Raw genomic sequence first — 60,948 nt, 5'->3', positions numbered from 1 at the left:
CTTGAATGCAACCAAGTCTGCAACCCCATGATAGATTGCCCCCGGGGGCTTGACTCAATTGAAAGACGGTCCACATAAGCTGTGTCTTTCATGTCATTGGCGACTTTTACAGTTCAGTTCACTATCTGACTTCTAATATTTACCTAGACTGTCTTGAAAAACGGAGGCCTAATACAGATTCAAGTTCAGTCAAAGATTCCCCTCACTTACCACACTCCCTTCACCCCAGAGAAGACATAAACCCAGCATTTGCTGAATCTAGTGGAAGGCCATCATTTCTTTGTGGGAGCTAAGGATTCAATTCCTATCTATTTCATACGAGAGTATTTGACCTTTATGGGTTTCCCTGTTGTTCACAGAAGATGAAGCTAGAGGAACTGTGATTCTAGGAGGGGCTTGCTCTTCTCTTACTGGCTTCATTGCAGCTCAGGTACTGATCCCTCTAAATGGATGCCTGAGTGGAGGGGAGGGAAGAGCAGGTGCTTAAGAGCTAGGCCCAAACCTGGGAAAAGGCTTACCTGGTCTTTGTGCACTTTGATCTTAATGGCTTGGAATTACCCCTTGGGTCGTGTGGATTATCTGACCTCTTTCAAGAACATGAGCGTTTTTATCATCTCTGCCATCTCTTCTTTTTAGACGTCAGGGATCTTGGACCCGTTCTTGGAGCAGAGAATTGAGGAACTTCCTCCAGTCCACGTTGGCCCTCCGTATGTTTCTGCTAGTATCAGCGAGGATCAATATGTCTCATGAATGCCTGCTATCCTCAACAGCTGTCTCCAGGCCAGTATTCTCTACTGTAGCAGAACATCCCTCATCAATGTGTTCGCATCTCTCCTCAATCCGTGCAGCCATATTTTCGGCCAGCTTCTCTTCGTGTCTCCCATAAAGTCGACTTCAACAGGACTGGGCAAGTCTGAAAGGACCTCGGAGCCTCTCCAGTAAGCTGAAGACTGGCAGATCTTCCACTGTCTGCCCTTTCAGATTCTGAAAAATGACCCGTGAGCTCAGGTCTTTGGGCAGCAGCAGTATCTCGAACTGACACAGCTTCCCGGACCAAAGAAATAAGCCAAGCTCCACAGAGGGTGGCGGCCCCTCCATCGCACTGATCCACCCACAGAACTCTGCCCAGTTACCTATGATCCACCAGCCACAACAAGCCTCGCGGTACACACCAACATTCCACCTGGAATCCAACGGCTAAGTGCCATCCCCAATGGCTGCTGCATCTTGTCAGTGTTGCGGGAGGGGCTGCATCCGACGAGAGGTTCCTAAGGTAAATGTGATTCTACCCACTAGCGTACCATGGGCCTTTGTTCTTCCCTCTTTCCTTTTGTTCAGATCTGTATGCACTGTAGCAACGGAGGCAAGTGTGTCCATTTTCAGTTGAATGTTTCACACGTCTTTAAACTTTCTAACAGTTCACGGTACACAGAGACACACTAAGGGAATCTATTGTTCCTGTAATTTGGGCACACCCGCAATACATAGCCGTCAGTTGATTTCTGCTGAAAAACCCGCATTCACGGGATATCTACCCATTTGTTTCAAGGGGGCTGAAATTCCTAGGAATGATACAATCCCCAATGTGCACTTTACTGCCTGTCTCTTTTGATCTTAGTACACTTTTGCGGAGCTACTTTTCCTTATTATAGGCTTGTGCCATTTCTTCTCGACGTAGTGTAGAATATGGCATTCATTCATCCTGTTGGAAGACTTGCAAGTCTATATCACGGACTAGGAATCCATTGGATTCCAAATCGGCATTTGGGTTAGGTCACGATATGCTCATATGAATCAATATTTACGAATATAAATGCACGCCTCTGATTTCCGAATACAGGTGTGCTGAGTACATTCAAGCCGCGATACTGGGTCGATGCGTACTGAATGATCCTTGACATCACCTTGAGTAATTTCTTTTGAATAGTCATGATCCCCTACCCTATTTTTGTTGTTTGTTTGTTTGATTCTTTCTTGGTCTGCTTCTCGTTTGTTTTGCAAACACGTCAGGCCATGCATCTCTCCGTTTGCTTCCAACAGAGAGTCATATAAGCTGAATCCCTTAAGATAGTGCTTCCATTCCCCTATGATTTCCTGCTTCCCTCTCCCTTCTTTAGGGTTTTGATGTCCTCCTTGCTTTCTTCTTGTTTCTTCTTTTCCACTCATGCTCTTCTTGCATTTCCAGTAAGGGTTTTCTTCTTTCCATTTCATCTTGCTGCTTATCCCTTCAGGGGAGAATTCTCAACCTTTCTTTTAGGATAATTTTCGAACTGATTAATTCTTTTAAGATTTGCAGGTCTGTGGCATTCTCTAGCTCTGCTGTTATTAGAAATGGTGGTCATGTGGCATAGGCTACCCTAGATGGCAGCATTTTGCCATTCAAGCTATGGTCTATGTCCTGGCACTCCTCCCTGTCCTGCAATATTACTGCTGAGATAGCAGCTGAAACCCCTCTGGAGGTTCTCTTGTGACTATGTTGCATTCCTCCAGGTGCATTTTAAATCACTGGGATGCTCATGAACTTTGTTGATTTGGATCATACAGCTGCTGCTAAGTCTATTGGTATTCCACCTCTTTTGGACGCTGTGTACTTCCTGAATTCGCCTAGATGATACTATCTTGGCTTTCAGCAAGTTTCAGTCTGATTTTTCTACACATAACTTTTCAAACATTGTTTGTTTCTTTATCTCTTGCTTTTCCATCTGGGACTCTTTCGAATTTTAGTCTTTCATGCCTTGTCTTCAACCAGGATTCAACAGCAATGTTTTCATTGGTTTGCACTTGCTTTCCTATGTGTGCTTCTGACCGAGGGATTTCTGTTCCCCTGTCTTCAAAGTCATTCACGCGTCCCTCTGCAATATCTAGTCTGCTTAGGACGGAATTTTAGCCCTGATATTTTCTCATCCACTGAGTTTTCTGATATTTTTTGGCTCGTCTTTAGGCTTTCTCTTCCCCTTTTCTGGTATTCTGCCTTTTGTGATTCTGAGACACTGTTGTTCTTCAGTGTTTCCTTCAACTCCATTTCAATACTTGCTCTGGAGAGCGTTTTGCAGTCTAGTTGTCTGAAAGCTTATCTTTAGGGCCTTCAATCTCTTTGGAACTGAAAATGGATCTTCCTTTTCCTTTTACTGTATTTCTTCATCTCTACTGGTCAGGTAATTTCAGGTATCTAATGTAGACTTCTAGGGCTTTGTTAAGTGAAAATTTTAGACTCTTGGCTCTACACAATTGCATGGGATTTCTTTGAGGAAAAATTTTCCTAGACTTTGATGCCATGTCCTGTTCCTGTGTGTGTTGACTGGTCTATCTCCAATTGCTGGTGTTGCCTTTGATGTGATGAACTCCCCATACTATTTCGATTAGGATAACCTCATTTTGATTACGCTTATCTCACAAATCTGTAAGAGCACAGGACACTTCCTCTGGTGGAAATGGAGCATCTAAAGGTTCTCAGCTCTGCATTCTACTCTATGTTATTTTGAAGTGTTTCCAGAAGGGCAGAGTGTGTGTGCGCTTGTGCTTTGTAGTGCCACGGGAATGTCCCACTGAAACCAGTACTTCCAAGAGCTTCTCTGTCGGCAGAAACACCAGTGGAAGCATATCTATGGATGTCACACATCAGGGCCTGCTGGAATGATCCCGCAGCCTGAACTTGGTGTCCTCGCTGCCGAACCGTGCCGGTGCCATCCAAAATGTAGCATTCGCTTTTGAGAGATAAACTGAAGGAAATCCTTCCTCTTCTCACGCTGTGGTCTTGGACCACACTTCCTTGTACTCTCATCCTTGTGGCACGGGTGCACGAATGCAACCACAGAGCTGTTGCACATCCTGTGCCTCAAACCAAACCATAATCTCAGCCCAGGTTATGAATGTAGCAGATCCTAAAGATTTTCATTCTGAATTCAAACCCAAGGCCCCCTGGATCCCTCAGACCCGATGCACAATATCTCTGATTCAGCCCCACACATGCTCTATTGGCAAAATGCCAAATTGGTCTCTGGTCCTGCAGATGCACTGGGTGTGGCCATGGGACATATCGATAATTTCAACTGCGCACGCCAGGGTGGTTGCTTGCTCATTGGGGTCCCAGGTCGGTTTGCTCTCTTGATATTACCCACCACATCCCACAACGCACTCCAGATCCCGGAGACTCAGCGTGTGCCATCATCCGTAGCCCTATCCCTCCCTGAACGCTGCCTCTGCTACCTCAAAATTGGCAGCTCGGATCTTGGTCTCAGAATCAACTGTGGGGATATTTTGCACTGGAATCTTTGAGTTCTGTCAGCTAAGCATCTGCTGTGCACTCTTTTAACACTCAGCGCATCACCTTCAATCCCAGGTCTCCTGTCCGCTTGAGAGTGTGCGTCCAAGTTAAAGAGAGTTTCACCTTTACTGCTCCATCAACAGGGCTCAAACCATGCACTGGTATCCATTCCCTGCTTTTCCTTCTCCTGCTTCCAGGTGTTCTGAGGCCTCATCCTGTCTTTGGAAGTAACAGACCTCTCTTCGGCAAGTGTCCTGTGCCAAGGGCTGGGTGATTGGATGTTTCCATTGCTGTGTTCATGGGAGCGAGTGAGCGCAGGTTGCACTGCTTCTCTGTCAACTGGGCATCGATGAATCAACACTTTCCAGATACATTTCACAGAAATGTGATTTTTTTTATCTCTTTGTTTCTATACAGCCGTGGTGGGAGGGATTGTCCGAAGACTCCAGTTTTGACATTGTGTTGATATCTCATTTGCAGTCTTTAAAAATTTAATAGAATTTATATAAATGTTTTGGGAGTTTTACGAAAATGAAGTTAGTTTCTGAAACATACTAAATCGACCTACAAGCCAGACTTGTCAATTTTGATAACATATTGTCAGCTCTAAGTAAAACATAGACAGATAGAATGCAAACTAGCAGTCCGAACTGTTAAAGGGGTCATGTCAACTCTTTACTGTTGAAGCCTCCGAAACCAACAGGAACCATGAAATAACTAATGGAAACATGAAATAATCCCCAAGCTTGGATTCACTTGTGCATGTGGTGCCCTTTACTCCCGATGACACCTACTGGTCAATGTTGGCATTTCAAGGTGTAACATCCCTCTCAAGGGAAATACAAGAGGAAACGAACTAAATATATAGATTAAGCTTTGAATCCAAAGAACCTAGAGGCATTATAGCTATGAGAACCCTGCTGCAGCTATGCTAGGCTACTGAGAACCAGGTGTTCTTCTATCATTTATGAGAACGCTTAATCATCCGATCATGTTGGGTAAAGCACTTGAATGCAACCAAGTCTACACCCCCATATTAGATTGCCCCCTGGGGCTTGACTCAATTGAAAGACGGTCCACATAAGCTGTGTCTTTCATGTCATTGGCGACTTTTACAGTTCAGTTCACTATCTGACTTCTAATATTTACCTATACTGTCTTGAAAAACGGAGGCCTAATACAGATTCAATTTCAGTCAAAGATTCCCCTCACTTACCACACTCCCTTCAACCCAGAGAAGACTTAAACCCAGCATTTGCTGAATCTAGCGGAAGGCCATCGTTTCTTTGTGGGAGCTAAGGATTCAATTCCTATCTAATTCATACGAGAGAATTTGACCTTTATGGGGTTCCCTGTTGTTCACAGAGGATGAAGCTAGAGGAACTCTGAATGTAGGAGGGGCTTGCTCTACTCTTACTGGCTTCATTGCAGCTCAGGTACTGATCCCTCAAAATGGATGCCTGAGTGGAGGGGAGGGAAGAGCAAGTGTTTGATAGCTAGGCCCAAACCTGGGAAAAGGCTTACCTGGGCTTGGTGCACTTTGATCTGAATGGCTTGGAATTGCCCCTTGGGTCGTGTGGATTATCTGACCTCTTTCAAGAACAGAGCGCTTTTATCATCTCTGCCATCTCTTCTCTTTAGACGTCAGGGATGTTGGACCCGTTCATGGAGCAGAGAATTGAGGAACTTCCTCCAGTCCACGGTGGCCCTCCGTATGTTTCTGCTAGTATCAGCGAGGTTCAATATGTATCATGAATGCCTTTCGAGCCTGCTATCCTCTACAGCTGTCTCCAGGCCAGTATTCTCTATTGTAGCAGAACATCTCTCATCAATGTGTTCGCATCTCTCCTCAATCCGTGCAGCCATATTTTCGGCCAGCTTCTCTTTGTGTCTCCCAGAAAGTCGAATTCAACAGGACTGGGCAAGTCTGAAAGGACCTCGGAGCCTCTCCAGTAAGCTGAAGACAGGCAGATCTTCCAGTGTCTGCCCTTTCAGTTTCTGGAAACTGACCCGTGAACTCAGGTCTTTGGGCAGCAGCAGTATCTCGAACTGACACAGCTTCCCGGAACAAAGACCTAAGCCAAGCTCCACAGAGGGCGGCAGCCCCTCCATCGCACTGATCCACCCACAGAACTCTGCCCGGTTACCTAGGATCCACCAGCCACAACAAGCCTCGCGGTACACACCAACATTCCACCTGGAATCCAACCGCTAACTGCCATCCCCAATGGCTGCTGCATCTTGTCAGTGTTGGGGGAGGGGCTGCATCCGACGAGAGGTTCCTAAGGTAAATGTGATTCTACCCACTAGCGTCCCATGGGCCTTTGTTCTTCCCTCTTTCCTTTTCTTCAGATCTCTATGCACTGTAGCAACGGAGGGAAGTGTGTCCATTTTCAGTTGAATGTTTCACACGTCTTTAAACTTTCTAACAGTTCACAGTACACAAAGACCCAACAAGGGAAACTATTGTTCCTGTAATATGGGCACACCCGCAATACATAGCCGTCGGTTGATTTCTGCTGAAACACCCGCATTCACGGGACATCTATCCATTTGTTTCAAAGGGGCTGAAATTCCTAGGAATGATACAATCCCCAATGTGCACTTTACTGCCTGTCTCTTTTGATCTTAGTACACTTTTGCGGAGCTACTTTTCCTTGTTATAGGCTTGTGCCATTTCTTCTCGACGTAGTGTAGAATATGGCATTCATTCATCCTGTTGGAAGACTTGCAAGTCTATATCACGGACTAGGAATCCATTGGATTCCAAATCGGCATTTGGGTTAGGTCACTATATGCTCACATGAATCAATATTTACGAATATAAATGCACGCCTCTTATTTCCGAATACAGGTGTGCTGTGTACATTCAAGCCGCGATACTGGGTCGATGCGTACTGAATGAGCCTTGACATCACCTTGAGTAATTTCTTTTGAATATTCATGTTACCATACCCCTTTTGTGTTGTTTGTTTGTTTGATTCTTTCTTGGTCTGCTTCTCGTTTGTTTTGCAAACACGTCATGCCATGCATCTCTCCGTTTGCTTCCAACAGAGAGTCATATAAGCTGACTCCCTTAAGATAGTGCTTTCAATCCCCTATGATTTCATGCTTCCCTCTCCCATCTTTAGGGTTTTGATGTCCTCCTTGCTTTCTTCTTGTTTCTTCTTTTCCACTCATGCTCTTCTTGAATTTCCAATAAGGGTTTTCTTCTTTCCATTTCATCTTGCTGCTTATCCCTTCAGGGGAGAATTCTCAACCTTTCTTTTAGGATAAGTTTCGAACTGCTGAATTCTTTTAAGATTTGCAGGTCTGTGGCATTCTCTAGCTCTGCTGTTATTAGAAATGGTGGTCATGTGGCATAGGCTACCCTTGATGGCAGCATTTTGCCATTCAAGCTATGGTCTATGTCCTGGCACTCCTCCCTGTCCTGCAATATTGCTGCTGAGATAGCAGCTGAAACCCCTCTGGTGGTTCTCTTTTGACTATGTGGCTTTCCTCCAGGCGCATTTTAAATCACTGGGATGCTCATGAACTTTGTTGATTTGGATCATACAGCTGCTGCTAAGTCTATTGGGATTCCACCTCTTTTGGACGCTGTGTACTTCCTGAATACGCCTAGATGATTCTATCTTGGCTTTCAGCAAGTTTCAGTCTGATTTTTCTACACATAACTTTTCAAACATTGTTTGATTCTTTATCTCTTGCTTTTCCATCTGGGACTCTTTCGAATTTTAGACTTTCATGCCTTGTCTTCAACCAGGATTCAATAGCAATGTTTTCATTGGTTTGCACTTGCTTTCCTATGTGTGCTTCTGACCGAGGGATTTGTGTTCCCCTTTCTTCAAAGTCATTCACGCGTCCCTCTGCAATATCTATTCTGCTTAGTACGGAACGTTAGCCCTGATATTTTCACATCCACTGAGTTTTCTGATATTTTTTGGCTCGTCTTTAGGCTTTCTCTTCCCCTTTTCTGGTATTCTGCCTTTTGTGATTCTGAGACACTGTTGTTCTTCAGTGTTTCCCTCACCTCCATTTTCAATACTTGATCTGGAGAGCGTTTTGCAGTCTAGTTGTCTGAAAGCTTATCTTTAGGGCCTTCAATCTCTTTGGAACTGAAAATGGTACTTCCTTTTCCTTTTACTGTATTTCTTCAACTCTCCTGGTCAGGTAATTTCAGGTATCTAATGTAGACTTCTAGGGCTTTGTTAAGTGAAAACTTTAGACTCTTGGCTCTACACAATTGCATGGGATTTCTGTGAGGACAAATTTTCCTAGACATTGATGCCATGTCCTGTTCCTGTGTGTGTTGTCTGGTCTATCTCCAATTACTGGTGTTGCCTTTGTTGTGATGAACACCCCATACTATTTCGATTAGGATAACCTCATTTTGATTACGCTTATCTCACAAATCTGAAAGAGCACAGGACTCTTCCTCTGGTGGAAATGGAGCTTCTAAAGCTTCTCAGCTCTGCATTCTACTCTATGTTATTTTGGAGTGTTTCCGGAAGTGCAGAGTGTGAGTACGCTTGTGCTTTGTAGTGCCACGGGAATGTCCCACTGAAACCAGTTCTTCCAAGTGCTTCTATGTCTGCAGGAACACCAGTGGAAGCATATCTATGGATGTCACACATCAGGGCCTGCTGGAATGATCCCGCAGCCCGAACTTGGTGTCCTCGCTGCCGAACCGTGCTGGTGCCATCCAAAATTTAGCATCCGCTTTGAGAGAGAAACTGAAGGAAATCCTTCCTCTTCTCACGCTGTGGTCTTGGACCACACTTCCTTGTCCTCTCATCCTTGTGGCACGGGTGCACGAAGGCAACCACAGAGCTGTTGCACATCCTGTGCCTCAAACCAAACCATAATCACAGCCCAGGTTATGAATGTAGCAGATCCTATGGCTTTTCATTCTGAATTCAAACCCAAGGCCCCCTGGACCCCTCAGACCCGATGCACAATATCTCTGATTCAGCCCCACACATGCTCTATTTGCAAAATGCCAAATTGGTCTCTGGTCCTGCAGATGCACTGGGTGTGGCCATGGGACATATCGATAATTTCAACTGCGCGCGCCAGGGTGGTTGCTTGCTCATTGGGGTCACAGGACGGTTTGCTCTCTTGATAGGACCCACCACATCCCACAACGCAATCCAGATCCCTAAGACTCAGCGTGTGCCATCATCCGTAGCCCTATCCCTCCCTGAACGCTGCCTCTGCTACCTCAAATTTGGCAGCTCGGATCTTGGTCTCAGAATCAACTGTGGGGATATTTTGCACTGGATTCTTTGAGTTCTGTCAGCCAAGCATCTGCTGTGCACTCTTCTAACACTCAGCGCATCACCTTCAATCCCATGACTCCCATCCGCTTGAGAGTGTGCGTCCAAGTTAAAGAGACTTTCACCTTTATTTCTCCATCAACAGGGCTCAGACCATGCACTGGTATCCATTCCCTGCTTTTCCTTCTCCTGCTTCCAGGTGTTCTGAGGCCTCATCCTGTCTTTGGAAGTAACAGACCTCTCTTCGGCAAGTGTCCTGTGCCAAGGGCTGGGTGAGTGGATGTTTCCATTGCTGTGTTCATTGGAGCGAGTGAGCGCAGGTTGCACTGCTTCTCTGTCAACTGGGCATCGATGAATCAACACTTTCCAGATACATTTCACAGAAATGTGATTTTTTTTATCTCTTTGTTTCTATACAGCCGTGGTGGGAGGGATTTTCCGAAGACCCCAGTTTTGACATTGTGTTGATATCTCATTGGCAGTCTTTAAATATTTAATAGAATTTATATAAATGTTTTGCGAGTTATACGAAAATGAAGTTAGTTTCTGAAACATACTAAATCGACCTAGAAGCCAGACTTGTCAATTTCGGTAACATTTTGTCAGCTCTAAGGAATACATAGACAGATAGAATGCAAACTAGCAGTCCGAACTCTTAAAGTGGTCATGTCAAATCTTTACTGTTGAAGCCTCCGAAACCAACAGGAACCATGAAATAACTAATGGAAACATGAAATAACCCCCAAGCTTGGATTCACTTGTGCATGTGGTGCCCTTTACTCCCGATGACACCTACTGGTCAATGTTGGCATTTCAAGGTGTAACATCCCTCTCAAGGAAAATACAAGAGGAAACGAACTAAATATATACATTTAGCTTTGAATCCAAAGAACCTAGAGGCATTATAGCTATGAGAACCCTGCTGCAGCTATGCTAGGCTACTGAGAACCAGGTGTTCTTCTATCAGTGATGAGAACGGTTAATCATCTGATCATGTTGGGTAAAGCACTTGAATGCAACCAAGTCTGCACCCCCGTGATAGATTGCCCCCGGGGGCTTGACTCAATTGAAAGACGGTCCACATAAGCTGTGTCTTTCATGTCATTGGCGACTTTTACCGTTCAGTTCACTATCTGACTTCTAATAATTACCTAGACTGTCTTGAAAGACGGAGGCCTAATACAGAATCAAGTTCAGTCAAAGATTCCCCTCACTTACCACACTCCCTTCACCCCAGAGAAGACATAAACCCAGCAATTGCTGAATCTGGCGGAAGGCCATCGCGTCTTTGTGGGAGGTAATATTCAATTCCTATCTATTTCATATGAGAGTATTTGACCTTTATGGGGTTCCCTGTTGTCCACAGAGGATGAAGTTAGAGGGACTCTGATTCTAGGAGGGGCTTGCTCTTCTCTTACTGGCTTCATTGCAGCTCAGGTACTGATCCCCCAAAATGGATGCCTGAGTGGAGGGGAGGGAAGAACAAGTGCTTGATAGCTAGGCCCATACCTGGGAAAAGGCTTACCTGGGCTTGGTGCACTTTGATCTGAATGGCTTGGAATTGCCCCTTGGGTCGTGTGGATTATCAGACCTCTTTCAAGAACATGAGCGTTTTTATCATCTCTGCCATCTCTTCTCTTTAGACGTCAGGGATATTGGACCCGTTCATGGAGCAGAGAATTGAGGAACTTCCTCCAGTCCACGGTGGCCCTCCGTATGTTTCTGCTAGTATCAGCGAGGTTCAATATGTCTCATGAATGCCTTTCGAGCCTGCTATCCTCTACAGCTGTCTCCAGGCCAGTATTCTCTATTGTAGCAAAACATCTCTCATCAATGTGTTCGCATCTCTCCTCAATCCGTGCAGCCATATTTTCGGCCAGCTTCTCTTCGTGTCTCCCAGTAAGTCGAATTCAACAGGACTGGGCAAGTCTGAAAGGACCTCGGTGCCTCTCCAGTAAGCTGAAGACAGGCAGATCTTCCACTGTCTGCCCTTTCAGTTTCTGGAAACTGACCCGTGAACTCAGGTCTTTGGGCAGCAGCAGTATCTCGAACTGACACAGCTTCCCGGACCAAAGAACTAAGCCAAGCTCCACAGAGGGCGGCAGCCCCTCCATCGCACTGATCCACCCACAGAACTCTGCCCGGTTACCTAGGATCCACCAGCCACAACAAGCCTCGCGGTACACACCAACATTCCACCTGGAATCCAACCGCTAACTGCCATCCACAATGGCTGCTGCATCTTGTCAGTCTTGGGGAAGGGGCTGCATCCGACGAGAGGTTCCTAAGGTAAATGTGATTCTACCCACTAGCGTCCCATGGGCCTTTGTTCTTCCCTCTTTCCTTTTGTTCAGATCTGTATGCACTGTAGCAACGGAGGGAAGTGTGTACATTTTCAGTTGAATGTTTCACACGTCTTTAAACTTTCAAACAATTCACAGTACACAGAGACCCACTAAGGGAAACTATTGTTCTTGTAATATGGGCACACCCGCAATACATAGCCGTCGGTTGATTTCTGCTGAAACACCCGCATTCACGGGACATCTATCCATTTGTTTCAAGGGGGCTGAAATTCCTAGGAATGATACAATCCCCAATGTGCACTTTACTGCCTGTCTCTTTTGATCTTAGTACACTTTTGCGGAGCTACTTTTCCTTGTTATAGGCTTGTGCCATTTCTTCTCGACGTAGTGTAGAATATGGCATTCATTCATCCTGTTGGAAGACTTGCAAGTCTATATCACGGACTAGGAATCCATTGGATTCCAAATCGGCATTTGGGTTAGGTCACGATATGCTCATATGAATCAATATTTACGAATATAAATGCACGCCTCTGATTTCCGAATACAGGTGTGCTGAGTACATTCAAGCCGCGATACTGGGTCGATGCGTACTGAATGATCCTTGACATCACCTTGAGTAATTTCTTTTGAATAGTCATGTTCCCCTACCCTTTTTGTGTTGTTTGTTTGTTTGATTCTTTCTTGGTCTGCTTCTCGTTTGTTTTGCAAACACGTCAGGCCATGCATCTCTCCGTTTGCTTCCAAAAGAGAGTCATATAAGCTGACTCCCTTAAGATAGTGCTTCCAATCCCCTATGATTTCCTGCTTCCCTCTCCCATCTTTAAGGTTTGGATGTCCTCCTTGCTTTCTTCTTGTTTCTTCTTTTCCACTCAAGCTCTTCTTGCATTTCCAATAAGGGTTTTCTTCTTTCCAGTTCATCTTGCTGCTTATCCCTTCAGGGGAGAATTCTCAACCTTTCTTTTAGGATAAGATTCGAACTGCTGAATTCTTTTAAGATTTGCAGGTCTGTGGCATTCTCTAGCTCTGCTGTTATTTTAAATGGTGGTCATGTGGCATAGGCTACCCTAGATGGCAGCATTTTGCCATTCAAGCTATGGCCTATGTCCTGGCACTCCTCCCTGTCCTGCAATAATGCTGCTGATATAGCAGCTGAAACCCCTCTGGAGGTTCTCTTGTGACTATGTTGCTTTCCTCCAGGCGCATTTTAAATCACTGGGATGCTCATGAACTTTGTTGATTTGGGTCATACAGCTGCTGCTAAGTCTATTGGGATTCCACCTCTTTTGGACGCTGTGTACTTCCTGAATTCGCTTAGATGATTCTATCTTGGCTTTCAGCAAGTTTCAGTCTGATTTTTCTACACATAACTTTTCAAACATTGTTTGTTTCTTTATCTCTTGCTTTTCCATCTGGGACTCTTTCGAATTTTAGTCTTTCATGCCTTTTCTTCAACCAGGATTCAACAGCAATGTTTTCATTGGTTTGCACTTGCTTTCCTATGTGTGCTTCTGACCGAGGGATTTCTGTTCCCCTGTCTTCAAAGTCATTCACGCGTCCCTCTGCAATATCTAGTCTGCTTAGGACGGAATGTTAGCCCTGATATTTTCTCATCCACTGAGTTTTCTGATATTTTTTGGCTCGTGTTTAGGCTTTCTCTTCCCCTTTTAGGGTATTCTGCCTTTTGTGATTCTGAGACACTGTTGTTCTTCAGTGTTTCCCTCGCCTCCAATTTCAATACTTGCTCTGGAGAGCGTTTTGCAGTCTAGTTGTCTGAAAGCTTATCTTTAGGGCCTTCAATCTCTTTGGAACTGAAAATGGTACTTCCTTTTCCTTTTACTGTATTGCTTCATCTCTCCTGGTCAGGTAATTTCAGGTATCTAATGTAGACTTCCAGGGCATTGTTAAGTGAAAAGTTTAGACTCTTGGCTCTACACAATTGCATGGGATTTCTGTGAGGACAAATTTTCCTAGACATTGATGCCATGTCCTGTTCCTGTGTGTGTTGTCTGGTCTATCTCCAATTGCTTGTGTTGCCTTTGTTGTGATGAACACCCCATACTATTTCGATTAGGATAACCTCATTTTGATTACGCTTAACTCACAAATCTGAAAGAGCACAGGACACTTCCTCTGGTGGAAATGGAGCTTCTAAATGTTCTCAGCTCTGCATTCTACTCTATGTTATTTTGGAGTGTTTCCAGAAGGGCAGAGTGTGAGTGGGCTTGTGCTTTGTAGTGCCACGGGAATGTCCCACTGAAACCAGTTCTTCCAAGAGCTTCTATGTCTACAGAAACACCAGTGGAAGCATATCAATGGATGTCACACATCAGGGCCTGCTGGAATGATCCCGCAGCCCGAACTTGGTGTCCTCGCTGCCGAACCATGCCGGTGCCATCCAAAATGTAGCAACCGCTTTTGAGAGATAAACTGAAGGAAATCCTTCCTCTTCTCGCGCTGTGGTCTTGGACAACACTTCCTTGTCCTCCCATCCTTGTGGCACGGGTGCACGAAGGCAACCACAGAGCTGTTGCACATCCTGTGCCTCAAACCAAACCATAATCACAGCCCAGGTTATGAATGTAGCAGATCCTAAGGCTTTTCATTCTGAATTCAAACCCAAGGCCCCCTGGATCCCTCAGACCCGATGCACAATATCTCTGATTCAGCCCCACACATGCTCTACTGGCAAAATGCCAAATTGGTCTCTGGTCCTGCAGATGCACTGTGTGTGTCCATGGGACATATCGATAATTTCAACTGCGCGTGCCAGGGTGGTTGCTTGCTCATTGGGGTCACAGGTCGGTTTGCTCTCTTGATAGGACCCACCACATCCCACAACGCACTCCAGATCCCTGAGACTCAGCGTGTGCCATCATCCGTAGCCTTATCCCTCCCTGAACGCTGCCTCTGCTACCTCAAATTTGGCAGCTCGGATCTTGGTCTCAGAATCAACTGTGGGGATAATTTGCACTGGATTCTTTGAGTTCTGTCAGTCAAGCATCTGCTGTGCACTCTTCTAACACTCAGCACATCACCTTCAATCCCAGGTCTCCTGTCCGCTTGAGAGTGTGCGTCCAAGTTAAAGAGAGTTTCACCTTTACTGCTCCATCAACAGGGCTCAGACCATGCACTGGTATCCATTCCCTGCTTTTCCTTCTCCTGCTTCCAGTTGTTCTGAGGCCTCATCCTGTCTTTGGAAGTAACAGACCTCTCTTCGGCATGTGTCCTGTACCAAGGGCTGGGTGAGTGGATGTTTCCATTGCTGTGTTCATGGGAGCGAGTGAGCGCAGGTTGCACTGCTTCTCTGTCAACTGGGCATCGATGAATCAACACTTTCCAGATACATTTCACAGAAATGTGATTTTTTTTTATCTCTTTGTTTCTATACAGCCGTGGTGGGAGGGATTGTCCGAAGACTCCAGTTTTGACATTGTGTTGATATCTCATTTGCAGTCTTTAAAAATTTAATAGAATTTATATAAATGTTTTGGGAGTTATACGAAAATGAAGTTAGATTCTGAAACATACTAAATCGACCTAGAAACCAGACTTGTCAATTTTGGTAACATTTTGTCAGCTCTAAGGAAAACATAGACAGATTGAATGAAAACTAGCAGTCCGAACTCTTAAAGGGGTCATGTCAACTCTTTACTGTTAAAACCTCTGAAACCACCAGGAACCATGAAATTACTAATGGAATCATGAAATAACCCCCAAGCTTGGATTCACTTGTGCATGTGTTGCCCTTTACTCCCGATGACTCCTAATGGTCAATGTTGGCATTTCAAGGTGTAACATCACTCTCAAGGAAAATACAAGAGGAAACGAACTAAATATATACAATTAGCTTTGAATCCAAAGAACCTAGAGGCATTATAGCTATGAGAAACCTGCTGCAGCTATGCTAGGCTACTGAGAACCAGGTGTTCTTCTATCAGTGATGAGAACGCTTAATCATCCGATCATGTTGGGTAAAGCACTTGAATGCAACCAAGTCTGCACCCCCATGATTGATTGCCCCCGGGGGCTTGACTCAATTGAAAGACGGTCCACATAAGCTGTGTCTTTCATGTCATTGGCGACTTTTACAGTTCAGTTCACTATCTGACTTCTAATATTTACCTATACTGTCTTGAAAAACGGAGGCCTAATACAGATTCAAGTTCAGTCAAAGATTCCCCTCACTTACCACACTCCCTTCACCCCAGAGAAGACATAAACCCAGCATTTGCTGAATCTAGCGGAAGGCCATCGTTTCTTTGTGGGAGCTAAGTATTCAATTCCTATCTATTTCATACGAGAGTATTTGACCTTTATGGGGTTCCCTGTTGTTCACAGAGGATGAAGCTAGAGGAACTCTGATTCTAGGAGGGGCTTGCTCTTCTCTTACTGGCTTCATTGCAGCTCAGGTACTGATCCCTCTAAATGGATGCCTGAGTAGAGGGGAGGGAAGAGCAATGATTGATAGCTAGGCCCATACCTGGGAAAAGGCTTACCTGGGCTTGGTGCACTTTGATCTGAATGGCTTGGAATTGCCCCTTGGGTCGTGTGGATTATCTGACCTCTTTCAAGAATATGAGCGTTTTTATCATCTCTGCCATCTCTTCTCTTTAGACGTCAGGGATCTTGGACCCGTTCTTGGAGCAGAGAATTGAGGAACTTCCTCCAGTCCACGGTGGCCCTCCGTATGTTTCTGCTAGTATCAGCGAGTTTCAATATGTCTCATGAATGACTTTCGAGTTTGCTATCCTCTACAGCTGTCTCCAGGCCAGTATTCTCTATTGTAGCAGAACATCTCTCATCAATGTGTTCGCATCTCTCCTCAATCCGTGCAGCCATATTTTCGACAAGCTTCTCTTCCTTTCTCCCATAAACTCGACTTCAACAGGACTGGGCAAGTGTGAAAGGACCTCGGAGCCTCTCCAGTAAGCTGAAGACAGGCAGATCTTCCACGGTCTGCCCTTTCAGGTTCTGGAAACTGACCCGTGAACTCAGGTCTTTGGGCAGCAGCAGTATCTCGAACTGACACAGCTTCCCGGAACAAAGACCTAAGCCAAGTTCCACAGAGGGCGGCAGCCCCTCCATCGCACTGATCCACTCACAGAACTCTGCCCGGTTAACTAGGATCCACCAGCCACAACAAGCCTCGCGGTACACAGCAACTTTCCACCTGGAATCCAACGGCTAATTGCCATCCCCAATGGCTGCTGCATCTTGTCAGCGTTTTGGGAGGGGCTGCATCCGACGAGATGTTCCTAAGGTAAAAGTGATTCTACCCACTAGTGTCCAATGGGCCTCTGTTCTTACCTCTTTCCTTTTGTTCAGATCTGTATGCACTGTAGCAACGGAGGGAAGTGTGTCCATTTTCAGTTGAATATTTCACACGTCTTTAAACTTTCTAACAGTTCACAGTATAGAGAGACCCACTAAGGGAAATTATTGTTCCTGTAATATGGGCACACCTGCAATACCTAGCCGTCGGATGATTTCTGCTGAAACACCCGCATTCACGGGACATCTATCCATTTGTTTCCAGAGGGCTGAAATTCCTAGTAATGATACAATCCCCAATGTGCACTTTACTGCCTGTCTCTTTTGACCTTAGTACACTTTTTTGGAGCTACTTTTCCTTGTTATAGGCTTGTGCCATTTCATCTCGTCGTAGTGTAGAATATGGCATTCATTCTTACTTTTGGAAGACATGGTAGTCTATATCACGGACTAGGAATCCATTGGATTCCAAATCGGCATTTGGGTTAGGTCACGATATGCTCATATGAATCAATATTTACGAATATAAATGCACGCCTCTGATTTCCGAATACAGGTGTGCTGTGTACATTCAAGCCGCGATACTGGGTCGATGCGTACTGAATGATCCTTGACATCACCTTGAGTAATTTCTTTTGAATATTCATGTTACCCTACCATTTTTGTGTTGTTTGTTTGTTTGATTCTTTCTTGGTCTGCTTCTCGTTTGTTTTGCAAACACGTCAGGCCATGCATCTCTCCGTTTGCTTCCAACAGAGAGTCATATAAGCGGATTCACTTAAGATAGTGCTTCCAATCACCTAGGACTTCCTGCTTCCCTCTCCCATCTTTAGGGTTTTTATGTCCTCCTTGCCTTCTTCTTGTTTCTTTTTGCCACTCATGCTCTTCTTGCATTTCCAATACTGGTTTTCTTCTTTCCATTTCATCTTGCTGCTTTTCTATTCAGGGGAGGATTCTCAACCTTTCTTTTAGGATAAGGTTCGAACTGCTGAATTCTTTTAAAGTTGGCCAGTCTGTGGAATTCTCTAGTTCTGCCGTTATTAGAAATGGCGGTCATGTGGCCTAGGCTACCCTAGATGGCAGCATTTTGCCATTCAAGCTATGGTCTATGTCCTGGCACTCCTCCCTGTCCTGCAATATTGCTGCTGAGATAGCAGCTGAAACCCCTCTGGAAGTTCTCTTGTGACTATGTTGATTTCCTCCAGGCGCATTTTAAATCACTGGGATGCTCATGAACTTTGTTGATTTGGATCATACAGCTGCTGCTAAGTCTATTGAGATTCCACCTCTTTTGGACGCTGTGTACTTCCTGAATTCGCCTAGATGATTCTATCTTGGCTTTCAGCAAGTTTCAGTCTGATATTTCTGCACATAACTTTTCAAACATTGTTTGTTTCTTTATCTCTTGCTTTTCCATCTGGGACTCTTTCGAATTTTAGTCTTTCATGCCTTGTCTTCAACCAGGATTCAACAGCAATGTTTTCATTGGTTTTCACTTGCTTTCCTATGTGTGCTTCTGACCGAGGGATTTTTGTTACCCTGTCTTCAAAGTCATTCACTCGTCCCTCTGCAATATCTAGTCTGCTTAGGAAGGAATGTTAGCCCTAATATTTTCTCATCCACTGAGTTTTCTGATATTTTTTGGCTCGTCTTTAGTCTTTCTCTTCCCCTTTTCTGGTATTCTGATTTTTGGGATTCTGAGACACTGTTGTTCTTCAGTGTTTCCCTCACCTCCATTTTCAATACTTGCTCTGGAGAGCGTTTTGCAGTCTAGTTGTCTGAAAGCTTATCTTTAGGGTCTCCAAACTCTTTGGAACTGAAAATGGTACTTCCGTTTCCTTTTACTGTATTTCTTCATCTCTTCTGGTCAGGTAATTTCAGGTAATTAATGTAGACTTCTAGGGCTATGTTAAGTGAAAATTTAGACTCTTGGCTCTACACAATTGCATGGGATTTCTGTGAGGACAAATTTTCCTAGACATTGATGCCATGTCCTGTTCCTGTGTGTGTTGTCTGGTCTATTTCCAATTGCTGTTGTTGCTTTTGTTGTGATGAACACCCCATACTATTTCGATTAGGATAACCTCAGTTTGATTACGCTTATCTCACAAATCTGAAAGAGCACAGGACACTTCCTCTGGTGGAAATGGAGCTTCTAAAACTTCTCAGCTATGCATTCTACTCTATGTTATTTTGGAGTGTTTCCAGAAGAGCAGAGTGTGAGTGCGCTTGTACTTTGTAGTGCCACGGGAATGTCCCAATGAAACCAGTTCTTCCAAGAGCTTCTCTGTCGGCAGAAACACCAGTGGAAGCATATCTATGGATGTCACACATCAGGGCCTGCTGGAATGATCGCGCAGACCGAAATTGATGTCCTCGCTTCCGAACCGTGCCGGTGCCATCCAAAATGTAGCATCCGTTTTTGAGAGATAAAGTGAAGGAGATCCTTCCTCTTCTCACGCTGTGGTCGTGGACCACACTTCCTTGTCCTCTCATCCTTGTGGCACGGGTCCACGAAGGCAACCACAGAGCTGTTGCATATCCTGTGCCTCAAACCAAACCATAATGACAGCCCAGGATATGTATGTAGCAGATCCTAAGGCTTTTCATTCTGAATTCAAACCCAAGGCCCCCTGGATCCCTCAGACCCGATGCACAATATCTCTGATTCAGCCCCACACATGCTCTATTGGCAAAATGCCTAATTGGTCTCTGGTCCTGCAGATGCACTGGGTGTGGCCATGGGACATATCGATAATTTCATCTGCGCGCGCCAGGGTGGTTGCTTGCTCATTGGGGTCACAGGACGGTTTGCTCTCTTGATAGGACCCACCACATCCCACAACGCAATCCAGATCCCTGAGACTCAGCGTGTGCCATCATCCGTAGCCCTATCCCTCCCTGAACGCTGCCTCTGCTACCTCAAATTTGGCAGCTCGGATCTTGGTCTCAGAATCAACTGTGGGGATATTTTGCACTGGATTCTTTGAGTTCTGTCAGCCAAGCTTCTACTGTGCACTCTTCTAACACTCAGCGCATCACCTTCAATCCCATGTCTCCTGTCCGCTTGAGAGTGTGCGTCCAAGTTAAAGAGAGTTTCACCTTTACTGCTCCATCAACAGGGCTCAGACCATGCACTGGTATCCATTCCCTGCTTTTCCTTCTCCTGCTTCCAGGTGTTCTGAGGCCTCATCCTGTCTTTGGTAGTAACAGACCTCTTTTCGGCAAGTGTCCTGTGCCAAGGGCTGGGTGAGTGGATGTTTCCATTGCTGTGTTCATGGGAGCGAGTGAGCGCAGGTTGCACTGCTTCTCTGTCAACTGGGCATCGATGAATCAACACTTTCCAGATACATTTCACAGAAATGTGATTTTTTTTATCTCTTTGTTTCTATAAAGCCGTGGTGTGAGGGATTGTCCGAAGGCTCCAGTTTTGACATTGTGTTGATATCTAATTTGCAGTCTTTAAAAATTTAATAGAATATATATAAATGTTTTGGGAGTTATACGAAAATGAAGTTAGTTTCTGAAACATACTAAATCGACCTAGAAGCCAGACTTGTCAATTTTTGTAGCATTTTGTCAGCTCTAAGGAAAACATAGACAGATAGAATGCAAACTAGCAGTCCGAACTGTTAAAGGGGTCATGTCAACTGTTTACTGTTGAAGCCTCCGAAACCAACAGGAAACATGAAATACCTATTGGAAACTTGAAATAAACCCCAACCTTGGATTCACTAGTGCATGTGGTGACCTTTACTCCCAAAGACAACTACTGTCCAGTGTTGGCATTTCAAGGGGTAACATCCTTCTCTAGAAAAATACAAGAGAAATCAAACCAAATAAATACATTTAGGTTTGAATCCAAAAGCACCTAGAGGCATTATAGCTCAGGGAACCCTGCTGCAGCTATGCTAGGCTATTGAGAACCAGGTGTTCTCCTATCAGTGATGAGAAACCTTAACCATCCGATCATGTTGGGTAAAGCAATTGAACGCAACCAAGTCTGCACCCCATGATATAGTCCCCCCGGGGGCTTGACTCAAGTGAAAGACTGTCCAAATAGCTGTGACTTTGATGTCATTGGCGACTTTTACATTTCAGTTCAATATCTGATTCTAATATTTACCTAGACTGTCTTGAAAAACGGAGGCCTAATTCATATTCAAGTTCAGTCAAAGATTCCCCTCACTTACCACACACCCTTCACCCCATAGAAGACATAATCCCAGCATTTGCAGGATCTAGTGGAAGGCCATCGTTTCTTTGTGGGGGATAATTATTCAATACCTATATATTTCAGTCGAGATTATTTGACCTTTAAAGAGATCACTGTTGTTCACAGAGTGTGAAGCTGGAGGAACTCTGGTTCTAGGAGGGGCTTGCCATTCTCGTACTGGCTTCATTGCAGCTCAGGTACTGATCCTTCAAATGGATGCCTGAGTAGAGGGGAGGGAAGAGCAAGTGCTTGATAGCTAAGCCCCAACCTAGGAAAAGGATTAACTGGGCTTGGTGCATTTTGGTCTGAAGGGCATGGAAATGCCCCTTGGGACGTGTGGATTCCCACGACCTCTTCCATGAACATAAGCGTTCTGATCATATCGGCCATCTCTTGTCTTTTAGACGTCAGGGATCTTGGAACCGTTCTTGGAGCAGAGAATCGAGGAACTTCCTCAAGTCCACGTTGGCACTCCGTAGGTTTCTGCCAGGATCAGCGAGGTTCAATATGTCTCATGAATGCCTTTCAAGCTTGGTATCCTCTACAGCTGTCTCCAGGCCAGTATTCTCCACTGTAGCACAACATCTATCATCAGTGTGTTCGCATCTCTCCTCAATCCATGCAGCCAGCTTTTTGGCCAGCTTCTCTTCGTGTCTCCCATAAAGTCGACTTCACCAGGACTGGGCAAGTCTGACAGTACCTCGGAGCCTCACCAGTAAGCTGATGACAGGCAGATCTTCCGCTGTCTACCCTTTAAGTTTCTGGAAATTGTCCCGTCGACTCAGGTCTTTGGGCAGCAGCAGTATCTCAAACTGACACATCTTCCCGGACCAAAGACATAAGCCAAGCTGCACAGAGGGAGGCAGCCCCTCCATCACACTGTTCCACCCACAGAACTCTGCCCGGTTACCTAGGATCCACCAGCCACAACAAGCCTCGCGGTACACACCAACATTCCACCTGGAATCCAACGGCTAACTGCCATCCACAATGGCTGCTGCATCTTGTCAGTGTTGGGGGAGGGGCTGCACCCGACGAGAGGTTCCTAAGGTAAATGTGATTCTACCCACTAGCGTCCCATGGGCCTTTGTCCTTACCTCTTCCCTTTTGTTCAGATCTCTATGCACAGTACCAAAGGAGGGAAGTGTGTCCATTTTCAGTTGATGCTTTCACACGTCTTTAAACTGTCTAACAGTTCACAGTACACAGAGACCCACTACAGGAAACTATTGTTCCTGTAACATCCGGACACCCGGAATACATATCCGTCGGTTGATTTCTGCTGAAAACCCCGCACTCTCAGGACATGGATCCATTGTTTTCATGGGGGCTGAAACTCCTAGAAATGAAACCAACCCCAATATGCTCTTTACAGTCTATCTCTTTTGCACTTAGTACACTTTTGTAGAGCCACTTGTCTTTGTGATAAGCTTATGCCAGTTCTTCTCGACGTAGGGTAGAATATGGCATTCATTCATCCTGTTGGAAGACTTGCAAGTCTATATCACGGACTAGGAATCCATTTGAATCCAAATCGGCATTTGGGTAGGTCACAATATGCTCTTATGAATCAATATTTACGAATATAAATGCACGCCTCTGATTTCCGAATACAAGTGTGCTGAGTACTTGCAAGCCGCGATACTGGGTCGATGCAGGCTGAATGATCATTGACATAACCTTGAGTATTTTCTTTCGAATAATCATTGTTCCCTTGGTATCTGTCAGCCAACCGTACCCTTTGGGTGCTTGTTTGTTGGTTTGATTCTTTGTTGGTCTGCTTCTCGTTTGTTTTGCAATCACGTCAGGCCATGCATCTCTTCGTTCACTTCCAACAGAGAGTCATATAAGCTGATTCACTTAAGATAGTGCTTCCAATCACCTAGGACTTCCTGCTTCCCTCTCCCATCTTTAGGGTTTTGATGTCCTCCTTGCCTTCTTCTTGTTTCTTTTTGCCACTCATGCTCTTCTTGCATTTCCAATACGGGTTTTCTTCTTTCCATTTCATCTTGCTGCTTTTCTATTCAGGGGAGGATTCTCAACCTTTCTTTTAGGATAAGGTTCGAACTGCTGAATTCTTTTAAGGTTGGCCGGTCTGTGGAATTCTCTAGCTCTGCCGTTATTAGAAATGGCGGTCATGTGGCCTAGGCTACCCTAGATGGCAGCATTTGGCCATTCAGGATGTGGTCTATGTCCTGGCACTCCTCCCTCTCCTGCAATATGGCTGCCGAGATATCAGGTGAAACCCCTCTGGAGGTTCTCTTGGGACTATGTTGTTTTCCTCCAGGCGCATTTTAAATCAGTGGGATGCTCATGAACTTTGTTGATTTGACTCCTTCAGCTGCTGGTAGGTCTATTGGGATTCCACCTCCTTTGGATGCTGTGTACTTCCTGAATTCGCATAGATGATTCTCTCTTGGCTTTCAGCAAGTTTCAGTCTGATTTTTCGACAGATCACTTTTCAGAAATTTTGTGTTTCTTTCTCTCTTGCTTTTCCATCTGGGACTCTTACGGATCCTAGTCTTTCATGCCTTGTCTTACCCCAGGATTCAACAGCAATGTGTTCATTGGTTTGCACTTGCTTTCCTATGTCTGTTTCTGACGAGGGATTTCTGTCCCCCTGTCTTCACAGTCATTCACGCGTCCCTCTGCATTATGTAGTCTGCTTAGGACTGAATTTTAGCCTTGATATTATCCCATCCATTGAGTTTTCTGATATTATTTGGCTCGTCTTTCGACTTTCTCTTCCCCTTTTCTGGTATTCTGCCTTTTGTGATTCTGAGACACTGTTGTTTTTCAGGGATTCCCTCACCTCCGTTTTCAATACTTGCTCTGGATAGAGTTTTGCAGTCTAGTTGTTTGAAAGCTTATCTTTGGGCCTTCAATCTCTTTGGAACTGAAAATGGAACTTCCTGCTTCTTTTACTATACTTCTTCATCTCCACTGGTCAGGTAATATCAGGTATCTAATGTAGACTTGTAGGTTTTTGTTAAGTGAAAATTTTAGACCCTTGGCTCTGCGCAATTCCATGGGATTCCTGTGAGGACAATTTCTCCTTGACATTGATGCCATGTCCTGTTCCTGTGTGTGTTGCCTGGTACCCCTCCAATTGCTGGTGTTGCCTTTGTTTTCATGAACACCCCATACTATTTCGATTAGCATAAACTCCTTTTGATTACGCTTATCTCACAATTCTGAAAGTGCACAGGACACTTCCTCTTGTGGAAATGAAGCTTCTAAAGTTCTCAGCACTGCATTCTGCTCTGTGTCATTTTGGAGTGTTTCCAAATCAGCCAACTGAGAGTGCGTTTGTGCTTTGTAGTGCCACGGGAATGTCCCAGTGAAACCAGTCCTTCCCAGATCTTCTCTGTCTACAGAAACACCAGTGGAAGCAGATCTATGGATGTCACACATCAGGGCCTGCTGGAAAGATCCCGCTGACCGACCTTGGTGTCCTCGTTGCCGTACCGTGCCGGTGCCATCAAAAATGTAGCATCGGCTTTTGTGAGATAATGCTGAAGGAAATGCTTCCACTTCTCACACTGTGGATTTGGACCTCTCTTTTTGTCCTCTCGTCCTTTTTGCACGGGTGCACGAAGGCAACCAGAGAGCTGTTGCGCACCCTCTGCCTCGAAATAAACCATTATCCTAGAGCAGGTTATGAATGTAGCAGATCCTAAGGCTTTTCATTCTGATTTCAAAGTGAAGGCCCCCTGGATCCCTCAGACCCGATGCATGATATCTATGATTCAGCCCCACACGTGCTCTATTGGCAAAATGCCCAATTGGTCCCTGGTCCTGCAGATTCACTGTGTGTAGCCATGGGACATATAGATAATCTCAACCGCGCACGCCAGTCTAGTTGCTTTCTCATTGGTGTCACTGGTGGGTTTGCTCTCTTGATAGACCCACCCCATCCCACAAACCACTCTAAATCCCTGAGAACCATCGTGTGTCGTCATCCGTAGCCCTATCCCTCACTGACCGCTGCCTCTGCTACCTCAAATTTGGCAGCTCGGATCTTGGTCTCAGAATCAAATGCGGGGATATTTTGCGCTGGTTTCTTTGACATCTGTCAGCCAAGCATCTGCTCTGCACTCTTCTAACACTCAGCACATCACATTCAATCCCAAGTCTCCTGTCCGCTTGAAATTGTGGGTCCAAGATAAACAGAGTTTCACCTTTGCTGCTCCATCACCAGGGATCAGACCCTGCACTTGCTTCCATTCCCTGCTTTGCCTTCTACAACTTCCAGTTGTTCTGTGGTCTCATCCTGTCTTTGGAAGTAACAGACCTCTCTTCGGCAAGTGTCCTGTGCCAAGGGCTGTGTGAGTGGATGTTTCCATTTCTGTGTACATGGGAACGAGTGAGCGCAGGTTGAACAGCTTCTCTGTCAACTGGGCATCGATGAATCAACACTTTCCAGATACAGTTCATAGAAATGTGTTTTGTTTTGTTCTTTGTTTCCATATAGCCGTTTTGGGAGGGATTGTCCGAAGACTCCAGTTTTGACATTGTGTTGACATCTCATTTGCAGGCTTTAACAAGTTTAATAGAATCGGTTTACATGTTTAGGGAGTTATACGAAAATGAAGTTAGCTTTTGAAACATACTTAAGCGACCTAGAAGCCAGACTTGTCAATTTTGGTAACATATTGTCAGCACTAAGGAAAACCTAGACAGATAGAATGCAAACTAGCGGTCCAAACTGTTAAAGGGGTCATGTCAACTCTTTTCTGTTGAAACCTCCGAAACCAACAGGAACCATGAAATACCTATTGGAAACTTGAAATAACCCCCAACCTTGGATTCACTAGTGCATGTGGTGCACTTTACTCCCAATGACACCTACTGGCCAGTGTTGGCATTTCAAGGGTAACATCCCTCTCTAGGAAAATAGAAGAGAATACAAACCAAATAAATACATTTAGGTTTGAATCCAAAAGCACCTAGAGGCATTATAGCTCAGGGAACCCTGCTGCAGCTATGCTAGGCTATTGAGAACCAGGTGTTCTCCTATCAGTGATGAGAAAACTTAATCATCCGATCATGTTGGGTAAAGCAATTGAACGCAACCAAGTCTGCACCCCATGATATAGTGCCCCCGGGGGCTTGACTCAAGTGAAAGACTGTCCACATAGCTGTGACTTTGATGTCATTGGCGACTTTTACAGTTCAGTTCACTATCTGATTCTAATATTTACCTAGACTGTCTTGAAAAACGGAGGCCTAATACATATTCAAGTTCAGTCAAAGATTCCCCTCACTTACCACACTCCCTTCACCCCAGAGAAGACATAAACCCAGCATTTGTGGAATCTAGTGGAAGGCCATCGTTTCTTTGTGGGAGGTAAGTATTCAATCCCTATATATTTCAGTCGAGACTATTTGACCTTTAAGGAGATCACTGTTGTTCACAGAGTGTGAAGCTGGAGGAATTCTGGTTCTAGGAGGGGCTTGCCATTCTCGTACTGGCTTCATTGCAGCTCAGGTACTGATCCTTCAAATGGATGCCTGAGTAGAGGGGAGGGAAGAGCAATTGCTTGATAGCTAAGCCCCAACCTGTGAAAAGGCTTACCTGGGCTTGGTGCATTTTGGTCTGAAGGGCTAGGAAATGCCCCTTGGGACGTGTAGATTCTCACGACCTCTTCCAAGAACATGAGCGATTTGATCATCTTGACCATCTCTTCTCTTTTAGACGTCAGGGATCTTGGACCCGTTCTTGGAGCAGAGAATCGAGGTAATTCCTCAAGTCCACGTTGGCACTCCGTAGGTTTCTGCCAGGATCAGCGAGGTTCAATATGTCTCATGAATGTCTTTCGAGCCTGGTATCCTCTACAGCTGTCTCCAGGCCAGTATTCTCCACTGTAGCACAACATCTCTCATCAGCGTGTTCGCATCTCTCCTCAATCCGTGCAGCCAGCTTTTCGGACAGCTTCTCTTCGTGTCTCCCATAAAGTCGACTTCACCAGGACTGGGCAAGTCTGACAGTACCTCGGAGCCTCACCAGTAAGCTGATGTCAGGCAGATATTCCACTGTCTGCCCTTTCAGGTTCTGGAAACTGACCCGTGAACTCAGGTCTTTGGGCAGCAGCAGTATCTCGAACTGACACAGCTTCCCGGACCAAAGACCTAAGCCAAGCTCCACAGAGGGCGGCAGACCCTCCATCACACTGATCCACCCACAGAACTCTGCCCGGTTACCTAGGATCCACCAGCCACAACAAGCCTCGCGGTACACACCAACATTCCACCTGGAATCCAACCGCTAACTGCCATCCCCAATGGCTGCTGCATCTTGTCAGTGTTGGGGGAGGGGCTGCACCTGACGAGAGGTTCTTAAGGTAAATGTGATTCTACCCACTAGCGTCCCATGGGCCTTTGTCCTTCCCTCTTGCCTTTTGTTCAGATCTCTATGCACAGTACCAACGGAGGGAAGTGTGTCCATTTTCAGTTGATGGTTTCACACGTCTTTAAACTGTCTAACAGTTCACAGTACACAGAGACCCACTACAGGAAACTATTGTTCCTGTAACATCCGGACACCCGGAATACATATCCCTCGGTTGATTTCTGCTGAAAACCCCGCACTCTCAGGACATGGATCCATTGGTTTCATGGGGGCTGAAATTCCTAGAAATGAAACCAACCCCAATGTGCACTTTACTGTCTGTCTCTTTTGCACTTAGTACACTTTTGCAGAGCCACTTGTCTTTGTGATAGGCTTATGCCAGTTCTTCTCGACGTAGGGTAGAATATGGCATTCATTCATCCTGTTGGAAGACTTGCAAGTCTATATCACGGACTAGGAATCCATTTGACTCCAAATCGGCATTTGGGTAGGTCACGATATGCTCTTATGAATCAATATTTACGAATATAAATGCACGCCTCTGATTTCCGAATACAAGTGTGCTGAGTACATGCAAGCCACGATACTGATTCGATGCGGGCTGAATGATCCTTGACATCACCTTGAGTATTTTCTTTCGAATAATCATGGTTCCCTTGGTGACTGTCAGCCAACCGTACCCTTTGGGTTCTTGTTTGTTAGTTTGATTCTTTGTTGGTCTGCTTCTCATTTGTTTTGCAATCACGTCAGGCCATGCTTCTCTCCATTCGCTTCCAACAGAGAGTCATATAAGCTGATTCACTTAAGATAGTGCTTCCATTCACCTAGGACTTCCTGCTTCCCTCTCCCATCTTTAGGGTTTTGATGTCCTCCTTGCCTTCTTCTTGTTTCTTTTTGCCAATCATGCTCTTCTTGCATTTCCAATACTGGTTTTCTTCTTTCCATTTCATCTTGCTGCTTTTCTATTCAGGGGAGGATTCTCAGCCTTTCTTTTAGGATAAGGTTCGAACTGCTGAATTCTTTTAAGGTTGGCCGGTCTGTGGAATTCTCTAGCTCTGCCGTTATTAGAAATGGCGGTCATGTGGCCTAGGCTACCCTAGATGGCAGCATTTGGCCATTCAGGATGTGGTCTATGTCCTGGCACTCCTCCCTCTCCTGCAATATGGCTGCCGAGATATCAGCTGAAACCCCTCTGGAGGTTCTCTTGGGACTATGTTGTTTTCCTCCAGGCGCATTTTAAATCACTGGGATGCTCATGAACTTTGTTGATTTGACTCCTTCAGCTGCTGGTAGGTCTATTGGGATTCCACCTCCTTTGGATGCTGTGTACTTCCTGAATTCGCATAGATGATTCTCTCTTGGCTTTCAGCAAGTTTCAGTCTGATTTTTCGACAGATCACTTTTCAGAAATTTTGTGTTTCTTTCTCTCTTGCTTTTCCATCTGGGACTCTTACGAATCCTAGTCTTTCATGCCTTGTCTTACCCCAGGATTCAACAGCAATGTGTTCATTGGTTTGCACTTGCTTTCCTATGTCTGTTTCTGACGAGGGATTTCTGTCCCCCTGTCTTCACAGTCATTCACGCGTCCCTCTGCATTATGTAGTCTGCTTAGGACTGAATTTTAGCCTTGATATTATCCCATCCATTGAGTTTTCTGATATTATTTGGCTCGTCTTTCGACTTTCTCTTCCCCTTTTCTGGTATTCTGCCTTTTGTGATTCTGAGACACTGTTGTTTTTCAGGGATTCCCTCACCTCCGTTTTCAATACTTGCTCTGGATAGAGTTTTGCAGTCTAGTTGTTTGAAAGCTTATCTTTTGGGCCTTCAATCTCTTTGGAACTGAAAATGGAACTTCCTGCTTCTTTTACTGTACTTCTTCATCTCCACTGGTCAGGTAATATCAGGTATCTAATGTAGACTTGTAGGATTTTGTTACGTGAAAACTTTAGACTCTTGGCTCTGCGCAATTCCATGGGATTCCTGTGAGGACAATTTCTCCTAGACATTGATGCCATGTCCTGTTCCTGTGTGTGTTGCCTGGTACCCCTCCAATTGCTGGTGTTGCCTTTGTTTTCATGAACACCCCATACTATTTCGATTAGCATAAACTCCTTTTGATTACGCTTATCTCACAATTCTGAAAGTGCACAGGACACTTCCTCTTGTGGAAATGAAGCTTCTAAAGTTCTCAGCACTGCATTCTGCTCTGTGTCATTTTGGAGTGTTTCCAAAACAGCCAACTGAGAGTGCGTTTGTGCTTTGTAGTGCCACGGGAATGTCCCAGTGAAACCAGTCCTTCCCAGAGCTTCTCTGTCTACAGAAACACCAGTGGAAGCAGATCTATGGATGTCACACATCAGGGCCTGCTGGAAAGATCCCGCAGACCGACCTTGGTGTCCTCGGTGCCGTACCGTGCCGGTGCCATCCAAAATGTAGCATCGGCTTTTGGGAGATAATGCTGAAGGAAATGCTTCCACTTCTCACGCTGTGGACTTGGACCTCTCTTTCTTGTCCTCTCGTCCTTGTGGCACGGGTGCACGAAGGCACCCAGAGAGCTGTTGCGCACCCTGTGCCTCGAATCAAACCATAATCCTAGAGCAGGTTATGAATGTAGCAGATCCTAAGGCTTTTCATTCTGATTTCAAAGTGAAGGCCCCCTGGATCCCTCAGACCCGATGCATGATATCTATGATTCAGCCCCACACGTGCTCTATTGGCAAAATGCCCAATTGGTCCCTGGTCCTGCAGATTCACTGTGTGTAGCCATGGGACATATAGATAATCTCAACCGCGCACGCCAGTGTAGTTGCTTTCTCATTGGTGTCACTGGTGGGTTTGCTCTCTTGATAGACCCACCCCATCCCACAAACCACTCTAAATCCCTGAGAACCATCGTGTGTCGTCATCCGTAGCCCTATCCCTCACTGACCGCTGCCTCTGCTACCTCAAACTTGGCAGCTCGGATCTTGGTCTCAGAATCAAATGTGGGGATATTTTGCGCTGGTTTCTTTGACATCTGTCAGCCAAGCATCTGCTCTGCACTCTTCTAACACTCAGCACATCACATTCAATCCCAAGTCTCCTGTCCGCTTGAAATTGTGGGTCCAAGATAAACAGAGTTTCACCTTTGCTGCTCCATCACCAGGGATCAGACCCTGCACTTGCTTCCATTCCCTGCTTTGCCTTCTACAACTTCCAGTTGATCTGTGGTCTCATCCTGTCTTTGGAAGTAACAGACCTCTCTTCGGCAAGTGTCCTGTGCCAAGGGCTGTGTGAGTGGATGTTTCCATTTCTGTGTACATGGGAACGAGTGAGCGCAGGTTGAACAGCTTCTCTGTCAACTGGGCATCGATGAATCAACACTTTCCAGATACAGTTCATAGAAATGTGTTTTGTTTTGTTCTTTGTTTCCATATAGTCGTTTTGGGAGGGATTGTCCGAAGACTCCAGTTTTGACATTGTGTTGACATCTCATTTGCAGGCTTTAACAAGTTTAATAGAATCGGTTTACATGTTTAGGGAGTTATACGAAAATGAAGTTAGCTTTTGAAACATACTAAATCGACCTAGAAGCCAGACTTGTCAATTTTGGTAACATTTTGTCAGCACTAAGGAAAACCTAGACAGATACAATGCAAACTAGCGGTCCAAACTGTTAAAGGGGTCATGTCAACTCTTTTCTGTTGAAGCCTCCGAAACCAACAGGAACCATGAAATACCTATTGGAAACTTGAAATAACCCCCAACCTTGGATTCACTAGTGCATGTGGTGACCTTTACTCCCAATGACACCTACTGGCCAGTGTTGGCATTTCAAGGGTAACATCCCTCTCTAGGAAAATAGAAGAGAATACAAACCAAATAAATACATTTAGGTTTGAATCCAAAAGCACCTAGAGGCATTATAGCTCAGGGAACCCTGCTGCAGCTATGCTAGGCTATTGAGAACCAGGTGTTCTCCTATCAGTGATGAGAAAACTTAATCATCCGATCATGTTGGGTAAAGCAATTGAACGCAACCAAGTCTGCACCCCATGATATAGTGCCCCCGGGGGCTTGACTCAAGTGAAAGACTGTCCACATAGCTGTGACTTTGATGTCATTGGCGACTTTTACAGTTCAGTTCACTATCTGATTCTAATATTTACCTAGACTGTCTTGAAAAACGGAGGCCTAATACATATTCAAGTTCAGTCAAAGATTCCCCTCACTTACCACACTCCCTTCACCCCAGAGAAGACATAAACCCAGCATTTGCGGAATCTAGTGGAAGGCCATCGTTTCTTTGTGGGAGGTAAGTATTCAATCCCTATATATTTCAGTCGAGACTATTTGACCTTTAAGGAGATCACTGTTGTTCACAGAGTGTGAAGCTGGAGGAACTCTGGTTCTAGGAGGGGCTTGCCATTCTCGTACTGGCTTCATTGCAGCTCAGGTACTGATCCTTCAAATGGATGCCTGAGTAGAGGGGAGGGAAGAGCAAGTGCTTGATAGCTAAGCCCCAACCTGGGAAAAGGCTTACCTGGGCTTGGTGCATTTTGGTCTGAAGGGCTTGGAAATGCCCCTTGGGACGTGTGGATTCTCACGTCCCCTTCCAAGAACATGAGCGATTTGATCATCTCGACCATCTCTTCTCTTTTAGACGTCAGGGATCTTGGACCCGTTCTTGGAGCAGAGAATCGAGGAACTTCCTCAAGTCCACGTTGGCATTCCGTAGGTTTCTGCCAGGATCAGCGAGGTTCAATAGGTCTCATGAATGTCTTTCGAGCCTGGTATCCTCTACAGCTGTCTCCAGGCCAGTATTCTCCACTGTAGCACAACATCTCTCATCAGCGTGTTCGCATCTCTCCTCAATCCGTGCAGCCAGCTTTTCGGACAGCTTCTCTTCGTGTCTCCCATAAAGTCGACTTCACCAGGACTGGGCAATTCTGACAGTACCTCGGAGCCTCACCAGTAAGCTGATGACAGGCAGATATTCCACTGTCTGCCCTTTCAGGTTCTGGAAACTGACCCGTGAACTCAGGTCTTTGGGCAGCAGCAGTATCTCGAACTGACACAGCTTCCCGGACCAAAGACCTAAGCCAAGCTCCACAGAGGGCAGCAGTCCCTACATCACACTGATCCACCCACAGAACTCTGCCCGGTTACCTAGGATCCACCAGCCACAACAAGCCTCGTGGTACACACCAACATTCCACCTGGAATCCAACCGCTAACTGCCATCCCCAATGGCTGCTGCATCTTGTCAGTGTTGGGGGAAGGGCTGCACCCGACGAGAGGTTCCTAAGGTAAATGTGATTCTACCCACTAGCGTCCCATGGGCCTTTGTCCTTCCCTCTTCCCTTTTGTTCAGATCTCTATGCACAGTACCAACGGAGGGAAGTGTGTCCATTTTCAGTTGATGGTTTCACACGTCTTTAAACTGTCTAACAGTTCACAGTACACAGAGACCCACTACAGGAAACTATTGTTCCTGTAACATCCGGACCCCCGGAATACATATCCGTCGGTTGATTTCTGCTGAAAACCCCGCACTCTCAGGACATGGATCCATTGGTTTCATGGGGGCTGAAATTCCTAGAAATGAAACCAACCCCAATGTGCACTTTACTGTCTGTCTCTTTTGCACTTAGTACACTTTTGCAGAGCCACTTGTCTTTGTGATAGGCTTATGCCAGTTCTTCTCGACGTAGGGTAGAATATGGCATTCATTCATCCTGTTGGAAGACTTGCAAGTCTATATCACGGACTAGGAATCCATTTGACTCCAAATCGGCATTTGGGTAGGTCACGATATGCTCTTATGAATCAATATTTACGAATATAAATGCACGCCTCTGATTTCCGAATACAAGTGTGCTGAGTACATGCAAGCCGCGATACTGATTCGATGCGGGCTGAATGATACTTGACATCACCTTGAGTATTTTCTTTCGAATAATCATGGTTCCCTTGGTGTCTGTCATCCAACCGTACCCTTTGGGTGCTTGTTTGTTGGTTTGATTCTTTGTTGGTCTGCTTCTCATTTGTTTTGCAATCACGTCAGGCCATGCATCTCTCCGTTCGCTTCCAACAGAGAGTCATATAAGCTGATTCACTTAAGATAGTGCTTCCAATCACCTAGGACTTCCTGCTTCCCTCTCCCATCTTTAGGGTTTTGATGTCCTCCTTGCTTTCTTCTTGTTTCTTTTTGCCACTCATGCTCTTCTTGCATTTCCAATACTGGTTTTCTTCTTTCCATTTCATCTTGCTGCTTTTCTATTCAGGGGAGGATTCTCAGCCTTTCTTTTAGGATAAGGTTCGAACTGCTGAATTCTTTTAAGGTTGGCCGGTCTGTGGAATTCTCTAGCTCTGCCGTTATTAGAAATGGCGGTCATGTGGCCTAGGCTACCCTAGATGGCAGCATTTGGCCATTCAGGATGTGGTCTATGTCCTGGCACTCCTCCCTCTCCTGCAATATGGCTGCCGAGATATCAGCTGAAACCCCTCTGGAGGTTCTCTTGGGACTATGTTGTTTTCCTCCAGGCGCATTTTAAATCACTGGGATGCTCATGAACTTTGTTGATTTGACTCCTTCAGCTGCTGGTAGGTCTATTGGGATTCCACCTCCTTTGGATGCTGTGTACTTCCTGAATTCGCATAGATGATTCTCTCTTGGCTTTCAGCAAGTTTCAGTCTGATTTTTCGACAGATCACTTTTCAGAAATTTTGTGTTTCTTTCTCTCTTGCTTTTCCATCTGGGACTCTTACGAATCCTAGTCTTTCATGCCTTGTCTTACCCCAGGATTCAACAGCAATGTGTTCATTGGTTTGCACTTGCTTTCCTATGTCTGTTTCTGACGAGGGATTTCTGTCCCCCTGTCTTCACAGTCATTCACGCGTCCCTCTGCATTATGTAGTCTGCTTAGGACTGAATTTTAGCCTTGATATTATCCCATCCATTGAGTTTTCTGATATTATTTGGCTCGTCTTTCGACTTTCTCTTCCCCTTTTCTGGTATTCTGCCTTTTGTGATTCTGAGACACTGTTGTTTTTCAGGGATTCCCTCACCTCCGTTTTCAATACTTGCTCTGGATAGAGTTTTGCAGTCTAGTTGTTTGAAAGCTTATCTTTTGGGCCTTCAATCTCTTTGGAACTGAAAATGGAACTTCCTGCTTCTTTTACTGTACTTCTTCATCTCCACTGGTCAGGTAATATCAGGTATCTAATGTAGACTTGTAGGGTTTTGTTAAGTGAAAACTTTAGACTCTTGGCTCTGCGCAATTCCATGGGATTCCTGTGAGGACAATTTCTCCTAGACATTGATGCCATGTCCTGTTCCTGTGTGTGTTGCCTGGTACCCCTCCAATTGCTGGTGTTGCCTTTGTTTTCATGAACACCCCATACTATTTCGATTAGCATAAACTCCTTTTGATTACGCTTATCTCACAATTCTGAAAGTGCACAGGACACTTCCTCTTGTGGAAATGAAGCTTCTAAAGTTCTCAGCTCTGCATTCTGCTCTGTGTCATTTTGGAGTGTTTCCAAAACAGCCAACTGAGAGTGCGTTTGTGCTTTGTAGTGCCACGGGAATGTCCCAGTGAAACCAGTCCTTCCCAGAGCTTCTCTGTCTACAGAAACACCAGTGGAAGCAGATCTATGGATGTCACACATCAGGGCCTGCTGGAAAGATCCCGCAGACCGACCTTGGTGTCCTCGGTGCCGTACCGTGCCGGTGCCATCCAAAATGTAGCATCGGCTTTTGGGAGATAATGCTGAAGGAAATGCTTCCACTTCTCACGCTGTGGACTTGGACCTCTCTTTCTTGTCCTCTCGTCCTTGTGGCACGGGTGCACGAAGGCACCCAGAGAGCTGTTGCGCACCCTGTGCCTCGAATCAAACCATAATCCTAGAGCAGGTTATGAATGTAGCAGATCCTAAGGCTTTTCATTCTGATTTCAAAGTGAAGGCCCCCTGGATCCCTCAGACCCGATGCATGATATCTATGATTCAGCCCCACACGTGCTCTATTGGCAAAATGCCCAATTGGTCCCTGGTCCTGCAGATTCACTGTGTGTAGCCATGGGACATATAGATAATCTCAACCGCGCACGCCAGTCTAGTTGCTTTCTCATTGGTGTCACTGGTGGGTTTGCTCTCTTGATAGACCCACCCCATCCCACAAACCACTCTAAATCCCTGAGAACCATCGTGTGTCGTCATCCGTAGCCCTATCCCTCACTGACCGCTGCCTCTGCTACCTCAAACTTGGCAGCTCGGTTCTTGGTCTCAGAATCAAATGTGGGGATATTTTGCGCTGGTTTCTTTGACATCTGTCAGCCAAGCATCTGCTCTGCACTCTTCTAACACTCAGCACATCACATTCAATCCCAAGTCTCCTGTCCGCTTGAAATTGTGGGTCCAAGATAAACAGAGTTTCACCTTTGCTGCTCCATCACCAGGGATCAGACCCTGCACTTGCTTCCATTCCCTGCTTTGCCTTCTACAACTTCCAGTTGTTCTGTGGTCTCATCCTGTCTTTGGAAGTAACAGACCTCTCTTCGGCAAGTGTCCTGTGCCAAGGGCTGTGTGAGTGGATGTTTCCATTTCTGTGTACATGGGAACGAGTGAGCGCAGGTTGAACAGCTTCTCTGTCAACTGGGCATCGATGAATCAACACTTTCCAGATACAGTTCATAGAAATGTGTTTTGTTTTGTTCTTTGTTTCCATATAGTCGTTTTGGGAGGGATTGTCCGAAGACTCCAGTTTTGACATTGTGTTGACATCTCATTTGCAGGCTTTAACAAGTTTAATAGAATCGGTTTACATGTTTAGGGAGTTATACGAAAATGAAGTTAGCTTTTGAAACATACTAAATCGACCTAGAAGCCAGACTTGTCAATTTTGGTAACATTTTGTCAGCACTAAGGAAAACCTAGACAGATAGAATGCAAACTAGCGGTCCAAACTGTTAAAGGGGTCATGCCAACTCTTTCCTGTTGAAGCCTCCGAAACCAACAGGAACCATGAAATACCTATTGGAAACTTGAAATATCCCCCAACCTTGGATTCACTAGTGCATGTGGTGACCTTTACTCCCAATGACACCTACTGGCCAGTGTTGGCATTTCAAGGCTAACATCCCTCTCTAGGAAAATAGAAGAGAATACAAACCAAATAAATACATTTAGGTTTGAATCCAAAAGCACCTAGAGGCATTATAGCTCAGGGAACCCTGCTGCAGCTATGCTAGGCTATTGAGAACCAGGTGTTCTCCTATCAGTGATGAGAAAACTTAATCATCCGATCATGTTGGGTAAAGCAATTGAACGCAACCAAGTCTGCACCCCATGATATAGTGCCCCCGGGGGCTTGACTCAAGTGAAAGACTGTCCACATAGCTGTGACTTTGATGTCATTGGCGACTTTTACAGTTCAGTTCACTATCTGATTCTAATATTTACCTAGACTGTCTTGAAAAACGGAGGCCTAATACATATTCAAGTTCAGTCAAAGATTCCCCTCACTTAACACACTCCCTTCACCCCAGAGAAGACATAAACCCAGCATTTGCGGAATCTAGTGGAAGGCCATCGTTTCTTTGTGGGAGGTAAGTATTCAATCCCTATATATTTCAGTCGAGACTATTTGACCTTTAAGGAGATCACCGTTGTTCACAGAGTGTGAAGCTGGAGGAACTCTGGTTCTAGGAGGGGCTTGCCATTCTCGTACTGGCTTCATTGCAGCTCAGGTACTGATCCTTCAAATGGATGCCTGAGTAGAGGGGAGGGAAGAGCAATTGCTTGATAGCTAAGCCCCAACCTGGGAAAAGGCTTACCTGGGCTTGGTGCATTTTGGTCTGAAGGGCTTGGAAATGCCCCTTGGGACGTGTGGATTCTCACGACCTCTTCCAAGAACATGAGCGATTTGATCATCTCGACCATCTCTTCTCTTTTAGACGTCAGGGATCTTGGACCCGTTCTTGGAGCAGAGAATCGAGGAACTTCCTCAAGTCCACGTTGGCACTCCGTAGGTTTCTGCCAGGATCAGCGAGGTTCAATATGTCTCATGAATGTCTTTCCAGCCTGGTATCCTCTACAGCTGTCTCCAGGCCAGTATTCTCCACTCTAGCACAACATCTCTCATCAGCGTGTTCGCATCTCTCCTCAAACGATGCAGCCAGCTTTTTGGCCAGCTTCTCTTCGTGTCTCCCATAAAGTCGACTTCACCAGGACTGGGAAAGTCTGACAGTACCTCGGAGCCTCACCAGTAAGCTGATGACAATCAGATCTTCCGCTGTCTGCCCTTTCAGGTTCTGGAAACTGACCCGTGAACTCAGGTCTTTGGGCAGCAGCAGTATCTCGAACTGACACAGCTTCCCGGACCAAAGACATAAGCCAAGCTCCACAGAGGGCGACAGCCCCTCCATCAAACTGATCCACCCACAGAACTCTGCCCGGTTACCTAGGATCCACCAGCCACAACAAGCCTCGCGGTGCACACCAACTTTCCACCTGGAATCCAACCGCTAAATGCCATCCCCAATGGCTGCTGCATCTTGTCAGTGTTGGGGGAGGGGCTGCACCCGACGAGAGGTTCCTAAGGTAAATGTGATTCTACCCACTAGCGTCCCATGGGCCTTTGTCCTTCCCTCTTCCCTTTTGTTCAGATCTCTATGCACAGTACCAACGGAGGGAAGTGTGTCCATTTTCAGTTGATGGTTTCACACGTCTTTAAACTGTCTAACAGTTCACAGTACACAGAGACCCACTACAGGAAACTATTGTTCCTGTGACATCCGGACACCCGGAATACATATCCGTCGGTTGATTTCTGCTGAAAACCCCGCACTCTCAGGACATGGATCCATTGGTTTCATGGGGGCTTAAATTCCTAGAAATGAAACCAACCCCAATGTGCACTTTACTGTTTGTCTCTTTTGCAATTAGTACACTTTTGTAGAGCCACTTGTCTTTGTGATAGGCTTATGCCAGTTCTTCTCGACGTAGGGTAGAATATGGCATTCATTCATCCTGTTGGAAGACTTGCAAGTGTATATCACGGACTAGGAATCCATTTGACTCCAATTCGGCATTTGGGTAGGTCACGATATGCTCTTATGAATCAATATTTACGAATATAAATGCACGCCTCTGATTTCCGAATACAAGTGTGCTGAGTACATGCAAGCCGCGATACTGATTCGATGCGGGCTGAATGATCCTTGACATCACCTTGAGTATTTTCTTTCGAATAATCATGGTTCCCTTGGTATCTGTCAGCCAACCGTACCCTTTGGGTGCTTGTTTGTTGGTTTGATTCTTTGTTGGTCTGCTTCTCGTTTGTTTTGCAATCACGTCAGGCCATGCATCTCTCCGTTCGCTTCCAACAGAGAGTCATATAAGCTGATTCACTTAAGATAGTGCTTCCAATCTCCCTCTCCCATCTTTAGGGTTTTGATTTCCTCCTTGCCTTCTTCTTGTTTCTTTTTGCCACTCATGCTCTTCTTGCATTTCCAATACGGGTTTTCTTTTTTCCATTTCATCTTGCTGCTTTTCTATTCAGGGGAGGATTCTCAACCTTTCTTTTAGGATAAGGTTCGAACTGCTAAATTCTTTTAAGGTTGGCCAGTCTGTGGAATTCTCTAGCTCTGCCGTTATTAGAAATGGCGGTCATGTGGCCTAGGCTACCCTAGATGGCAGCATTTGGCCATTCAGGATGTGGTCTATGTCCTGGCACTCCTCCCTCTCCTGCAATATGGCTGCCGAGATATCAGCTGAAACCCCTCTGGAGGTTCTCTTGGGACTATGTTGTTTTCCTCCAGGCGCATTTTAAATCACTGGGATGCTCATGAACTTTGTTGATTTGACTCCTTCAGCTGCTGGTAGGTCTATTGGGATTCCACCTCCTTTGGATGCTGTGTACTTCCTGAATTCGCATAGATGATTCTCTCTTGGCTTTCAGCAAGTTTCAGTCTGATTTTTCGACAGATCACTTTTCAGAAATTTTGTGTTTCTTTCTCTCTTGCTTTTCCATCTGGGACTCTTATGAATCCTAGTCTTTCATGCCTTGTCTTACCCCAGGATTCAACAGCAATGTGTTCATTGGTTTGCACTTGCTTTCCTATGTCTGTTTCTGACGAGGGATTTCTGTCCCCCTGTCTTCACAGTCATTCACGCGTCCCTCTGCATTATGTAGTCTGCTTAGGACTGAATTTTAGCCTTGATATTATCCCATCCATTGAGTTTTCTGATATTATTTGGCTCGTCTTTCGACTTTCTCTTCCCCTTTTCTGGTATTCTGCCTTTTGTGATTCTGAGACACTGTTGTTTTTCAGGGATTCCCTCACCTCTGTTTTCAATACTTGCTCTGGATAGAGTTTTGCAGTCTAGTTGTTTGAAAGCTTATCTTTTGGGCCTTCAATCTCTTTGGAACTGAAAATGGAACTTCCTGCTTCTTTTACTGTACTTCTTCATCTCCACTGGTCAGGTAATATCAGGTATCTAATGTAGACTTGTAGGGCTTTGTTAAGTGAAAATTTTAGACCCTTGGCTCTGCGCAATTCCATGGGATTCCTGTGAGGACAATTTCTCCTTGACATTGATGCCATGTCCTGTTCCTGTGTGTGTTGCCTGGTACCCCTCCAATTGCTGGTGTTGCCTTTGTTTTCATGAACACCCCATACTATTTCGATTAGCATAAACTCCTTTTGATTACGCTTATCTCACAATTCTGAAAGTGCACAGGACACTTCCTCTTGTGGAAATGAAGCTTCTAAAGTTCTCAGCTCTGCATTCTGCTCTGTGTCATTTTGGAGTGTTTCCAAAACAGCCAACTGAGAGTGCGTTTGTGCTTTGTAGTGCCACGGGAATGTCCCAGTGAAACCAGTCCTTCCCAGAGCTTCTCTGTCTACAGAAACACCAGTGGAAGCAGATCTATGGATGTCACAAATCAGGGCCTGCTGGAAAGATCACGCAGACCGACCTTGGTGTCCTCGGTGCCGTACCGTGCCGGTGCCATCCAAAATGTAGCATCGGCTTTTGGGAGATAATGCTGAAGGAAATGCTTCCACTTCTCACGCTGTGGACTTGGACCTCTCTTTCTTGTCCTCTCGTCCTTGTGGCACGGGTGCACGAAGGCACCCAGAGAGCTGTTGCGCACCCTGTGCCTCGAATCAAACCATAATCCTAGAGCAGGTTATGAATGTAGCAGATCCTAAGGCTTTTCATTCTGATTTCAAAGTGAAGGCCCCCTGGATCCCTCAGACCCGATGCATGATATCTATGATTCAGCCCCACACGTGCTCTATTGGCAAAATGCCCAATTGGTCCCTGGTCCTGCAGATTCACTGTGTGTAGCCATGGGACATATAGATAATCTCAACCGCGCACGCCAGTGTAGTTGCTTTCTCATTGGTGTCACTGGTGGGTTTGCTCTCTTGATAGACCCACCCCATCCCACAAACCACTCTAAATCCCTGAGAACCATCGTGTGTCGTCATCCGTAGCCCTATCCCTCACTGACCGCTGCCTCTGCTACCTCAAACTTGGCAGCTCGGTTCTTGGTCTCAGAATCAAATGTGGGGATATTTTGCGCTGGTTTCTTTGACATCTGTCAGCCAAGCATCTGCTCTGCACTCTTCTAACACTCAGCACATCACATTCAATCCCAAGTCTCCTGTCCGCTTGAAATTGTGGGTCCAAGATAAACAGAGTTTCACCTTTGCTGCTCCATCACCAGGGATCAGACCCTGCACTTGCTTCCATTCCCTGCTTTGCCTTCTACAACTTCCAGTTGTTCTGTGGTCTCATCCTGTCTTTGGAAGTAACAGACCTCTCTTCGGCAAGTGTCCTGTGCCAAGGGCTGTGTGAGTGGATGTTTCCATTTCTGTGTACATGGGAACGAGTGAGCGCAGGTTGAACAGCTTCTCTGTCAACTGGGCATCGATGAATCAACACTTTCCAGATACAGTTCATAGAAATGTGTTTTGTTTTGTTCTTTGTTTCCATATAGTCGTTTTGGGAGGGATTGTCCGAAGACTCCAGTTTTGACATTGTGTTGACATCTCATTTGCAGGCTTTAACAAGTTTAATAGAATCGGTTTACATGTTTAGGGAGTTATACGAAAATGAAGTTAGCTTTTGAAACATACTAAATCGACCTAGAAGCCAGACTTGTCAATTTTGGTAACATTTTGTCAGCACTAAGGAAAACCTAGACAGATAGAATGCAAACTAGCGGTCCAAACTGTTAAAGGGGTCATGCCAACTCTTTCCTGTTGAAGCCTCCGAAACCAACAGGAACCATGAAATACCTATTGGAAACTTGAAATATCCCCCAACCTTGGATTCACTAGTGCATGTGGTGACCTTTACTCCCAATGACACCTACTGGCCAGTGTTGGCATTTCAAGGGGTAACATCAATCTCTAGGAACATACAAGAGAAAACAAACCAAATAAATACATTTAGGTTTAAATCCAAAAGCACCTAGAGGCATTATAGCTCAGGGAACCCTGCTGCAGCTATGCTAGGCTATTGAGAACCAGGTGTTCTCCTATCAGTGATGAGAAAACTTAATCATCCGATCATGTTGGGTAAAGCAATTGAACGCAACCAAGTCTGCACCCCATGATATAGTGCCCCCGGGGGCTTGACTCAAGTGAAAGACTGTCCACATAGCTGTGACTTTGATGTCATTGGCGACTTTTACAGTTCAGTTCACTATCTGATTCTAATATTTACCTAGACTGTCTTGAAAAACGGAGGCCTAATACATATTCAAGTTCAGTCAAAGATTCCCCTCACTTAACACACTCCCTTCACCCCAGAGAAGACATAAACCCAGCATTTGCGGAATCTAGTGGAAGGCCATCGTTTCTTTGTGGGAGGTAAGTATTCAATCCCTATATATTTCAGTCGAGACTATTTGACCTTTAAGGAGATCACTGTTGTTCACAGAGTGTGAAGCTGGAGGAACTCTGGTTCTAGGAGGGGCTTGCCATTCTCGTACTGGCTTCATTGCAGCTCAGGTACTGATCCTTCAAATGGATGCCTGAGTAGAGGGGAGGGAAGAGCAAGTGCTTGATAGCTAAGCCCCAACCTGGGAAAAGGCTTACCTGGGCTTGGTGCATTTTGGTCTGAAGGGCTTGGAAATGCCCCTTGGGACGTGTGGATTCTCACGTCCCCTTCCAAGAACATGAGTGATTTGATCATTTCGACCATCTCTTCTCTTTTAGACGTCAGGGATCTTGGACCCGTTCTTGGAGCAGAGAATCGAGGAACTTCCTCAAGTCCACGTTGGCACTCCGTAGGTTTCTGCCAGGATCAGCGAGGTTCAATATGTCTCATGAATGTCTTTCGAGCCTGGTATCCTCTACAGCTGTCTCCAGGCCAGTATTCTCCACTGTAGCACAACATCTCTCATCAGCGTGTTCGCATCTCTCCTCAATCCGTGCAGCCAGCTTTTCGGACAGCTTCTCTTCGTGTCTCCCATAAAGTCGACTTCACCAGGAATGGGCAATTCTGACAGTACCTCGGAGCCTCACCAGTAAGCTGATGACAGGCAGATATTCCACTGTCTGCCCTTTCAGGTTCTGGAAACTGACCCGTGAACTCAGGTCTTTGGGCAGCAGCAGTATCTCGAACTGACACAGCTTCCCGGACCAAAGACCTAAGCCAAGCTCCACAGAGGGCGGCAGTCCCTCCATCACACTGATCCACCCACAGAACTCTGCCCGGTTACCTAGGATCCACCAGCCACAACAAGCCTCGCGGTACACACCAACATTCCACCTGGAATCCAACCGCTAACTGCCATCCCCAATGGCTGCTGCATCTTGTCAGTGTTGGGGGAGGGGCTGCACCCGACGAGAGGTTCCTAAGGTAAATGTGATTCTACCCACTAGCGTCCCATGGGCCTTTGTCCTTCCCTCTTCCCTTTTGTTCAGATCTCTATGCACAGTACCAACGGAGGGAAGTGTGTCCATTTTCAGTTGATGGTTTCACACGTCTTTAAACTGTCTAACAGTTCACAGTACACAGAGACCCACTACAGGAAACTATTGTTCCTGTGACATCCGGACACCCGGAATACATATCCGTCGGTTGATTTCTGCTGAAAACCCCGCACTCTCAGGACATGGATCCATTGGTTTCATGGGGGCTTAAATTCCTAGAAATGAAACCAACCCCAATGTGCACTTTACTGTCTGTCTCTTTTGCACTTAGTACACTTTTGCAGAGCCACTTGTCTTTGTGATAGGCTTATGCCAGTTCTTCTCGACGTAGGGTAGAATATGGCATTCATTCATCCTGTTGGAAGACTTGCAAGTGTATATCACGGACTAGGAATCCATTTGACTCCAATTCGGCATTTGGGTAGGTCACGATATGCTCTTATGAATCAATATTTACGAATATAAATGCACGCCTCTGATTTCCGAATACAAGTGTGCTGAGTACATGCAAGCCGCGATACTGATTCGATGCGGGCTGAATGATCCTTGACATCACCTTGAGTATTTTCTTTCGAATAATCATGGTTCCCTTGGTGTCTGTCATCCAACCGTACCCTTTCGGTGCTTGTTTGTTTGTTTGATTCTTTGTTGGTCTGCTTCTCATTTGTTTTGCAATCACGTCAGGCCATGCATCTCTCCGTTCGCTTCCAACAGAGAGTCATATAAGCTGATTCACTTAAGATAGTGCTTCCAATCACCTAGGACTTCCTGCTTCCCTCTCCCATCTTTAGGGTTTTGATGTCCTCCTTGCCTTCTTCTTGTTTCTTTTTGCCACTCATGCTCTTCTTGCATTTCCAATACTGGTTTTCTTCTTTCCATTTCATCTTGCTGCTTTTCTATTCAGGGGAGGATTCTCAGCCTTTCTTTTAGGATAAGGTTCGAACTGCTGAATTCTTTTAAGGTTGGCCAGTCTGTGGAATTCTCTAGCTCTGCCGTTATTAGAAATGGCGGTCATGTGGCCTAGGCTACCCTAGATGGCAGCATTTGGCCATTCAGGATGTGGTCTATGTCCTGGCACTCCTCCCTCTCCTGCAATATGGCTGCCGAGATATCAGCTGAAACCCCTCTGGAGGTTCTCTTGGGACTATGTTGTTTTCCTCCAGGCGCATTTTAAATCACTGGGATGCTCATGAACTTTGTTGATTTGACTCCTTCAGCTGCTGGTAGGTCTATTGGGATTCCACCTCCTTTGGATGCTGTGTACTTCCTGAATTCGCATAGATGATTCTCTCTTGGCTTTCAGCAAGTTTCAGTCTGATTTTTCGACAGATCACTTTTCAGAAATTTTGTGTTTCTTTCTCTCTTGCTTTTCCATCTGGGACTCTTACGAATCCTAGTCTTTCATGCCTTGTCTTACCCCAGGATTCAACAGCAATGTGTTCATTGGTTTGCACTTGCTTTCCTATGTGTGTTTCTGACGAGGGATTTCTGTCCCCCTGTCTTCACAGTCATTCACGCGTCCCTCTGCATTATGTAGTCTGCTTAGGACTGAATTTTAGCCTTGATATTATCCCATCCATTGAGTTTTCTGATATTATTTGGCTCGTCTTTCGACTTTCTCTTCCCCTTTTCTGGTATTCTGCCTTTTGTGATTCTGAGACACTGTTGTTTTTCAGGGATTCCCTCACCTCCGTTTTCAATACTTGCTCTGGATAGAGTTTTGCAGTCTAGTTGTTTGAAAGCTTATCTTTTGGGCCTTCAATCTCTTTGGAACTGAAAATGGAACTTCCTGCTTCTTTTACTGTACTTCTTCATCTCCACTGGTCAGGTAATATCAGGTATCTAATGTAGACTTGTAGGGTTTTGTTAAGTGAAAATTTAGACCCTTGGCTCTGCGCAATTCCATGGGATTCCTATGAGGACAATTTCTCCTAGACATTGATGCCATGTCCTGTTCCTGTGTGTGTTGCCTGGTACCCCTCCAATTGCTGGTGTTGCCTTTGTTTTCATGAACACCCCATACTATTTCGATTAGCATAAACTCCTTTTGATTACGCTTATCTCACAATTCTGAAAGTGCACAGGACACTTCCTCTTGTGGAAATGAAGCTTCTAAAGTTCTCAGCTCTGCATTCTGCTCTGTGTCATTTTGGAGTGTTTCCAAAACAGCCAACTGAGAGTGCGTTTGTGCTTTGTAGTGCCACGGGAATGTCCCAGTGAAACCAGTCCTTCCCAGAGCTTCTCTGTCTACAGAAACACCAGTGGAAGCAGATCTATGGATGTCACACATCAGGGCCTGCTGGAAAGATCCCGCAGACCGACCTTGGTGTCCTCGGTGCCGTACCGTGCCGGTGCCATCCAAAATGTAGCATCGGCTTTTGGGAGATAATGCTGAAGGAAATGCTTCCACTTCTCACGCTGTGGACTTGGACCTCTCTTTCTTGTCCTCTCGTCCTTGTGGCACGGGTGCACGAAGGCACCCAGAGAGCTGTTGCGCACCCTGTGCCTCGAATCAAACCATAATCCTAGAGCAGGTTATGAATGTAGCAGATCCTAAGGCTTTTCATTCTGATTTCAAAGTGAAGGCCCCCTGGATCCCTCAGACCCGATGCATGATATCTATGATTCAGCCCCACACGTGCTCTATTGGCAAAATGCCCAATTGGTCCCTGGTCCTGCAGATTCACTGTGTGTAGCCATGGGACATATAGATAATCTCAACCGCGCACGCCAGTGTAGTTGCTTTCTCATTGGTGTCACTGGTGGGTTTGCTCTCTTGATAGACCCACCCCATCCCACAAACCACTCTAAATCCCTGAGAACCATCGTGTGTCGTCATCCGTAGCCCTATCCCTCACTGACCGCTGCCTCTGCTACCTCAAATTTGGCAGCTCGGATCTTGGTCTCAGAATCAAATGTGGGGATATTTTGCGCTGGTTTCTTTGACATCTGTCAGCCAAGCATCTGCTCTGCACTCTTCTAACACTCAGCACATCACATTCAATCCCAAGTCTCCTGTCCGCATGAAATTGTGGGTCCAAGATAAACAGAGTTTCACCTTTGCTGCTCCATCACCAGGGATCAGACCCTGCACTTGCTTCCATTCCCTGCTTTGCCTTCTACAACTTCCAGTTGTTCTGTGGTCTCATCCTGTCTTTGGAAGTAACAGACCTCTCTTCGGCAAGTGTCCTGTGCCAAGGGCTGTGTGAGTGGATGTTTCCATTTCTGTGTACATGGGAACGAGTGAGCGCAGGTTGAACAGCTTCTCTGTCAACTGGGCATCGATGAATCAACACTTTCCAGATACAGTTCATAGAAATGTGTTTTGTTTTGTTCTTTGTTTCCATATAGTCGTTTTGGGAGGGATTGTCCGAAGACTCCAGTTTTGACATTGTGTTGACATCTCATTTGCAGGCTTTAACAAGTTTAATAGAATCGGTTTACATGTTTAGGGAGTTATACGAAAATGAAGTTAGCTTTTGAAACATACTAAATCGACCTAGAAGCCAGACTTGTCAATTTTGGTAACATTTTGTCAGCACTAAGGAAAACCTAGACAGATAGAATGCAAACTAGCGGTCCAAACTGTTAAAGGGGTCATGCCAACTCTTTCCTGTTGAAGCCTCCGAAACCAACAGGAACCATGAAATACCTATTGGAAACTTGAAATATCCCCCAACCTTGGATTCACTAGTGCATGTGGTGACCTTTACTCCCAATGACACCTACTGGCCAGTGTTGGCATTTCAAGGGGTAACATCAATCTCTAGGAAAATACAAGAGAAAACAAACCAAATAAATACATTTAGGTTTAAATCCAAAAGCACCTAGAGGCATTATAGCTCAGGGAACCCTGCTGCAGCTATGCTAGGCTATTGAGAACCAGGTGTTCTCCTATCAGTGATGAGAAAACTTAATCATCCGATCATGTTGGGTAAAGCAATTGAACGCAACCAAGTCTGCACCCCATGATATAGTGCCCCCGGGGGCTTGACTTAAGTGAAAGACTGTCCACATAGCTGTGACTTTGATGTCATTGGCGACTTTTACAGTTCAGTTCACTATCTGATTCTAATATTTATCTAGAATGTCTTGAAAAACGGAGGCCTAATACATATTCAAGTTCAGTCAAAGATTCCCCTCACTTAACACACTCCCTTCACCCCAGAGAAGACATAAACCCAGCATTTGCGGAATCTAGTGGAAGGCCATCGTTTCTTTGTGGGAGGTAAGTATTCAATCCCTATATATTTCAGTCGAGACTATTTGACCTTTAAGGAGATCACTGTTGTTCACAGAGTGTGAAGCTGGAGGAACTCTGGTTCTAGGAGGGGCTTGCCATTCTCGTACTGGCTTCATTGCAGCTCAGGTACTGATCCTTCAAATGGATGCCTGAGTAGAGGGGAGGGAAGAGCAAGTGCTTGATAGCTAGGCACCAACCTGGGAAAAGGCTTACCTGGGCTTGGTGCATTTTGGTCTGAAGGGCTTGGAAATGCCCCTTGGGACGTGTGGATTCTCACGACCTCTTCCAAGAACATGAGCGATTTGATCATCTCGACCATCTCTTCTCTTTTAGACGTCAGGGATCTTGGACCCGTTCTTGGAGCAGAGAATCGAGGAACTTCCTCAAGTCCACGTTGGCACTCCGTAGGTTTCTGCCAGGATCAGCGAGGTTCAATATGTCTCATGAATGTCTTTCCAGCCTGGTATCCTCTACAGCTGTCTCCAGGCCAGTATTCTCCACTGTAGCACAACATCTCTCATCAGCGTGTTCGCATCTCTCCTCAAACCATGCAGCCAGCTTTTTGGCCAGCTTCTCTTCGTGTCTCCCATAAAGTCGACTTCACCAGGACTGGGAAAGTCTGACAGTACCTCGGAGCCTCACCAGTAAGCTGATGACAGGCAGATCTTCCGCTGTCTGCCCTTTCAGGTTCTGGAAACTGACCCGTGAACTCAGGTCTTTGGGCAGCAGCAGTATCTCGAACTGACACAGCTTCCCGGACCAAAGACCTAAGCCAAGATCCACAGAGGGCGACAGCCCCTCCATCAAACTGATCCACCCACAGAACTCTGCCCGGTTACCTAGGATCCACCAGCCACAACAAGCCTCGCGGTACACACCAACTTTCCACCTGGAATCCAACCGCTAACTGCCATCCCCAATGGCTGCTGCATCTTGTCAGTGTTGGGGGAGGGGCTGCACCCGACGAGAGGTTCCTAAGGTAAATGTGATTCTACCCACTAGCGTCCCATGGGCCTTTGTCCTTCCCTCTTCCCTTTTGTTCAGATCTCTATGCACAGTACCAACGGAGGGAAGTGTGTCCATTTTCAGTTGATGGTTTCACACGTCTTTAAACTGTCTAACAGTTCACAGTACACAGAGACCCACTACAGGAAACTATTGTTCCTGTGACATCCGGACACCCGGAATACATATCCGTCGGTTGATTTCTGCTGAAAACCCCGCACTCTCAGGACATGGATCCATTGGTTTCATGGGGGCTTAAATTCCTAGAAATGAAACCAACCCCAATGTGCACTTTACTGTCTGTCTCTTTTGCACTTAGTACACTTTTGCAGAGCCACTTGTCTTTGTGATAGGCTTATGCCAGTTCTTCTCGACGTAGGGTAGAATATGGCATTCATTCATCCTGTTGGAAGACTTGCAAGTCTATATCACGGACTAGGAATCCATTTGACTCCAATTCGGCATTTGGGTAGGTCACGATATGCTCTTATGAATCAATATTTACGAATATAAATGCACGCCTCTGATTTCCGAATACAAGTGTGCTGAGTACATGCAAGCCGCGATACTGATTCGATGCGGGCTGAATGATCCTTGACATCACCTTGAGTATTTTCTTTCGAATAATCATGGTTCCCTTGGTATCTGTCAGCCAACCGTACCCTTTGGGTGCTTGTTTGTTGGTTTGATTCTTTGTTGGTCTGCTTCTCGTTTGTTTTGCAATCACGTCAGGCCATGCATCTCTCCGTTCGCTTCCAACAGAGAGTCATATAAGCTGATTCACTTAAGATAGTGCTTCCAATCACCTAGGACTTCCTGCTTCCCTCTCCCATCTTTAGGGTTTTGATGTCCTCCTTGCCTTCTTCTTGTTTCTTTTTGCCACTCATGCTCTTCTTGCATTTCCAATACTGGTTTTCTTCTTTCCATTTCATCTTGCTGCTTTTCTATTCAGGGGAGGATTCTCAGCCTTTCTTTTAGGATAAGGTTCGAACTGCTGAATTCTTTTAAGGTTGGCCAGTCTGTGGAATTCTCTAGCTCTGCCGTTATTAGAAATGGCGGTCATGTGGCCTAGGCTACCCTAGATGGCAGCATTTGGCCATTCAGGATGTGGTCTATGTCCTGGCACTCCTCCCTCTCCTGCAATATGGCTGCCGAGATATCAGCTGAAACCCCTCTGGAGGTTCTCTTGGGACTATGTTGTTTTCCTCCAGGCGCATTGTAAATCACTGGGATGCTCATGAACTTTGTTGATTTGACTCCTTCAGCTGCTGGTAGGTCTATTGGGATTCCACCTCCTTTGGATGCTGTGTACTTCCTGAATTCGCATAGATGATTCTCTCTTGGCTTTCAGCAAGTTTCAGTCTGATTTTTCGACAGATCACTTTTCAGAAATTTTGTGTTTCTTTCTCTCTTGCTTTTCCATCTGGGACTCTTACGAATCCTAGTCTTTCATGCCTTGTCTTACCCCAGGATTCAACAGCAATGTGTTCATTGGTTTGCACATGCTTTCCTATGTGTGTTTCTGACGAGGGATTTCTGTCCCCCTGTCTTCACAGTCATTCACGCGTCCCTCTGCATTATGTAGTCTGCTTAGGACTGAATTTTAGCCTTGATATTATCCCATCCATTGAGTTTTCTGATATTATTTGGCTCGTCTTTCGACTTTCTCTTCCCCTTTTCTGGTATTCTGCCTTTTGTGATTCTGAGACACTGTTGTTTTTCAGGGATTCCCTCACCTCCGTTTTCAATACTTGCTCTGGATAGAGTTTTGCAGTCTAGTTGTTTGAAAGCTTATCTTTTGGGCCTTCAATCTCTTTGGAACTGAAAATGGAACTTCCTGCTTCTTTTACTGTACTTCTTCATCTCCACTGGTCAGGTAATATCAGGTATCTAATGTAGACTTGTAGGGTTTTGTTAAGTGAAAATTTAGACCCTTGGCTCTGCGCAATTCCATGGGATTCCTATGAGGACAATTTCTCCTAGACATTGATGCCATGTCCTGTTCCTGTGTGTGTTGCCTGGTACCCCTCCAATTGCTGGTGTTGCCTTTGTTTTCATGAACACCCCATACTATTTCGATTAGCATAAACTCCTTTTGATTACGCTTATCTCACAATTCTGAAAGTGCACAGGACACTTCCTCTTGTGGAAATGAAGCTTCTAAAGTTCTCAGCTCTGCATTCTGCTCTGTGTCATTTTGGAGTGTTTCCAAAACAGCCAACTGAGAGTGCGTTTGTGCTTTGTAGTGCCACGGGAATGTCCCAGTGAAACCAGTCCTTCCCAGAGCTTCTCTGTCTACAGAAACACCAGTGGAAGCAGATCTATGGATGTCACACATCAGGGCCTGCTGGAAAGATCCCGCAGACCGACCTTGGTGTCCTCGGTGCCGTACCGTGCCGGTGCCATCCAAAATGTAGCATCGGCTTTTGGGAGATAATGCTGAAGGAAATGCTTCCACTTCTCACGCTGTGGACTTGGACCTCTCTTTCTTGTCCTCTCGTCCTTGTGGCACGGGTGCACGAAGGCACCCAGAGAGCTGTTGCGCACCCTGTGCCTCGAATCAAACCATAATCCTAGAGCAGGTTATGAATGTAGCAGATCCTAAGGCTTTTCATTCTGATTTCAAAGTGAAGGCCCCCTGGATCCCTCAGACCCGATGCATGATATCTATGATTCAGCCCCACACGTGCTCTATTGGCAAAATGCCCAATTGGTCCCTGGTCCTGCAGATTCACTGTGTGTAGCCATGGGACATATAGATAATCTCAACCGCGCACGCCAGTCTAGTTGCTTTCTCATTGGTGTCACTGGTGGGTTTGCTCTCTTGATAGACCCACCCCATCCCACAAACCACTCTAAATCCCTGAGAACCATCGTGTGTCGTCATCCGTAGCCCTATCCCTCACTGACCGCTGCCTCTGCTACCTCAAACTTGGCAGCTCGGTTCTTGGTCTCAGAATCAAATGTGGGGATATTTTGCGCTGGTTTCTTTGACATCTGTCAGCCAAGCATCTGCTCTGCACTCTTCTAACACTCAGCACATCACATTCAATCCCAAGTCTCCTGTCCGCTTGAAATTGTGGGTCCAAGATAAACAGAGTTTCACCTTTGCTGCTCCATCACCAGGGATCAGACCCTGCACTTGCTTCCATTCCCTGCTTTGCCTTCTACAACTTCCAGTTGTTCTGTGGTCTCATCCTGTCTTTGGAAGTAACAGACCTCTCTTCGGCAAGTGTCCTGTGCCAAGGGCTGTGTGAGTGGATGTTTCCATTTCTGTGTACATGGGAACGAGTGAGCGCAGGTTGAACAGCTTCTCTGTCAACTGGGCATCGATGAATCAACACTTTCCAGATACAGTTCATAGAAATGTGTTTTGTTTTGTTCTTTGTTTCCATATAGTCGTTTTGGGAGGGATTGTCCGAAGACTCCAGTTTTGACATTGTGTTGACATCTCATTTGCAGGCTTTAACAAGTTTAATAGAATCGGTTTACATGTTTAGGGAGTTATACGAAAATGAAGTTAGCTTTTGAAACATACTAAATCGACCTAGAAGCCAGACTTGTCAATTTTGGTAACATTTTGTCAGCACTAAGGAAAACCTAGACAGATAGAATGCAAACTAGCGGTCCAAACTGTTAAAGGGGTCATGCCAACTCTTTCCTGTTGAAGCCTCCGAAACCAACAGGAACCATGAAATACCTATTGGAAACTTGAAATATCCCCCAACCTTGGATTCACTAGTGCATGTGGTGACCTTTACTCCCAATGACACCTACTGGCCAGTGTTGGCATTTCAAGGGGTAACATCAATCTCTAGGAAAATACAAGAGAAAACAAACCAAATAAATACATTTAGGTTTAAATCCAAAAGCACCTAGAGGCATTATAGCTCAGGGAACCCTGCTGCAGCTATGCTAGGCTATTGAGAACCAGGTGTTCTCCTATCAGTGATGAGAAAACTTAATCATCCGATCATGTTGGGTAAAGCAATTGAACGCAACCAAGTCTGCACCCCATGATATAGTGCCCCCGGGGGCTTGACTCAAGTGAAAGACTGTCCACATAGCTGTGACTTTGATGTCATTGGCGACTTTTACAGTTCAGTTCACTATCTGATTCTAATATTTATCTAGAATGTCTTGAAAAACGGAGGCCTAATACATATTCAAGTTCAGTCAAAGATTCCCCTCACTTACCACACTCCCTTCACCCCAGAGAAGACATAAACCCAGCATTTGCGGAATCTAGTGGAAGGCCATCGTTTCTTTGTGGGAGGTAAGTATTCAATCCCTATATATTTCAGTCGAGACTATTTGACCTTTAAGGAGATCACTGTTGTTCACAGAGTGTGAAGCTGGAGGAACTCTGGTTCTAGGAGGGGCTTGCCATTCTCGTACTGGCTTCATTGCAGCTCAGGTACTGATCCTTCAAATGGATGCCTGAGTAGAGGGGAGGGAAGAGCAAGTGCTTGATAGCTAGGCACCAACCTGGGAAAAGGCTTACCTGGGCTTGGTGCATTTTGGTCTGAAGGGCTTGGAAATGCCCCTTGGGACGTGTGGATTCTCACGACCTCTTCCAAGAACATGAGCGATTTGATCATCTCGACCATCTCTTCTCTTTTAGACGTCAGGGATCTTGGACCCGTTCTTGGAGCAGAGAATCGAGGAACTTCCTCAAGTCCACGTTGGCACTCCGTAGGTTTCTGCCAGGATCAGCGAGGTTCAATATGTCTCATGAATGTCTTTCCAGCCTGGTATCCTCTACAGCTGTCTCCAGGCCAGTATTCTCCACTGTAGCACAACATCTCTCATCAGCGTGTTCGCATCTCTCCTCAAACCATGCAGCCAGCTTTTTGGCCAGCTTCTCTTCGTGTCTCCCATAAAGTCGACTTCACCAGGACTGGGAAAGTCTGACAGTACCTCGGAGCCTCACCAGTAAGCTGATGACAGGCAGATCTTCCGCTGTCTGCCCTTTCAGGTTCTGGAAACTGACCCGTGAACTCAGGTCTTTGGGCAGCAGCAGTATCTCGAACTGACACAGCTTCCCGGACCAAAGACCTAAGCCAAGATCCACAGAGGGCGACAGCCCCTCCATCAAACTGATCCACCCACAGAACTCTGCCCGGTTACCTAGGATCCACCAGCCACAACAAGCCTCGCGGTACACACCAACTTTCCACCTGGAATCCAACCGCTAACTGCCATCCCCAATGGCTGCTGCATCTTGTCAGTGTTGGGGGAGGGGCTGCACCCGACGAGAGGTTCCTAAGGTAAATGTGATTCTACCCACTAGCGTCCCATGGGCCTTTGTCCTTCCCTCTTCCCTTTTGTTCAGATCTCTATGCACAGTACCAACGGAGGGAAGTGTGTCCATTTTCAGTTGATGGTTTCACACGTCTTTAAACTGTCTAACAGTTCACAGTACACAGAGACCCACTACAGGAAACTATTGTTCCTGTGACATCCGGACACCCGGAATACATATCCGTCGGTTGATTTCTGCTGAAAACCCCGCACTCTCAGGACATGGATCCATTGGTTTCATGGGGGCTTAAATTCCTAGAAATGAAACCAACCCCAATGTGCACTTTACTGTCTGTCTCTTTTGCACTTAGTACACTTTTGCAGAGCCACTTGTCTTTGTGATAGGCTTATGCCAGTTCTTCTCGACGTAGGGTAGAATATGGCATTCATTCATCCTGTTGGAAGACTTGCAAGTCTATATCACGGACTAGGAATCCATTTGACTCCAATTCGGCATTTGGGTAGGTCACGATATGCTCTTATGAATCAATATTTACGAATATAAATGCACGCCTCTGATTTCCGAATACAAGTGTGCTGAGTACATGCAAGCCGCGATACTGATTCGATGCGGGCTGAATGATCCTTGACATCACCTTGAGTATTTTCTTTCGAATAATCATGGTTCCCTTGGTATCTGTCAGCCAACCGTACCCTTTGGGTGCTTGTTTGTTGGTTTGATTCTTTGTTGGTCTGCTTCTCGTTTGTTTTGCAATCACGTCAGGCCATGCATCTCTCCGTTCGCTTCCAACAGAGAGTCATATAAGCTGATTCACTTAAGATAGTGCTTCCAATCACCTAGGACTTCCTGCTTCCCTCTCCCATCTTTAGGGTTTTGATGTCCTCCTTGCCTTCTTCTTGTTTCTTTTTGCCACTCATGCTCTTCTTGCATTTCCAATACTGGTTTTCTTCTTTCCATTTCATCTTGCTGCTTTTCTATTCAGGGGAGGATTCTCAGCCTTTCTTTTAGGATAAGGTTCGAACTGCTGAATTCTTTTAAGGTTGGCCAGTCTGTGGAATTCTCTAGCTCTGCCGTTATTAGAAATGGCGGTCATGTGGCCTAGGCTACCCTAGATGGCAGCATTTGGCCATTCAGGATGTGGTCTATGTCCTGGCACTCCTCCCTCTCCTGCAATATGGCTGCCGAGATATCAGCTGAAACCCCTCTGGAGGTTCTCTTGGGACTATGTTGTTTTCCTCCAGGCGCATTGTAAATCACTGGGATGCTCATGAACTTTGTTGATTTGACTCCTTCAGCTGCTGGTAGGTCTATTGGGATTCCACCTCCTTTGGATGCTGTGTACTTCCTGAATTCGCATAGATGATTCTCTCTTGGCTTTCAGCAAGTTTCAGTCTGATTTTTCGACAGATCACTTTTCAGAAATTTTGTGTTTCTTTCTCTCTTGCTTTTCCATCTGGGACTCTTACGAATCCTAGTCTTTCATGCCTTGTCTTACCCCAGGATTCAACAGCAATGTGTTCATTGGTTTGCACATGCTTTCCTATGTGTGTTTCTGACGAGGGATTTCTGTCCCCCTGTCTTCACAGTCATTCACGCGTCCCTCTGCATTATGTAGTCTGCTTAGGACTGAATTTTAGCCTTGATATTATCCCATCCATTGAGTTTTCTGATATTATTTGGCTCGTCTTTCGACTTTCTCTTCCCCTTTTCTGGTATTCTGCCTTTTGTGATTCTGAGACACTGTTGTTTTTCAGGGATTCCCTCACCTCCGTTTTCAATACTTGCTCTGGATAGAGTTTTGCAGTCTAGTTGTTTGAAAGCTTATCTTTTGGGCCTTCAATCTCTTTGGAACTGAAAATGGAACTTCCTGCTTCTTTTACTGTACTTCTTCATCTCCACTGGTCAGGTAATATCAGGTATCTAATGTAGACTTGTAGGGTTTTGTTAAGTGAAAATTTAGACCCTTGGCTCTGCGCAATTCCATGGGATTCCTATGAGGACAATTTCTCCTAGACATTGATGCCATGTCCTGTTCCTGTGTGTGTTGCCTGGTACCCCTCCAATTGCTGGTGTTGCCTTTGTTTTCATGAACACCCCATACTATTTCGATTAGCATAAACTCCTTTTGATTACGCTTATCTCACAATTCTGAAAGTGCACAGGACACTTCCTCTTGTGGAAATGAAGCTTCTAAAGTTCTCAGCTCTGCATTCTGCTCTGTGTCATTTTGGAGTGTTTCCAAAACAGCCAACTGAGAGTGCGTTTGTGCTTTGTAGTGCCACGGGAATGTCCCAGTGAAACCAGTCCTTCCCAGAGCTTCTCTGTCTACAGAAACACCAGTGGAAGCAGATCTATGGATGTCACACATCAGGGCCTGCTGGAAAGATCCCGCAGACCGACCTTGGTGTCCTCGGTGCCGTACCGTGCCGGTGCCATCCAAAATGTAGCATCGGCTTTTGGGAGATAATGCTGAAGGAAATGCTTCCACTTCTCACGCTGTGGACTTGGACCTCTCTTTCTTGTCCTCTCGTCCTTGTGGCACGGGTGCACGAAGGCACCCAGAGAGCTGTTGCGCACCCTGTGCCTCGAATCAAACCATAATCCTAGAGCAGGTTATGAATGTAGCAGATCCTAAGGCTTTTCATTCTGATTTCAAAGTGAAGGCCCCCTGGATCCCTCAGACCCGATGCATGATATCTATGATTCAGCCCCACACGTGCTCTATTGGCAAAATGCCCAATTGGTCCCTGGTCCTGCAGATTCACTGTGTGTAGCCATGGGACATATAGATAATCTCAACCACGCACGCCAGTGTAGTTGCTTTCTCATTGGTGTCACTGGTGGGTTTGCTCTCTTGATAGACCCACCCCATCCCACAAACCACTCTAAATCCCTGAGAACCATCGTGTGTCGTCATCCGTAGCCCTATCCCTCACTGACCGCTGCCTCTGCTACCTCAAATTTGGCAGCTCGGATCTTGGTCTCAGAATCAAATGTGGGGATATTTTGCGCTGGTTTCTTTGACATCTGTCAGCCAAGCATCTGCTCTGCACTCTTCTAACACTCAGCACATCACATTCAATCCCAAGTCTCCTGTCCGCTTGAAATTGTGGGTCCAAGATAAACAGAGTTTCACCTTTGCTGCTCCATCACCAGGGATCAGACCCTGCACTTGCTTCCATTCCCTGCTTTGCCTTCTACAACTTCCAGTTGTTCTGTGGTCTCATCCTGTCTTTGGAAGTAACAGACCTCTCTTCGGCAAGTGTCCTGTGCCAAGGGCTGTGTGAGTGGATGTTTCCATTTCTGTGTACATGGGAACGAGTGAGCGCAGGTTGAACAGCTTCTCTGTCAACTGGGCATCGATGAATCAACACTTTCCAGATACAGTTCATAGAAATGTGTTTTGTTTTGTTCTTTGTTTCCATATAGTCGTTTTGGGAGGGATTGTCCGAAGACTCCAGTTTTGACATTGTGTTGACATCTCATTTGCAGGCTTTAACAAGTTTAATAGAATCGGTTTACATGTTTAGGGAGTTATACGAAAATGAAGTTAGCTTTTGAAACATACTAAATCGACCTAGAAGCCAGACTTGTCAATTTTGGTAACATTTTGTCAGCACTAAGGAAAACCTAGACAGATAGAATGCAAACTAGCGGTCCAAACTGTTAAAGGGGTCATGCCAACTCTTTCCTGTTGAAGCCTCCGAAACCAACAGGAACCATGAAATACCTATTGGAAACTTGAAATATCCCCCAACCTTGGATTCACTAGTGCATGTGGTGACCTTTACTCCCAATGACACCTACTGGCCAGTGTTGGCATTTCAAGGGGTAACATCAATCTCTAGGAAAATACAAGAGAAAACAAACCAAATAAATACATTTAGGTTTAAATCCAAAAGCACCTAGAGGCATTATAGCTCAGGGAACCCTGCTGCAGCTATGCTAGGCTATTGAGAACCAGGTGTTCTCCTATCAGTGATGAGAAAACTTAATCATCCGATCATGTTGGGTAAAGCAATTGAACGCAACCAAGTCTGCACCCCATGATATAGTGCCCCCGGGGGCTTGACTCAAGTGAAAGACTGTCCACATAGCTGTGACTTTGATGTCATTGGCGACTTTTACAGTTCAGTTCACTATCTGATTCTAATATTTATCTAGAATGTCTTGAAAAACGGAGGCCTAATACATATTCAAGTTCAGTCAAAGATTCCCCTCACTTAACACACTCCCTTCACCCCAGAGAAGACATAAACCCAGCATTTGCGGAATCTAGTGGAAGGCCATCGTTTCTTTGTGGGAGGTAAGTATTCAATCCCTATATATTTCAGTCGAGACTATTTGACCTTTAAGGAGATCACTGTTGTTCACAGAGTGTGAAGCTGGAGGAACTCTGGTTCTAGGAGGGGCTTGCCATTCTCGTACTGGCTTCATTGCAGCTCAGGTACTGATCCTTCAAATGGATGCCTGAGTAGAGGGGAGGGAAGAGCAAGTGCTTGATAGCTAGGCACCAACCTGGGAAAAGGCTTACCTGGGCTTGGTGCATTTTGGTCTGAAGGGCTTGGAAATGCCCCTTGGGACGTGTGGATTCTCACGACCTCTTCCAAGAACATGAGCGATTTGATCATCTCGACCATCTCTTCTCTTTTAGACGTCAGTGATCTTGGACCCGTTCTTAGAGCAGAGAATCGAGGAACTTCCTCAAGTCCACGTTGGCACTCCGTAGGTTTCTGCCAGGATCAGCGAGGTTCAATATGTCTCATGAATGTCTTTCCAGCCTGGTATCCTCTACAGCGGTCTCCAGGCCAGTATTCTCCACTGTAGCACAACATCTCTCATCAGCGTGTTCGCATCTCTCCTCAAACCATGCAGCCAGCTTTTTGGCCAGCTTCTCTTCGTGTCTCCCATAAAGTCGACTTCACCAGGACTGGGAAAGTCTGACAGTACCTCGGAGCCTCACCAGTAAGCTGATGACAGGCAGATCTTCCGCTGTCTGCCCTTTCAGGTTCTGGAAACTGACCCGTGAACTCAGGTCTTTGGGCAGCAGCAGTATCTCGAACTGACACAGCTTCCCGGACCAAAGACCTAAGCCAAGATCCACAGAGGGCGACAGCCCCTCCATCAAACTGATCCACCCACAGAACTCTGCCCGGTTACCTAGGATCCACCAGCCACAACAAGCCTCGCGGTACACACCAACTTTCCACCTGGAATCCAACCGCTAACTGCCATCCCCAATGGCTGCTGCATCTTGTCAGTGTTGGGGGAGGGGCTGCACCCGACGAGAGGTTCCTAAGGTAAATGTGATTCTACCCACTAGCGTCCCATGGGCCTTTGTCCTTCCCTCTTCCCTTTTGTTCAGATCTCTATGCACAGTACCAACGGAGGGAAGTGTGTCCATTTTCAGTTGATGTTTTCACACGTCTTTAAACTGTCTAACAGTTCACAGTACACAGAGACCCACTACAGGAAACTATTGTTCCTGTGACATCCGGACACCCGGAATACATATCCGTCGGTTGATTTCTGCTGAAAACCCCGTACTCTCAGGACATGGATCCATTGGTTTCATGGGGGCTTAAATTCCTAGAAATGAAACCAACCCCAATGTGCACTTTACTGTCTGTCTCTTTTGCACTTGGTACACTTTTGCAGAGCCACTTGTCTTTGTGATAGGCTTATGCCAGTTCTTCTCGACGTAGGGTAGAATATGGCATTCATTCATCCTGTTGGAAGACTTGCAAGTGTATATCACGGACTAGGAATCCATTTGACTCCAATTCGGCATTTGGGTAGGTCACGATATGCTCTTATGAATCAATATTTACGAATATAAATGCACGCCTCTGATTTCCGAATACAAGTGTGCTGAGTACATGCAAGCCGCGATACTGATTCGATGCGGGCTGAATGATCCTTGACATCACCTTGAGTATTTTCTTTCGAATAATCATGGTTCCCTTGGTATCTGTCAGCCAACCGTACCCTTTGGGTGCTTGTTTGTTGGTTTGATTCTTTGTTGGTCTGCTTCTCGTTTGTTTTGCAATCACGTCAGGCCATGCATCTCTCCGTTCGCTTCCAACAGAGAGTCATATAAGCTGATTCACTTAAGATAGTGCTTCCAATCACCTAGGACTTCCTGCTTCCCTCTCCCATCTTTAGGGTTTTGATGTCCTCCTTGCCTTCTTCTTGTTTCTTTTTGCCACTCATGCTCTTCTTGCATTTCCAATACTGGTTTTCTTCTTTCCATTTCATCTTGCTGCTTTTCTATTCAGGGGAGGATTCTCAGCCTTTCTTTTAGGATAAGGTTCGAACTGCTGAATTCTTTTAAGGTTGGCCAGTCTGTGGAATTCTCTAGCTCTGCCGTTATTAGAAATGGCGGTCATGTGGCCTAGGCTACCCTAGATGGCAGCATTTGGCCATTCAGGATGTGGTCTATGTCCTGGCACTCCTCCCTCTCCTGCAATATGGCTGCCGAGATATCAGCTGAAACCCCTCTGGAGGTTCTCTTGGGACTATGTTGTTTTCCTCCAGGCGCATTGTAAATCACTGGGATGCTCATGAACTTTGTTGATTTGACTCCTTCAGCTGCTGGTAGGTCTATTGGGATTCCACCTCCTTTGGATGCTGTGTACTTCCTGAATTCGCATAGATGATTCTCTCTTGGCTTTCAGCAAGTTTCAGTCTGATTTTTCGACAGATCACTTTTCAGAAATTTTGTGTTTCTTTCTCTCTTGCTTTTCCATCTGGGACTCTTACGAATCCTAGTCTTTCATGCCTTGTCTTACCCCAGGATTCAACAGCA

General features: G+C 45.7%; 2 long non-coding RNA genes across 3 annotated transcripts; both read left to right on the top strand.

The window, feature by feature from the left end:
• Positions 1-11,647: 11,647 nt before the first annotated feature.
• Positions 11,648-21,907, top strand: LOC140692579 (uncharacterized). Its single transcript, XR_012068146.1, has 4 exons — positions 11,648-11,829; positions 20,297-20,369; positions 21,463-21,533; positions 21,741-21,907. It is a non-coding gene; the product is annotated as an uncharacterized lncRNA (long non-coding RNA).
• A 16,299-nt stretch (positions 21,908-38,206) lies between these two features.
• Positions 38,207-43,161, top strand: LOC140692578 (uncharacterized). Of its 2 annotated transcripts, none has more exons than XR_012068144.1 (3): positions 38,207-38,272; positions 42,629-42,699; positions 42,907-43,161. It is a non-coding gene; the product is annotated as an uncharacterized lncRNA (long non-coding RNA). The 2 variants fall into 2 exon arrangements; XR_012068145.1 differs by lacking the exon at positions 38,207-38,272 and adding an exon at positions 41,463-41,535.
• The last annotated feature ends 17,787 nt before the right edge of the window (positions 43,162-60,948 follow it).

Source organism: Vicugna pacos, unplaced genomic scaffold, assembly GCF_048564905.1.
Source record: "Vicugna pacos unplaced genomic scaffold, VicPac4 scaffold_13, whole genome shotgun sequence".
In the NCBI taxonomy this organism is placed as follows: domain Eukaryota; kingdom Metazoa; phylum Chordata; class Mammalia; order Artiodactyla; family Camelidae; genus Vicugna; species Vicugna pacos.
The sequence above is the reverse complement of the archived record's forward strand: the minus strand, read 5'-3'. Positions and strand labels throughout refer to the sequence as shown.